The sequence below is a fragment of the Melospiza georgiana genome, chromosome 4 (assembly GCF_028018845.1).
Source record: "Melospiza georgiana isolate bMelGeo1 chromosome 4, bMelGeo1.pri, whole genome shotgun sequence".
In the NCBI taxonomy this organism is placed as follows: Eukaryota; Metazoa; Chordata; class Aves; order Passeriformes; family Passerellidae; genus Melospiza; species Melospiza georgiana.
This window is the reverse complement of record NC_080433.1, coordinates 36,669,264-36,740,611: the sequence shown is the minus strand read 5'-3', so window position 1 is coordinate 36,740,611 and position 71,348 is coordinate 36,669,264. Positions and strand designations below refer to the sequence as shown.

The 71,348-nt window shown below is 47.2% G+C and overlaps 1 protein-coding gene across 2 annotated transcripts; it reads right to left on the bottom strand.

Moving 5' to 3' along the window:
* Positions 1-23,202: 23,202 nt before the first annotated feature.
* NTN4 (netrin 4) lies at positions 23,203-70,967 on the bottom strand. 2 transcript variants are annotated; one of them, XM_058023413.1, is made up of 10 exons: positions 70,898-70,967; positions 66,916-67,445; positions 49,876-50,154; positions 40,181-40,307; positions 38,694-38,882; positions 32,365-32,575; positions 31,566-31,678; positions 30,325-30,393; positions 28,518-28,688; positions 23,203-24,927 (listed from the first exon to the last, which is right to left on the bottom strand). In XM_058023413.1, exons 1-10 carry the CDS (start codon positions 70,965-70,967, stop codon positions 24,791-24,793), a joined length of 1,896 nt encoding a protein of 631 aa, XP_057879396.1. In that variant the 3' UTR covers positions 23,203-24,790. The 2 variants fall into 2 exon arrangements, with proteins under 2 accessions (XP_057879396.1, XP_057879398.1); XM_058023415.1 differs by lacking the exon at positions 70,898-70,967 and adding an exon at positions 70,080-70,396.
* Between the last annotated feature and the right edge of the window lie 381 nt (positions 70,968-71,348).

Below are 71,348 nucleotides of genomic sequence, written 5' to 3'. Positions count from 1 at the left end.
TTGCAGGGAAAAATGTAGAAAGAAAGCATTGACTTTTGAGTCTAACCTAGGATTATGACAACTTCTAGTTATCCAATGCTGACATTTAGCACAGTTTACCACACAGTCACCCAGTGTTGTTGCAAAGTTTCATAAAAGCTGCAACTGGAGTTACAAAACAGATGTGACGCTCTAGTTTACGTAGAGGAGGAGATGATGTAATTTTTGTGGTTCTACTGCCAGATTAATCAGGAACCAGGACTCACTGCAGACCTAGTTGTATTCTTTGTGGGCAGTGAGAAATTCAAGCTGCCTCTTTAAGAAATTACAGTAAAAAACCCACTTCTGAAAAAAATTTCACCTAATATGGGCAAAACTACCTCCTCAGTGTACTAGAGCCTGAAGCAATTCAAGGAAATGTCTTTCCTGTTTGTTTACTTCAAACTCTCAACAACCTTGTGAATTTACTCCCTGTATCCTTTCTCTGACTTTTGGGGGAATTTTTGTGTCCCACCACACAAGTGAGCCTTTTATGAAATAAAGGTGAAAAAATAATGCAATAAAATGGGAGAACAAGATTGTGAAATCACTGCTTGTTGCAAAGGGCATTTGGCAGACATGACTCTAGAAACTACTCTGATTTTTAAAACTGACTAGATTTCAAAGCCATCTTTCTGACTTCCCAGGCTTTTTGCCACAATGAATCTTTTTGGTAGGCCTCTCCTTGGAGCGTACACTGACCTGGGAATACAGCACTGAGCTGAGTCCTCCTATACACCTCATGAACCCCATTTCAAATGGTTTTTTTTTGCACTGGAGAGTGCTTGTTCTCCAGAGTCACAGGCAGAATGCTTGTCACTGACACAGAGCTGTTGTCTTGCCAGTGTGTCCAGCAGGGACTGGGCCATCACAGTCACAGATGCTGCTACAGCAGGATGAAGAGATGGTCCCTCCACTGAGGCACTTAGAGCAAATCAGAAGCAAAGGGAATAAAAATCAGTGCAGACAGGGAAGTAGGAAGAAAGATGGAGAAAATAAGACTGCTCTTGCATCTCAGCTTGTAAGTCCTTGGGTATGTCAGAAGCAACCTCTTGCAAGCAGCAGCAGAAAGGAAGTTGTTGATAGCATTCACCACAATGCCACAGGCATGTCCTGCTCTAATTATAGATGCTGTGGTGACTTGGACACGACACAAGGGACACTACATCGACTTGCCAGACTGCTGCTGTGCAGCAAATTGCAATGTCCAGGCCTTAAATGGTGTGGTCACTGGTGATAAAAACTGGGGCTTTCCAGTGGTGACCACTGTAATAGTTTGTGGTCAGAAGGAAGGCAACCACAGTGAAGGGCTTTCAAATTGTTATTTGAAACAAAAGGTAAAACCAGCAGGAGTCTGTGAGCATTTGCAAAGACATCCACACTGTTGAAGGGAAAACAAGGCAGTTGCTGAGGCTGCAGAAAGTGCCCATTTTAACCAATGTCTCAGTTAACAGAGCTATTTTTAAAATTTAAAAAAAAAATTCTCAATTATTTTTTCCTTGCAATTTTGTTAAACACTGACCAACATTTTTTCAGGAAATCCAGGCTTTGCTTTCATTTGGTTATAAACTAACCCCTAAAGGTCCGCAGATACCTCTGCTCTCCCTGCTCCATAAGCCCCAGGGCCAATGTGTTCAGGCTCCTCTGGGACAGCTTAAGGAGAGGATTTACTCCCACCTCATGGGGAAAGGATGCTGTCTTTCTGGTGTGTTTTCATTTGGAGCTCTCACAACCTCTCATGATTCAGATCTCTTAGATGTCAGCAAGTGTCAAAAAATTGATTAAACCAAAGCATTGCTGGGTGAGGCTGGCCACAGACAGGTTTGGACATAGCTGGTCCAGATGAGAGGTTAATCTGGAGCGAAGGCAGCTCCTCATCCTCACTACAAGTGGCAATTGCACTGCACTGAGTTGGTCTGTCCTCAATTTAAGAATTTTGCATGGGGTTTTCCTTCTTGTGCCATACCCACTTTATTACTGGGTGAGAATGGAGATAAAGGAATTATGTAGTCAAAGGAATCATGTCACATATTCAGTAGTTTTGATGATTTAAAGACCCTTGTAAAAACTTTCTTTACCCAGGATAACTTGTGCACAGTTTGCTGTCCCTCTCTGAAGAAGCAGGAGGTGTGGGGTGCTGCATGCCCTCCACAGAGGGCTGTCAGGGGCTCCAAGCTGCTCTGTCAAGGATGAGGGAAGATACACATCATGCTGCCTGTACATCTGCAACAACATGTGGGGGAAAACAGCTGGGAAAAACTAAAACACACAGTCTGTGCCTCAGCCTGAAAGATCCCAAGGGCAGTGGGGAGCTTTTTTGAAGGTTCACTGAGGCACTCACGGCCTGGGAAGGGTGCCTGGCTCAGGGACTGGGGCAAAAATGTGTTTGGGCCCTGTGTGCAAACATCAGGGTTTGCTGGATCTGGGGGTGCTTGAGGACAAGAACCAGGAAACAAACTCCACTCACAGCAGCTCTGGAGGAAACAGCTGGAAAGGGAACCACACAGGACTATGCAGAGTGTCTTTTGGCACAAACACAGCTGCTCTTTACTGTGTCATGTTCAAACCTACTCTTGTTTGGGGGACTGCAGTCTGTGCTTCATGGACCAAAGGCAGCAGCCTGGAAAGAGAGCCTCAAATGTTACATTCCCTGCACAAGTGCAATGGAGCCTGTAAAATCCTCAGGCTCATGCAGTCCATCATCCAAGATGGATAAGGCAGTAAACGTAATGATGACCATCTCCACTTGATACACTGCAAAGCAGATGGCTGAGGGAGAGAAATTACTTATTCTAAGCCACTACAGGGAGTGCAGCCCCATTTCCCAAGCTGAATTCACAGGTAAGTGAGTGTCTCCTGGAGGAAAAGAGTTTTCACAGCAGGGGCACCTGCTCATTAATTTATTTTGCTTCCTCACTGGTTTCATGGGTTGAATCTTGATCTTCTGGCAACTGTTTATACTCTTCTAATCTTGAGGGAAGGTATTTTTCTGACGTTCATACAATATAACTGTTTCTCACGTCAAATCCATAGAAAAGTTTTGAAGTTGCTGTTTTGTGGTTATAAATGGGCTCCCTTCTCAGTCCATGCAGGACTGTAATGCATTAACCAGGTGTGACTCCTGGTTTTGCAATCAAACGCACAGGGTATCGATTTTCCAGATTGAATATCTAAATGAAAGAGGTCACATCGAGGCTTCATAACTTCAGGCAAGGTAACATCCATTAAGAGCTGGAAGCCAAGTGGGACTGAAAAAAGATGTTGATGAGTCAAGAATTTGTTGCTGTACTCCACTTACCTCGCTATCTATAAATCAGCTGGAGGAGGAAATAACTTCTTCCAGAGGGCTGTATAGTCACACAGGTGATGTATGTGCCTTCCCCAGCCTGTAAATTGCTGCCATCAGGAGAGGGCTGGACGGATAATGTAAATAGACACACTGGTGCTGGATGGGGAATGTAAATAGATCTGTGGATTAAATAATCTCTGGTTTTGCATGGTTGGAAATGAAAGATAGTTTTTCTCCAGGTCACTGTTAGAACAAGCAATGCTGCCACTATACTTTCCTTTCTCTGCCTGGGAATTTGAGCAATTGGCAAGGTGACATCCTTGGTATTTTTCCTTGTCACAGTGCTACAAAAGACCCAGGACACTGTCCTAGAAGAAAGCAGTAGTGGCTTAAACTGACAACACTTGAGAGCAGGGCGGTTTTGTTTCCTTCCTGAGCCAGACCTTGCTACCAAAATCACCTGAGCTGTCAGCTCCTTGCTCTCACGTGTACAGACTACTTTCTGCTACCTTCGAGGCGTTTACACCCAGGTGGATGTCCCTGCCGTGCCTGCGGGCTGTGACAGGCGCTGGCTGTGGGAGTTACTAAATTTGAAAGTAATTCCCACCCTCCTACTGTCCTCTGCTGGGTGGATGGGGAAGAGCTCGGCACGCTGCAGCTCCCCAGGCTGCCGGAGCACCGGGTGGGAATGACAGCGCCCGGGCCTGCGGGAACACCGGGTGGGAATGACAGCGCCCAGGCCTGCGGGAACACCGGGTGGGAATCACAGCCCCAGACTGCCGGAGCACCGGGTGGGAATCACAGCGCCCGGGCCTGCGGGAACACCGGGTGGGAATCGCAGCGGTCACTGCCACCCAGCACGGCCCCGAGTGTGCGGGCAGTCACCGCAGTGAGCACCGTGAGGGCTCAGGGGGCAGGGAAAGTGCGCTCTGCAGCCCGCTCTCTACCATTCGTGAGGACTGCATGTTTGAAGTAAGTGACTGCTGTTTTTTTAAGGCACTTGTACATTGAATAGATGACATGACTGCACAGATTAGGTCAATTCCTCTCCACCCTTGCTCTAAACTGGCGAGAAGCTCCTTTGCATGTGTCGTTCCTCACTCACAGAGGAGGATGCTGTGTGTGGGGCGAGAAGAGCTCCCTGCGGAGGTGCAGGCAGGACCGAAACGGTGAGAGCAGGCTCGGAGAGCTGCGGTGGAGGCTGCACATTGCCCTGCCTGCTCGCTCCTTTCCACCCACGGACAGCTCTGCAACTTTCACACATCTGTCCCCAGCCAGCTGAGGTGGCCTTTTGGCTCCCTTTGGTGGCCAGTAATTCTGCTGTCCTGGCTTTCTGGAGCTGTCTGCAGCATGGCAGAGCTCACCTATGGCTTCAGCAAAACCTTGTCACACAGCTACCCCTGGGTTTGAGAAAATCCTCCAGTTTGTAGGGATTTGGAGACCACTGAGAACCTCCATCCTGCATGAAAGACACGTTTTGGCCCCAGTGTATGTGAAGAGCAGTGTGTAGGCGTGTGTAAAGCAGAAGTGTGCTAGAAAAATTCCTGAACACATGCTTCTGCCAGAGGAGGAAGGATGGGCAAACACAAGGGTACCAGATGTGGCCAAGCTGATGATCAGGGGATTGGCAGTGCTTGGGACTCGCGGGATGACTCTGTGACAGGACCTGTGTAGGACAGAAATGAATCGGGCAAGCACGGCTTCTTCCCTCTCATTGTTCAGTAATTTTTAAGACTACACTTTTCAGTGACTGAACTTGCAAGACCTTTGAAAAGCCTAAGAAAACTTACAGTTTAAAATTTTGCCATAAGAGGGCACTCTGAGATAACCACATAAGCAGGTTACCTTGCAAGGACCTGAGTTTTTCTTCCTAAAAAAAAAAAAAAAAAAAAGGAAGACTGATAGGAATTAATGACTTGTCTCGAGCTGAAATCTTAGATTAAACTTTAGAAGGTATTTTTGCGACTGGTGACATAGAATGAACGTAAAAGGAAGCATTTGCAGTAAACACAAAAATTTCTGTTTTCCTGAAGAGACAGAACTTAGGAGTTGAACTTAGGAACCAGGGGGATGAGATTTCCTCTTTGCCCAGCTGTATTCTCCTACTAGGAACACAGGTTTGGGATTTTCCTTTCAGTGGAAAAACGATGTGGTCTAATGTGGGCAGTGAAACATGACAGCACATGCTCATGGTGAGAGAGCAGAGTAACTGCAGGACAGGGATGGGGCACTGTGGCATCTTTAGAGAAGTGTTTATAAGGGGCTCTGAGGTCCTGCTGTTGTGAAGGCCAGGTCCTGCCAAAAGGGACTGGCAGCCATGAGCCTCCTAGTTCCTGCTGAGTTTCTCCCAGGGCACATCATCTCTGATGTTGAAAATGCCAGCATGGTACAGGACTTGGAAAGGTTGCCTGCTGCTAGTCTGATTGCTGGGATCTGGAAGACAAAATCTCATCCTCTTTAAGCCCCAATTTATCTTTCTGTGGTTCTGGGCAAGGCACTTGTGTTCCCTAAGCATAAGCCCCTGATGAATGGAGGCAGGATACTTCCCACAGTGTTGTTCAAAGACTGCCTCTTGCAGAGTGCCTTAAAATGTTGCCAGCACTGCTCTTCCGTGTCAGATATATAAAGCACTGGCATTCCAGCCCTTGGTTGCTGTTTTTGGCCACTCCCTGGCACAAAAAGTGGAGGAAAAGAGGGTTAGAACTGCAGGGGCTGCTGCCTCTCAAGACACTGCTGAGGGACTCGTGCAGCAGTGGCAGACAGGACAACCCCAAGTCTGGCTGCAAGCACCTCAGGTCCAGAGCTGGGAGAGCCAGTGGGGTGCCACCTCTTCTTCCTTCCTTTCCCTGGACATCGTGGTAGCTAAAACATCCCTTTGCTGCACTTTTTGTCCAATACATTTTACACTTTGTTAGCTCAGACAAATTAATTTGCTTCATGGTGCAGCTCAAGGGCAGCTGTTCAGTCAATAAAAAAACTAAAAGAGAGCAAGTGTTGTTTATGCCCTAGTATCACCCTGCAAGGCAAAACCAATCAAATTTGCCTTTCCTGCAGGAAAAAACATGAAGGGAGGCAAACACCAGAGAGGGCTGGTGGCAGTGTGATGCTGGACACAGAACCAGGTTGCTGTGGTTGTTCACACCACAGCAGCATTCAAGGGTGGGAGATTGAATCCCTGGCCTTCAGACACAGGGTGTGAATTGCACTCCAGGGTCCTTGGCAGACCCCTGCTGTCCCTCTCCTGTGGTGATGAGGTGACATAACTTTTCTGGTAATACACTCTGCTTTTCTTGAGCTCAATCTGTGCAGTATAGATCAACCAAGAACTAATTTTGGTCTGAAATGAAGTATTGGTTTGTATGGGAATGGGCAAGATTATAGCAAACTGCAACTGGATTCAGCCATAGCTTTTGGATGCAAAATTAACTCTGATTTGATTTCAGAAATTCCAGTTAAAGTTGTTTGCTGTGCATTTTTCAATGTTGTTTTTCAAGAATGGAAACCAAAAGTGTATAAAATACTTGCTAGTCCTCCTCAGGTCTGCTTTTACTATAGCATGTAATGCACAGCATAAATTGTTAAAACTAAACCAGCAGATAGTCAGAAATAACAGCCTGTGGAAGGAAAGAACTGGAAACTCCCCAAGATGATCCAATACCAATAATCTGAAAGAAAGTCCCACCCAGATTTCATGGATGTGCTAAGAAAGCAAGCAAGCAAGCTTTTTTTAAAACTCAAGTTTACAACATGTAATACTTAATAAAACTGCTCCTGGGAAAATCTACAGTGAATCAATACACACCCCATCTCACTGTAATTACTGTGTTAAATACAATTAAGTGTTTAACTAGTAGTTAGAAATAGAGATGATCTTGCTTTTTATGAGTGAGACAGATCTCCAATGAAAGTGATGCTTTGCCATTTCTGTTCACATTTAAACTTTAAAACCGAGGGAATAGGCAAACAGCTCCACAGTTCAAAGAGAGTTTGCAGTTTGCTATAAATGCACGCATAGGCTTCATAGGAGCAAAGTGAGCTCCTCAGCTGTATATGGGCAGATTCCTTAAATTAGTGCAGTCATCCTCACAGAAGTAAAAAATGGACCTGTCATCTCTGAGAAGCAGTTAGTCCACTGCTGTGCTCCCATGGGAAAGGGAAAGGCAATTTTCCCAACAGAAGGAATTGCTCCGTAATGTGAGAGGTCATTGAAATGCAAGTAACAAACCAAAACAGATGAAATATGTGCAAAGTAAATAGATCAAAGACGTTGAGGTAATTAATTATCGGCGGTCTAGTTCTCAGAGAAAGACGATTCATTCACAAAGACGCCACTGTACCCGACACTTCCCAATATTGGTGTCTGCAGCACGCATTTACTGATCTTTGTTAATGAGTAAAGACAGAATTATTATGCCAGATAACTGCCTGCCCCAAAAGTTTCTGTTCTGTTACCATAATGCCTTGGCCTACAAATAAACTCTGCTACATTCATAACATTTTAGTTTAAGAGTAAGTGCCAAGTTCATTTTTTTGTTGACTAATGTGGACGTTTTGATCTCTATATGCTAATAATTTGTGAGTTTACATGGCCATTTCAAAAGAACACTCTATGGTGTTTTGAACTCAAATTCTCTTAGTGCCTGGGTACCCTTCTTTTAAATCCCATTAGCACAGCAGGAATATTACTGCTGTAGGGACAGCAAGTGTGGAAAAGATGAAGTCGTTTCAGCCAGTCCTAGTGCTGGCTCTTTGGTTGCCCACACATTGAGATGGCTCTCTTTCCCCGAGGAATTACTGGAATGATAAAGAATGGAGTGAATTTTCTTTTGTGCTGCACACCCTGGCCTGATGGGGACCTGAGCACCTTGAAGACACAGCAAAGCTTGTGGCTACAGGGCTATTTCTGTGAGGAGGAGTGTGATATGAGCCAGGTGTGAGCAGTAAGTGGTAGTTGCTCTGAGTCTGCAAACCCACAGGTTTGCCAGGTGGGAGGATTTGCTGGGAGCAGGCAGTAAGCTGAAAGGCACCAGGAGTAAGGAGAGGAAGATGCTGATTGCTACCCAGGGATGGGACCTACCTTCTGCAGAAAACACCAAGAGCTTGTTTTAGTTGTTAGGTTTCTCTCTTTGAAGAGTAACTTTTGAAGCATCCCAGAGAAGCTGCATGTTTCTCAGAGAATTTTTGAGTGATGCTGAAGATGTTCATCCTACCCATTCCCAGCACCTTTTTGTTGTGACCTTCAGCCGCTAATTTTTACTCCTTTAACGGGTGACTGAATGCACAGGGTTGGAGGTACAGACCCTGCAATTTCTCCCACTCCTTAAAAGAAAGCACCATACTTTCCTGAGGAGAGAACTGTCATAACACAAAGGAGGGTGGTGGAGAGGTCAGGGCAAGTGATAGGAAAGGTCTCTCATGTCTGTAAGTGTTAGCAATTTGGGACTTTCTGCATCCCCCAGAAACTCTGGCTCCATACCTTGGTCTTGTGGGGCTGCCTGGAAGATGCATGGTGCCATGGCCTGGGATTTCACCCACTCACACAGGATCTGTGAGCCCACCAAGGGGTGAGCCAGGTGACTCCACCAGCTGTGGCAGGAACAGTGCCATGGGAGAACAAAGGAGTGAAGGGACAACAGCCATGTTCCCCACACACCTGGGGAGCAGGACTGGGAGAGAGGCCAGGAGGGCTAAAGAGGCTTGGAGGAGAGGGGTGAGTGGTGGCTGGGACCATCTTCCGGAAGGAGGAGAAGTGGGGACATCTGGAGAGAAGGAAAGTTCTGATGTGGCTGCAGGAGCTTGGGAGGACTCTGGCAAAAATGGAGGTGCACAGTACCATGCTCCAGTTGGCTGTGGACAAGACTGGATGATACCTTGAGGGGAATGGAGGTGCATGTGAAGGGCAGGATTGTGCTTTGCAGCATGTGGGATGCAGTGTTGGCTGGAGTAGTCTTTCCTCACTCTCTCCTTTCTTTTTTTGTTTCCAAAAAACATGTCAGCCATCACCTGGATGGATGCATGCTTGTATAAATGGGTGGATACGTAATTGGGAAGGGGTGGCTGGTTTATCATCTTCCAAATTACTCCCCAGACAATTATATCCCAACTGCCCATGTTGAAACCAGATGGGCTTTCAAGTCTGAAAATTTGTCATGGGTTCTCTCTCACTTTTAACAGCATCTCAGTAACTATAAAAATAATGTGGATAAACCACTCTGTTTCTATGAATGTGGGGGATGCAGCTCATCAGTTGTTGGCCTTTGGGCCTCATATCTGGCAAAGACCCCCCCATTGTCAGCACAGCTCCAGCTTTAACACTCTCCCAGAATAGTGTTCTCCCACCAAGTTAACAGAACCTAAGCAAAGGGATTTAAGGAGCAGCAAGCAAGTGATAGGGGACAAGTGTGAAGGCTTAGTTTACTTTGTTTAGCATAGACCCTTAATTTTAGCCACCACAAATATAATAAGGCCTTTTCTTTATTTATCTATGCAGCCATGGGGCAGAAAGGGCAGAGGAGCTTAAAAGACTTATTCATGCAAGCAGGGTTGCTGTGCTAAGTCCTCTATTTACATACTGCGAATGTGTTTCACTCACATTAATGCAATGTGAAGAAAAATGGATGCAAATTCTGTGTCTCCATCTCTATGGAAGTGCAGAGGCTGGCAGTGCAAACAGAGGCCAGTAATATTGCTATTTTCCCTTCCACTAAATGGAAAACTCATCTACACAAAAGGGCTGAAAGTGTTCTCTAAGCCATCCAAACAGAACAAAATTTGCTTGTGTTCTGTGGCTCAGGGACTGCAATAAAAATTCTGTCATCTTCCTGCCTGTTCTATTTCAAGCAGAATGATTTCCCAGCTAAGGGAAAAATAGTTTGACATTATTAGCATTTTTCAAGAATTCCTGCTCCTAGTCTCTTGCTCGTGCCAGGCAAATTTGTTTTGCTGAACTTTGGTACAGTTTGTGTGGAATATTTCCAGGCAGACTTTTGGGCTGTAGGCTGGTGAAACCTTGGTACGAGCTTTGAAAAATGGCAAAAACTTAAATCATCTTTGCAAGGTGCATCTCTGAAGTTGTTTTTTTTTTTGTATCTAGGCACCTTTCTCCTATTGATACCTGTAAGCCAGAAGCCAAAAACTGGACAAACCAGTAAAGCCTTTGCTGCTTCTGCATCCTGTCCCACACCAGCACCTCTTTCTCTCCAACTCCATAACAGACAAAAGTACTCAATTAACAGCCTGTCAATCCTACTGGGTGATGATTCCTGAAATAACACCTTTTCCCACCCCTCCTTGCCTGGAGTGGGGTTTTTTGTGAGCTCTAATCAATGTAAGGACTAACCTGCACCATGGGAACACCTATGCAAAGATATACTTTTTTAGCTGTTTCTTTTCATAGCCAAAGTGCCTGGAGAAAGGCCAAGAGGAATTCTCAGGCATCTTTGAGCTGCTGGGCAATTCAGTAAATCTCAGGCATCTCTGAGCTGCTGTAGGACAATCATGGGTTAGGGAGTCAGGGAGGCAAAGGATCAGTTTTATCTGGCTCACAGATTTACAGCCACTCTTTCCAGGAACACATTCCTAACTACTCTGGTTCAAAAAGTGCATTTCTTTGTGCAGCCATCATTGCCTCCTAGCTCATTTTCTGATTTCTATCCTGGTTTGAATATTTAAAAGGAGGATGTGTGCCAGGAAGTCACTGCTGGAAAGCTGCAGCCTTCCTTCTTGTCTCTCAGGGACTACCAAGGCACCAGAGACCACAACATATGTTTTTCCTACTGCACTAAACATTTTGAATGTATGCTAAAAATGTTAATACACTATTGAAGCCTGGAATTTTTCCTTCAGGTGTGATGCCTTTAGGCCATTTGTGCTTCACACACGACTGCAGGTAAGGGCTTGTTGCACTGCCAGAAACATGCAGTTAATGAGAAGTTATTCACTGTCCTATTATAGTCAATGAGAGAGCTCAGCAGGCACTCAGCTTTAACATACCCTACTTTTTCCTCAAAAGCTTTGTTCTGGAGTCAGGGCTGCAGTGAGGCTGAGGCAAGAGATCCATCTTTCCTTTGAGGAGGGCCCTACATGGGTGCAAACACTCCAGGAGCAGACTGGCTGCTGTGGGCTCCTGCTAAAGCAGCCAGGAGATGTGCAGGGAGCAGGAGGTGATGGTGGCACGGGAGTGATCCCGAGGAGAAGAGGCACTGTAGAGCACCAGGAATAAAACCTCTTGATATAAGGGATGGTGGAGGCAGGGCACCAGATTTTGCCCTCTCTCTGACTGTGTGCCAATATGATTTCACTGTTAGGTCCTTGCTAGAGCTGCACAGTCACAGTGCCACAGCTCAAAGCAGCAGGGAGGCTGCCCAGGAGGCTGGGGATGTCCCCGGGCAAAGGAAAGGCAGGTGTCCTGTTGTGCCAAGTGTGGCACCTCTCACCCAGGGGTCCGGCAGGGAGCCACACATCCCAGACATAGCCTGCAGGGGTCCAGTGGGACCATGGGCTGCTTCACACCAGGAAAGGTTAGTGGCACAAGCCCTTTGTGCTTGGAGAAGCTTCTTACTGCTCTCAACAACTTTGCAGAAGCTGGCTGTAAGTTGGCTGCTCAGGTAATACCCCAGTGGAGTGTCCATCTCAGGGCTCCCTGGGTGACTTAGTGCTTCCTTCTGGCAAGCTTTGTCACCAGTTGTGGTGTGACTCTTTCATTCTGATGGCATATTATTAGTAAAATAGTCCCATTCTGGCTCACCTTTTCCAGCAGGCTCATTTCTCAGGAAGGTGCTGATCAAAACCTATGGATAAGGTCTGGAGTTCTGCAGTATACTTGAATCAACATCAGGTTTTATTTGGGTTTCTCAATTTAGATTTAACTTCAGGCAATTTGAAGATGTTAAGGTACCAAAGGGCACATTCCCAAGCAGCTGCACTCAACACAAAGGCACAGGATTTTTACTGGATGTTGGCAGGGTCTTGTTCTGTGTCCATAGGCAGCATCTTGAGGCACAAAGTCAGGGCCTCAGAGTTCATGAAACAAATTCCTTTTGCAAGGAGAGAAATCCGTATGGCTTTGCAGAAGGGAAGGATTTTGGGGGGGATCACTGGGCTGAGCTGTATGCCTGAACCATGATGTATCCTCGGAGCTCACTGAGCTGGCTGGGCTGTGAGTTCTCCTCTCCCACTGCTGTCCTCAGCACCTTGCAGGACCGTGCTGGTATTTTGGCTCCTGAACGCGTGGCCCCGGCGTGGCCGGGCGCTGATCCCACCTCTGCAGCCAGCAGAGCGTGTTGTTCCGCCTGTCTGCTCGCAGCTTTCGCCTTTCTTCTGTCCTCCTGCTCTTCTACCGCTACCATAAAATGCAGCTCTGACCTTTTTGTCCTCAGCAAGCTATTCATTTAAAATACAAATGCTGTCCTCAAACAGCAGTCATTAATATGAGGCAGCAAATTCTTTTCTTTGTTCTTTATTGTTGATTTCCCCCCATTGGGAAACTGGGTGGCAGGAGAACTGCATAGCTGCAGAAGCAGCTTGCTAATTGCATACTTTCAAATACTAATTTGTATGGGTTGGTTTGGTTAAAAAGGGGAAAAGAAACAAGGCGGGGGGTGATAAAAAATGTCAAGGTTATAAACTCCACAGAAGCTCTGTAGCCTGGAATTTTTATTAATTCTTTAAATGTAAATTGCAGGCCCGTGGCTGCACATCCATGCCCCCCGCAGAGTGCCAGGTCGTGTGGTGCACTTTGCCCTGCAGGCCTTCGGTGCAGCAGTCAAGCCGAGGAGCTGAGCTCTGCGCTCGGCTGCCCGCAGCGCGGCCGGCGAGGTGCCAGCCAGGAGCCATTCCCAACGGGGACATTGCTCCCAGCTGGCGCCCGCCTGGCTGTGGGCAGCAGCCAGCCCCCGGCCCAAGTGGGGTCAGGCGTTGGTGGGCACAAAAACATCTCTGCCTTTGTGGGGATGAGGTTTGGAGTGCTGGCACACAGAATCAACAGGTTGGAAGAGACATTCGAGATCATCGAGTCCAACCCAGCGCCAACACCTCAACCAGGCCATGGCAACAAGTGCCACATCCAGTCTTTCTTTAAGCACATCCAGGGATGGTGACTCCACCACCTCCCCATTTGCCTCCCCAGGCAAACCATTCCATCACCCTCTCTGTATGAAACTTTTCCCCAATATCCAACCTATATTTCCCTTGGTGCAGCTTAAGACTGAGTCCTCTGCTTCTGTCAGCGCTGCTGGGAGGAAGGGACCAACCCCCACCTGACCACAATCACCTTTCAGGGAGTTGTAGAGTGTGCTAAGGTCACCTCTGAGCCTCCTTTTCTCCAGGCTAAACAACCCCAGCTCCCTCAGTAATTCCTCATAGGGTTTGTGTTCCAAGCCCCACACCAACCTTGTTGCCCTTCTCAAGTCAGCCTTGTGTCCGTGATGGTCAAAGGGAAGAGGTGAAAGAAGGTACTCATCAAGGAGTCACACTTTTTACTAAACAAAGAGGTACAGCTGGAAAAAAGGCAAGTCTTTGAGCATACCAGCTGAGATTGCTACTCAGGGATTCCCCAACATGCATCCCCATACCTGCCAATGAAAGTGCTTACTAAACATGAACTGCAACTTTCAGTATTTTGTAACGTGTCTGGATGATTTGTATTGGAAAAAAACCCAAGACTTACAGATATTCAGCTCTTTCAAGCTCTTGACTACGAAGAGGTGATTATTATTGTTTTGAGTGGTTGTCTTTTTTGCTCACTTTTTGGCCACTTTTTTGCCATGCTTGATGTTTTTGTACAGATTCTTCCTTGCCACCAAATAATGTTTGCTATTTCTCTTCGAAAAAGGATATTTTTATATGCTCTCTTCAGAGAAACTTACAGCGCCCATGCATGGTACTCATGCATAGTGGGGACATTTCTGCCTGCAGCAGTTCCATTTGGATATTATTGTCCCTTTATTTCCTTTCCTGTCTCTCTTTCATGCATTTTCTTGTTTGGAGAAGCTCTCTGCGCTCACCCTCAGCATCAGCACTGCCCTTGCATCCTGCAGAGATGTTTCCCCAGCACGCCTGCTGCCCATGCAAGTCTGCCCCAAAATGTGTGCTGAACTGTTGTGAATGTGGGAGAAAAGCAGCCCTGTGCTGCTCGTGCATGAAGGATGTGACGGGAGCCAGTGCCCCGAAGGACCTTCCCAGGGCAGCGAGGGCTGGAGGGACAGGCACGGCACAGGGATCTGGAATTCACTGTCACCCCCAGCACAGCGGGCAGAGTATCAGCAGATAAAGATACTGGAGGGCTCCAAGGCTGTGAATGCGAGGGAGGCAAAGTCAAGGAAAAAATTTATTAACTGTGTTATTTTGTGTCTGTTTGCTCAGAACAGTAGCTATCTCTGTTTGTTCTCTCTCTTGTCACACGATGTGATACAGAGTCAAAATGGATTTTATTGTGTATTATTTGCATTAAAAAAAAAATCCTTCCCAGTATATGCTACAATAGATCACTGTTATTATTTCCCTCTCTGCTTAATAAAGTTATCATGGATGCATGGCAGCATCAAGGGAAAAAAAGCATGTGGAGGCACCAGCTCTCTCAAAAATAACTTGTATTTTGTTGCTGAGAAAAGGTCAGAATCATTGGCCAAGTTCCACAGCTCAAGTGGGTTTGCAGTGGAAAGCACTGTAACTACCTTGAGCAGCAACAAAACCAATATCTAATTATAACACATGCAAATGTTGTGTTGGCTGGGAACTGATGCCTGAAGGTTGCTTCTCAGTTTAAAGGGCAAAAAAGTGGATCCTTTAACAGGAATCTCAATTTTTTTGAGTTTTTTGATGCTTAATATAATTGACCAATTGACCATTTCCTTAACGGTAAGAGAAAGGATGAGTCAGTAATCTTTATGGCTCATTATTAAAATAGGGTTTAATCAGTGAGTGGCAGGGAGAAATTGCAGTGGAAGCAGTGCTTAGCAGCTTGTGAGCCATTAGGATAAACCCAGGGTGAGGTCTGTAGCAAGCCAGAGGTGACCCTTACTGGCTCCCAGATGTCTGCACGCTCAGTGAGGGATCCCCCCTGCCCCAAGCCTACAAGAAGTGGCCTTTGGTGGGCTCCAAAGCCACACTTTATGTTTTGTGAACGTTTTATGTGTGCCAGAAAACAGAATCACACAATGGTTTGGGGTTAGGAGGGACCTTAAGGATCATTTGGTTGCAACCCCCTGCCACGAGCAGGGACACATCTCACTACACCAGACTGCTCTCAGTACCATCCACCTTGGCCTGGAACACTTCCAGGGATGTCAGGGTGGGTGGGTGGATGCAAAGCACAGAGTTTGAAGTGCCATATATTGCTGGTTCTCAGCAGGCTTGTTCCATGGCAGCTGAGCTGTCACCAACAGGCTGTGAGCTCGCACGTGTTCTCTGGCTCTGGGGTTCCTGCAGCCAGGCAGTGGCTTCTGCCTCCACCCTGTGGCATCTGCTGCTTGGCAGTGGCTTGCTGGCAGAGGAGATGGGCTGCAAAGCCTCTGTTGGGACTGCAGAAAGTGGGAGGTGTGGTGGTCTTACCATGGGAGCACTGCCAGCCATGAAGGCCCAGCTCCATGCTGCTCCCAAGTAATGCCAGGGAAAGAAAACAAAATCCTCCAGAGAAGACAAAGGACACAGCTCTTCTCCCCCAGAACTGGTCTCCCTGGAGCCCTCAGACACTGCAGTCTTTTGGGAGAAAACTTCTTTGGACAGCACTTAGTATAACCCGGCACCAGCATCCACCAACAGAGTGCAATTCTGCACCAGCTTGGGAGGGGGAATTGGGCAGACATGTATCTCCATGGGCTACAGATAATTAAAATGAAAATGTTTCTTCAGTTTAATGAAGAAACATTCATAACATTACAGAAATTGTACTAAAATGATGGTAACACACATATTCCTTTGACAGCAAAGCAATAGGATCTCTTTGCTACAATTCACTCAGAAAAAATCCTTCCTTAACATAACATGGAAGCAAAATCCTTGCTTCCCCAGGTGGGGGAAACCTGAGATTACCCACGTGGGTCTATTTTACAGGATGCCTTCAGACAAGCTGTTCCTCAGAATAAGCTGCACTGCTAGCACACTGCAGGAAAAATAACAGTGCATGAAGTGTAACATGAAGCAAGAAGTTATCACAGTTGTGGGTTCAAGTTTGAAGCTGGCATCCAGCTGGCAGAGACCAACTGACTATTAAATATGTCAACAGCCCCAGATGAATGCCAGGATAGCCTTGTGAACAGGAACTCCTGATGGTGTTTTTTCTTGTACCATTGCTATTTTAGTTCTTTTTGATTTCTCTCTATTTTGGATGTTACATAGAGGATAAAAAAAGACTCTGCTAGAGAAATCAGAGTCCTGGAAGGAAAAGAATGACCAGCTGGTCACTCCTCCTTTGCCTCTGGCTAGTATAACTGCAGTGTATTTGATTTTTTCAAGTCACAGAGGGTTTAAATGACAGGTATAGTACGGCCTCAGTGTATGTCATCATCTGCTGGGTATTCAAGGATTTCTAAGGATTTAAGCTTGCCTGTTGTTCGAATACAGGATGAGCAGTGATTTCTGTTCTCTGGCATGTGTTGTGTTTCCCTGAGGGTGGAAAGGGAGACTGGAATTTAAAGCGATTCTCATTTACTTAGTATTTCCCTGTACAAAGCAGGGAGTTTTCCAAAGCTGACTGGAGTGCAGTCATTTGTGGAGAACAACCTGTGGCTACTACCTGGGTTACGTCGGCATGTAACAATACCTGTCTGCCCCATGAATGTCAGACAAAGTTGTCATAAATCTTGAAGGTCAGGCAGTAAAATTAATAGGAATTACAGAGAGCAGGACCTTGTCAGCTTCATAATAGTGCTGTGGGTGGAAAAAAAAAAATCTCATGGTTTCCTTCAGGCTTTCGGCAACGCACCTACCCATGCTCAGTGGCCATTATCCAATTATAAGTGCTTTTGGCTCAGAAGAATTCAGTGGTTACTGCTTTTAGTGTGTGAAATAGTCACCGGCATGGAGCAGACCCCGCACGGATGGTGCCCTCCTGCTGCCGTCGGTGTGGAAGCTCCTTGCAGCACCGCTCCGATTTTGTCATTTGCAGTAATGCTTTGTCATTTCAGGGTGACCGGGCCGCAGCCGGGCCCCGGCCTCTTCCCTCTCCTGCCGTGTCCAGCTGATCGCTATCTGCCAGAGGTGGGGCGTCCTGTTTATGTCCCCGAGCAGGGCCGGGAGTGCAGGCCCGTCCCAAGGGCACCGCCACCACTGTCCCTGGTCCCTGGAGCGCTGCCGCCGGGGCTGCTCCTCAGGGCCGGGCCGGGCTCTGTGCGAGCCGCCGGGCATTGTGTTCACTGCGCCTTTCGGGGTTTCTGCCGGTCACCCGCCGCGACCAGGGAAATATTTTTATTCCCCCTCTGCTGCATAACTTGGCTTCTGTTTTCTTGTTGTTGTTTTTTTCCTCCTGCCTTTGTAGATGTTGGCGGCGGCCAGGGCCAAGTCACGGGGCAGGATGTGCTGCCTCTGCGGAGGTACAGGCATGGGAATAAATGACACAGTTCTCTGGAAATTCTCTGGGCACTGCAAGGTGAGGATCTGTACCCCAGAGTTGTCAGCTTGGCTCTTGGCACAGCTCTGCACCGCTCCATCCTCTCCTGACCCCCCGGCCTGGGGGCTGCCCGGGGGCAGCATCCCTCCCAAAATGTCTGTGTCAGAGGTGATGGATGGCAGAGACAGGGGTTTGCTGCACTGCAGAGTGGCTCTGGGCACGTTTATTTTGCACACACAGCTCCACATGAGCATTTTCAACCCCCTTAGGCGACTGCAGGCTGCATGTGTGGCCATGACCAGGTTAGACTCCCTTGAAGCAGCCTCCCTGTTCCAGTCACCAGCAGCTCTGGGGGCGTTTTTGAGGACCTGCTCTGCAGGTCAAGGCTTCGGCTTGTAGCACTGTAATTAGGACACTGATCCAGGTCCAGGCAGCCATGCCCTGCAAGGGGCAAATGCTGAGGCTTCCTTGTCTCCTGTGGCTGGGGTCCCTTGTCACTGTATGTGCCCACAGCTGCAGAGGTGACAGTGTCCCGGCTTGCACCTCTGTTCTGTTTAACTGCCCTTAAGCATTAGTTTAATCCTCTGCTTCTATGCCAAGAGCATCTTGCCGATGCTCCTCAAGTTGCACAAGGACCTGTGCATCTTCCTGCCCCCTCACCTACCCCTGTGGGGCAGATGGGCAGCTCTAATGTCCCCTCAGGGTGCTCCTGGGTCTCTTCTGCAACCCTGGGGGGGCTGGGGGATCCTGTCCTGACCGCCGTCTGCCACCAGCACCGCACGTTAGGTGAGGTGAATCTCTCCTTGGTTGTGTACCTGAATTAATGTTTTCTGATCTCTGAGTAACAGGTGTTACTCAGATAAAGCCCAAGCAGAGATTATGCAGCAGATTTGACCACACAGAGGCTTCACAAGTGCTCGAGGTCAAATGTGAGTTGCACCTGATGCAAATCAAAGAAAGCTCTCATAAACAGCAGGGACAGAGAGCAAACATATTTTTTAATGTATAAATCTTAAGGTAATAATGTGAGAAATATCTCCTACTGATCCAGGCAGAGATCATGTGTGAATCTGCCACAGGAACTGCAGTGAGGAATGCCCTTTCCTCCAGGTTGATGCCGGCTGAATGGGTGGTTGTTTGGTTTTGATCTTTTTTCACCTGTTGGTGTACCTCAGACATGTGTCCTGAGCCTAGAGCTGGGCTGCATTTTGCACCTGCTAGAAGGGGTGCATATCCATGTCCACAGCAAGTCAGTTGGGGGAAATTTCACTAATGTTTGCTTTAGGAAGCAATTTTATTCTTCTCAGCAATTTTCATACAGATCTGAGGGTCTTTTGCCAGCCCTCATTTCCAGATGGCTTAAAAGTCATGTCCTGTGCTAAATAACTGTATTTAATTTCCATGTATAAATCTGAGACAAGAGGCCAAAGAAAGAAATGCAGTCAGTATGAACAACCTGCCTGGTCAGGAGGAGCTCAGAGACACGAGCAAACACCATCTGGGAAATGAAGAAGTGAGCATGGGGATGCACACATGCACACCTTCATCCAGGCCCACAATTCCCCATGACCTTTAGTGGCCTGGGAAACTTCTTTTACATGTCTTCTACAGCTGAAATTGTCCATGTAGTACTTGGAGATACCTAGAACTGCACATGGCATTGCAACAAAGCTTGGGCATGATGACATTCTTCTGGGCTACAGGACTTGGCTGGGCTTAAGTGCCCACATGAGTGCATCACACCAGTGATACATCACATGCTCAAGCAACCCAGCGTTATTTTTGCTCAAAGGACCCCTAAGAGTGGTGGAGAAGTGAGGAGATGAGCTAGACACAGAGAGTGGCTCTCCCAATGCCTGCTGCAGCACTTTGACCTCTTGGCCATGCTAACATTTTCAATATGCCTACAAGTTTCCCATATATAGTGTATTTCCCAGCCTTGCTGAGGCATCACTGCCTTCCCTTGAAGCAATACAAGGCATTCATGAAGTTTCTGTGCTGAACTGTGGGAAAAGAGCAGCAAGAAACTGTGACCCCTGGGTAAGAGCATGCTTTGGAAACACCATCATCAAAAAATCAACACATCAGCCCAGAAGGCCCACAGACAGCTGATCCCCGCCAGCCTTATCAGAGAGACAGCTCCTGTGGATGCTGAGGCAGTAGCCACCGGACATTTTTGAGATGTTTATTCTATCCTGTGTTGATATTGAAGTCAATACAATAACTAAAAATAAAGATTAAAAAAAAAGTACACTGCAGCTATTTGTTCCTGAATTGTTATGTTTACCCATACCAGCCCAGATTTCCATTTAGGCAGGCCTGTAGTCCCAGATGTTCAGTCATTTTCAGCAACATGGTCATATCCCAGAAGATTTGGCCTGCTGGAGCAACTATATAAAACGTGCCTGTAATTTTCCATTGTGACTGGGAGATTGCATTCCTCAGGGGCGAGCAGTCACCAGCTGGGTGGCCCTGTGCACATGCAGGCAGCACAACCCTGAGTCCTCTGCAGCCTCTCACCATGGCAGAGGGGCAGAGCACTTCTGTAGCCCAACAGGGCCTGGTCTGGCATGAGGAGGCTCCCGTCAGTGGCATTTCCTAGGGGAGGGGGCCATGCTGCTGGGAGCCATGGCCAGCTGCTGCTGCAGGGATGGATGTGGCTGGGCCTGCAGGTGGCTGCTCTGCTGCACTCAGAGCCTGTGGGCATGGTTAGTCTGTTGAGGTGATCCAAAGAGAAAAATGGTCTTTAACTGAGTGAAAGAAGATGCTTCACTAATCACCTCCTGCTTCCTGATGAATGGGCAGAGGTACCCATCACAAAGGCCCTGCACAGCTGGGGAGACTCACCCTGCTTCCAGGTACTGGTGTAAGGCCACCTCTCAGGAAGGATGTGGGATGTCTCTGAGTACAGCCTCTCCAAGAACCCAGCTTCAGGTTAGGGAAAACCAATGGGCAGATCTGTGTGGCTTATTCTGCTTTCTTCCACAGGCAGCAGTGGTGGCAGGGGACAGTGGAGAAAGACACAGTGGCTTAGTGCCTATTCCTGATAATTCTTTTGGCACAGGATTTGCCTCAGAGAGTGCAAGGAGGCATTGAAAACTTGCTGGAGCCAGGTGTTTCCTTCTCTGTGCCAAAGCACCTGCTGAGAGCTCATGTGCCAGAGTGGAGTGCTCGTGTCCTCCAGAAAGTGGGTGTCCCGTGAATGCCTTGAAGGAGGACAGGTTTGGGTCAGGTGCTGGAGGGGCTGTATAGCTGTGGACAGCCAGGCTCAGTGCTGTGGTGGCAGCTGGCTCCAGCACACCTCACCTTGCCTTTCCTCCTCCAGCAAGCCCAGGTACCAACACCGCTCACTCCTGCAGTGCTGACAGACAGCCAGGAGCACGGGGCTCTGGCAGGCAGCCCCAGCCCCCATCACTGATCCCTGGCCACTGCTGACATCTGCCCTCCAGCCTTGGGAAAAGGAGACTCCACCATGCTTCCTTCAGCAGCAGGGAGGTCCTTGTTCTTTAGGGGCAGGTGAGGCATAAGGACAGCATGAGGATGCCCTAGGGAGAACTGTGGCAATTCCCATCTCTGCTTCCTGAAAATCCAGCACTCACCCCTTGACAGAAGCAGCACAATTCAGAAAGGGCAGCCTGGCCTCAGCTGCCATCGGTAAGGCAGTTCTGGAAGAAAAGACCCTTCTGTGGGTGCTGTTGCCAACTTTGATTATGACTGGGCTGGTTTTCCTGCCACTGATTTTTGTCACACAGAAGGACTGGTCAAGGCATTGCTATTCCTGGAATCATCAAGCAACACATCTATTCTTCAGGTGGGCAGAGACAGACATCCTCTTCTCATACACATGACAGAGGGCAATAAACAGGTAAACCAGGCAGGCTGCTTCCATTAACTCACTGAGCTGCAAAGACAGTGTCCAAAGAAGCTTTTCTTGCTAAGGAGAGCCTGGTTGGCCATTTTGTGATCTCATATGAAAAGAGGGATAGAAAAGGTCTAGAGGGTAAGTCCTGTGAGGAGTGGCTGAGGGAGCTCGGATTGTTCAGCCTAGAGAGAAGGATGCTCAGGGGAGACCTTCTCTCTCTCTACAACCACCTGCAAGGAGACAAGACAAGAGGATATAGTCTCAAGCTGTGCCAGGGAGGTTCAGGTTGGACATCAGGAAGAATTCCTTCACAGGAAGGATGTTAAACACTGTAATGGGCAGCTCAGAGAGCTGGTGGAGTCACCATTCCTGGAGGTGTTCAAAAAACATCTGGACATGGCACATATTGCCATGGTCTAGCTGATCAGGTGGTGATTGGTCAAAGCTTGAATTCAATTATATCAGAGGTATAATTTTCCAACCCAACTGATTCTGTGATTCTTTGATATCCAGCTCATCTGCTCCTTGTAATGGGACACTTCTTGCAGCCAAAATCCCCTGACAGAAATTTCTCAAGGGCAGATTTACCCCTCAGAAGTTAACCCCTTTCCTCCATAAAACCATCAGTGTCCAAGGCTAGGAGAGGAGTCAGACAAGATGCTGTAAGCAGCACTGCCAACAAAGCCATCCTGGTTTCCTACAGGGCTTGAGCTGGCTGGGACAGTGGGATCACACCCACCAGCTTTCACAAGGCCACATGAATCAGCCAGCCACTGCAAATATATTTAATATATTTTCTGTGGCATTAAAATAAAATGAAGCTAACAATGTGTGAAGCAGGTAAACTCACAGTTTTAAATCAAAACAGAGCTGTTGGAGGCTCTTGGTCCCTGAGTGCCTGTACAGGGGAGCCTGTCCCTGCACTCTCCTGCAGCAGGGAGATGGGTGCTGCTGCAGTCACTGATTAACCACCCACCTGGGGAGCTGCTGCCCACACTGCAGATTATGGCTTGACCCCCTGGCCACTAATTTCTGATGCTTGACTTCACTCTGCAGTGTTTTTGTAGACCTTTTGCCACAGCACTTGTTTCCCACAGCCTTTTGTTTCCCCTTAGTAGTTTCAAATGTAGGGAACAAACCTTATTTCTGTCATCCTCAACTTGCTTCTTATAAGTACTTGCTCTGCAGCTCAGCCTTCAAGACTGTGTGGAGGCAAGGATCTGGCCAGCTTTGAAAATATTTAGGTACAATTCCCCTTCTTATGAGAAGAGCTTATAAACCTCCCAAAAACAAGAGGTGAAATGAGATTTTTGTGAGCCATCCATGCTGCTTTGCTTTCTACCATGTGTTGCATTTTACCCCCCAACCAGAGAGGAAAATATCCCCTATGGCAGCTTCTCTTCACCCACTGCAATCTTTGCTTGAGCTCTTTCGTGCAGGCATGCAGACCCTGCTGCCATTGGCATAAACAGTAACAGGAGAAGAAGATGTTGAAATCATATTATATTTATTACATACATGAGATACAAAAACAAATTACCAAAATAGCATCTTTTTTTCTGTGAGTCCACAGGACCTTGAAAGAAAAATACATACGTAAAGTGGATTGGTAGACTAGTGACTTTTCTGGTGTTGTATGTCTTCTTTCCCCTCACACTCATGAACAAAATACACTCTATGAAAAGTGGCTTAAGGATGCTTTACAGAAAGGATATATTTTAGTGCTGAAAACTGCAGTAAACTGTGCTATATTTCATACTGGTGTTAATGAGGGAGTATAATGGCTGTATATATTGCAAACAATAACACAACCAGAAGAAAAAAATTAAGTGTTCAGTTTTAAATACTAACATAAAAATAAAATAAACTCCAGGCCCACCATGAATTGCTGGGTTGTGATATGTAAATGCAAGTCCTTTCTGTTCTCTACATCCACTCCTTTTCCTGCAGTCAAGAGTTTTTCTCCTCCTGCAATTGCATTTTTATCTCAAAGTCTCTTCTCCCCACTCTGTTTGCAAAGTCTTGCTGGAGTCCTGCCCACGGGGTCCAAGTGCTGGTCTGAAGCTGGGACTTCAGTGCAAATACTTTATCTTTCAGATTGCATCCTCAGATACTCTGAGTGGCCAGTGCCAGGCTGGCCATTCCCTTTATACTGTTAATGCTGTCCAACTGTGGGGGGTCCTCAGGAGTGCTTCTGTTTCTGGGAGTTTTTTCTCACGTGCCACCTTCAAATTCTTCTTTCCCCAACACAATTAGACTCCCCACACCGTGAAGTGGCAAGCAGTAAAGTGCTTTATACAATGAAATATTTACACTAGGGCTAGGTTCATCTTTTAACACTTCAAGCACAAAAGCTCAGAGACACTGCACCCTCTGCAGCTGGCTCTTCTCTGCAGCCATGCAGTGGGTGGAGAGCTGGCCTCTGCCCTGCATCACGCCTGTGCCAAGGCAGAGGGGTTCAATTCGCTCCAGCAGCTCTCTCCTCAGCAGCATCAGCAGAGAATCTAGCCCTTGAAACCTTCAGCAGGGCAAACAGGCTAAAAGCAAGTGGCACCCCATTCTCTTTGATGGGTGCCATGTCCTAACCTGTAAGGGGGTGTTTCTAAGGAGTGATTCTCATTGCCACGTGGGTGGCAGCACCTACCCATTGCCTTCCCCACAGCATCCTCTGGGAGCCCTGGAAGTCACTCAGGATGCACACTGGTGGCACTGGCAGTGTTTGCTTCTCAGCAGTAGCTCTTTGAGGGTGGCAGTTTAGTCTTGGGTGATCAGTGGCTTCATGGGAGTTGCTCCAACAGCACACTGGAGCGAGACAAGCATCCACCACCCTTCCTTTTTTTTTCCCTCAACATAACAATGAGCAGGGCTCAGGGTGAGGCCCTGACAAGGAAGCTATAGGCAAGTGAAAGAACATCGGCCAGAAAGGGTTAAATTAGACAGCGCCTACAACTCTGAATGCCTCACTACATGTTTTGGCACTATTTTCTTACATTCCAGTTTTCATGCTAGAGGTCTTCTCTTTGTGGAGGCTGTTGCATTTTGTGCATAAAGAAATGCCCTAGGCAGTTGCACACCTCTAGTTGCAGTCTCTTTTCAAAATCTCCAAGACCTTTCTTCCAAGAGCCGACTTCCACTGATGGACAAAACTTTTCATGTTGACAATGAGTCTGCCTGTTCGGACGTCCTCGTGTCCTGCCACAAGATACTCCAAGCCTGCAAAGCAGCAGAGCGGTCAGGGACTGCACAGTACCATGCTCAAGAGGCCTATTGAGCTGCAAAGTCAGCCTGGATATCTAGTCCCATGCAAAAAAGCACTTAAACAAAGAAATATTTATATATATTGGCTCTCATGTATATCTGTATATCTATAGCTCTATCTGTGTCTTTGGCAAAATGACTCCTGTGGCTACCTGTCAGAGAGATGCAGCACACAAAATGTGACTTTGTGAGCTTCTAAATATAAACAAAAGATGGATGAACTCTGGGGGTGGCACAGCAAGTTTTTACACCTCTTCTGGGAACTGCTATTACCTTCATTTGGCAGCCATCTGCCTCACTTCTCCCTGAATAAATCTGGGCCTGGAGATGAGTTCAGCGAATTCAAGGAATGGAACAGTGCAGGACAGTCCAGTGCTCGGTATCTTGCTCGGAGTGGCCCGTGGCCCCTTGGAGGCAAAGGCATGCCAGACCCCAGTGAGAGGCAACACTAAATGTGCAGGAACCAGTACCCTGGAAGAGCCTGAAGGAGTGGCTGTCACACTGAAAAGAACTAATTTCTGCCTCTGCCAGATGTTTTAGAGACATGACAGCAGGGTCTGACAAAGCCTCAGCTGGTTGTTCAGAACAGATAAAAGGGCTGGAGTGTGTCCCTGTTGTGTCCTGCTGCAGGGTTTTCCTCAGGCATCTAGGTCTGTGCTTGGCTTTCAGGACACGACTCAAAAGAGTGCTTGGAACCAGGTATCAACTGCTAAACAGGGGGATAGAGCAAAGCCTTTGGCTTGAATTAGCTAAAGAAACACTGCCACAGATCCAAACAGCCTAATTGAGCCACAAATGCACCATAAATGGGGATAATAAGGAGTATAATCCCTTTCATGGCAGGAGGAGCTCCCTGCCAGGGTCAGCATGCCACTGCAGCACATTTAGGGTACAGCTAGCATTTGACCCCTCCTGTACCCACTGCTTCTTGCACCAGTCTGGGGAACACTGGTGCAACCCAGGCACGGGAGATGGGCCTTCACTGGGTGCTCTCAGCCATCCCACTCCATCCTGGCTGCAGCTTGTGCTGTTTTGGGCTTCCATTTTGCAGTCCAGAATAAAGAGAGGGTGCCTCCCAAGTTAAAGGTCAAGCAATACAATTTGCTTTCTACTTTATTTGAGTTTTTGGGCACACACATTCTCTCTTCTTCCAAGTAAACACAGGATAGGTGTGTGGCAGCATTGCCCTTCAAAAGACATTAATTTTGGCCAAGTCAATCTTGCTGTTAAAAATATCACTTTTCAAGGGTTCCTAGATTTATTTCCCTTGAGAGAGAAATGTGGTATGCATACTCAGAGAGCAAGCAAATACTGCCATGGTTGCTGACTGTGTAGGGCTTTCTAGATTTTCAACCTGATGCTACAGAGCTGTAAAATTAGAACAAATGAAATGACTGAGATGCCACTTGAGGCTGTGCAGTTTGTCCTGGCAGGCTGCTCTCTGCCTCTCTGCCTGTGCTTGGCAGAGCCATGGAAGAGATGGGCTCCTGTTACCTTGCAAACAGGTGAGACCTTTAAATCTTTCAGCCCAGTGTCCCCCAGAAGCAGAATCTGCTTCTCTGTGTGTGTGTGTGGAGCAGAAGGTGTGCAAGGGTGGTGAAAGGGCACTCCTTGTATGAACTTAAGCACGTTTTCATCTGAAAATAGCCCTCACAGATTTGATAAATGTTTGCAGGTTTTTCTGCCTTGTCAGAGCCTTTAAGCGCCTACTCTCCTTTTGGCATCCCTTTACTTCTGTAAAATGGGATAAAAATACATCTGTCTTACTTTTCCGTTTATCTTTGATCTCATCTATGTTTTTGAAGATGTGATTTCCATTATAGCTGTATGTCAGAAAATTGTTTTATGTCAGCTTGACTTTTCATCCAGCTGGTTTTGGTTTATTCACCTGTAGGCCATAAGCTCTTACTGTGATAGAGGGTTGAATCTGCTAATATTGTACTGCAAGCCACTCAGAAATGAATGTGGTAGCTAAAGAAAATAATGAATTAAAAAAAATCAGGAATCTTTTTTTCCCTCTTTGACATCACTGAATCTAAAAAGATTCACTCAACAGATGTTTTCAAGTTTCCTATTAGCAACAAACTTCTTTTCAACATGAAGGCTGAGACTAATTTATACTCATGGGACCAGCAGCTGCATTTCAAAACAATACCAAGCTTTGCAGTGTAAATCATGAGAGCTGGCAAGGAAGTAACAAGGGATTAACACCTGATGTGTCAGACACCTGGACTGTCACTAAGGACAGTTGCATCTCCCCCTTTCTGCTGTTTTCTAAGAGATCTCCACTGATTCTGTGATTAATGCTGTCTTTTCATCTGTTGGGGAAAATCAGTGAAGCTCTTCTGAAGTTAGTCGAGTGGCAAAGCTGGGTGTCAGGTGTGGGGCTGCCCTGCAGGCTCAGTTTTGGACAGCTTCCATTGCATTCCTTCAGGTTCACATTAAGGCAGCTGCATCTGGGCTTTCTTGCTTGAGTTTTCATTGCATATGGAAAAATACACCAGCTATGGCTATTTGATTAGTGATTTATGGTGTTCCAGCAATATCCAAAGCCTTACTGCACTTAAACAGTAGAGCCCTACCTAATGCTGCTGATTCCTCTGACCTTTGCAGCTGACAAGTCCTAGCTACAGCTGTGCTATCACAGCAGCTTGCCTTCAAAACCAGACAGTCACTCCTGAGGACATGAAAGAAGGCTGCAAACACCTCATCAGTGAATGACCTTTCTGCACAGCCCAGCCCCACAGACAGCCCTGTACCCCCTAGTTCCTAGTGCTGCACATGAAAGGGATGTCTCAGCACCTACATCAATGCTTCCATTGCCATTTTCCCAGTGGTGTATACATACCATGGAAAGAAAGCCCTTCATTTGAATTAGTTGGCAACTGCTCATTTATCTTGGAGTTGTAAAGAAAGGTGTGTCAGCTGGAGCTTAGTTTCGCTCTGTGGAAGAAACCCCTGTACCTGCATGTCCTTATCCATACTGGAGACTGCATGCTTTGTTTAGCCACTGTTGCTTATACTCCATTTCAGTGAAAGAAGATGGAAAAAAAACTGTGGAGCTCTTCCCTCACTGCATAAGAAAATGTCTTCCAAATCTTGTAGATCTAAATTTGTGTTACTTTCAAAGAGAAATCTTCCCCTGAGTTTAGATTAGAATTTCAGTGCAGTATCCCAATTCAAATTAGATTTACATATGTTTTTATAGATTCAAATTAGCTTTAGCTTTGAAAGATGTATCATGCTATTGGGGCGTGATGTGCACCTCCCTCCCTCTGGGAACAGAGACTGCTAAAGCTGAAAGCCTGTTGCTATGCTATGCAAAGAGAACTGTGTGTTTCAAAGCCTATAGGATGAACCAAGTTTTTCTCTATGAAATTTCAATTTGATGGAGATTGCTGTTGGAATCCAAGTGATGTAACAGACAATAATTTTTAATTAGCACTGGGCTGCAATCCCAGCTCGTTGGTATGAGGAGATAGAGGGGCTGCAATGAAATCTGTGTATATGTGGTGGGGATGTACTGTTCAGGGAGTCCAACTTACCAGGATTGAGGATGGGACAAGTGCAGCCTCTGTTAGTCCACGATTCAGGGTAGAGTGTCCTCTTGCCCCGGAGGATCTTCAGCTTTGTGGACTTCAGGACTTTCTTAATCTTCACACTGACTTCTGCATGGGAGCCTTTGTCATGAGCTGACAAGATCTTTGTCTTGATCACTGGGAACACAGGAATTTAAAACCAGGAATATACAAACTACTTACAGGGCTCTTATTTTTATCTTGGTCTAGTGCTGGTGCCTGGGTGAAGCAGTGAGGACAAGTGCTTTGTTACAGGAGTTAGCCCAGTGCTCCTTCTGGGGAGCCCAGGATCAGAGCAGCTGCTGGGAAGCACATACATCCCCACACCCATGGGCAGAAATGCTGCCAGTTGCTTTGGCCATGGCCTCTGGAACTGCCAGGAGAGTGTGAGGTCCCATTTTCCCCCCGAGTTCAACAAACCCTTTGTGTTCCTTATCTCTTTTGGAAATCAGTTGGATTTAGGGATGGACCTGGAGGCTTTGCTGGCCACAGCCTCATCCCACCCAGTGCCAGTCCTGCTGCTTTGCAGAGCTGCCAAATCCAAATTCAGTGGAGGACAGCGAGCCATTGGTGGGGTCTGGGGCAAATCAGGGAGTGTTTTGAGCTCACTCATACCCACACTTCCTCCACCTGGCATTCCACTGCTGAGCCCCTGTGTGGTGGAGGCTCAGGGCTCAGCTCCTCCAGCTGACCTATACTGGTAGGTATCCCCATATTGCTGGTGCTTTTTCAGCACCCACACTGGGAAGCCAGGGCAGCCTCTCTCAGTGAGACCTCCTGGAGCTCATGATGAGCCCCATAATTCATCTGTCTCTCTAGTGTAGCTGACACCTTCACATGTTGACTGATGAAAGTGGGGGCAGCCTGAGTGCACTTTAGATAAGATTTATGAACTTGGAGGTTTTGTGGCTTTCTTTTTTTTCCAGTTTCTTATCTTTTGCAAGATTAAACACAGTTACTATCGTGGCTGGGAAGCAAAACAGAGTAGAATCAAATTTTTTCCTAATATCACAAATCCAGGGCTACATTTCAACAACTGGCAACCCCTTGAACTCCACTTTGTGGGTTGCTCTGCAGCCTGCAGAGGTATGGGCTATCTCTAAGTGCATTTTCAACTTCAGTGTGAGACGAAACAGGTGCAGGAGACCCCTGCAAGAGATTCATTGTGAAGGAAGGGAGTGCTGCACAGAGCATTCCTTGCTCTGCCACAGTATGAAGGAGGCAGTTTGTTGGCACACACCAGGGAGGTATTGGGAAACAAAGTGCCTCTTCTCATTCATTGAAATCCAAGAGACACATAGACAATATATATCATCCCCTTGCAACAGTGGGAGTTCTCAGTAGCTACTGGAATTGTTTTATCCATGGAGTAGTGATCACAGTTCCTCCTTACATTCAGTATCATTCAGATACAGTTATTTCTAGACTCTGATTAGGGCATCTTGTCTACTGACATCGTTTCAGTGACCCACTTTGGGTAACAATGCTTTATAGTCTCTCTTGGACCTAGACAACCTCCCAGGGACATTTCCAGCTCTCGTCCTCCCATGATTTTTGTTTTGATAGCAAGAGAGATGGGTAACAGAACAAGATTCACCCTCCTTGACTTGGAAACATGATACCTGTACATTTTTGCTGAAGTTCTGCCTTTAGACTAAGTGTCCCGTGGGTTTGCCAGCATGGAGTGGTGCACACACAGCAACTCTCATGCTCTGTATTCACTTTTGCACTGCCTTGCAGACCTCCCTTTGCAGCCCCCTCACCCACAACTCACCATAAGTGTACTTCATCCCGCAGAAGACCTTGGGATTCCCTAAAACTTGCTCTTTACATTCACATTTACCTGGGGAAAAAGAAGGAAGCAAATGGTGAATTGAGCTTCAAAGACAGGAGCATTGGCAGGCAGAGCCCAGGAAGAGCCAGAGGTTTTTCAAGTGGTCCACAAGACCTCAAAAAAAAAAGGAATTTTCAACTGTTTTCAGATTGAGAGTGAATACAGACTCTTGGTCCAAGGGCAATTACTCCTTGTTTACAATTAGAAGAGAAGGAAAACAAAGGCCTTATTATTTTGCCTTGGGATGCAAATAACATGCGTATCTTTCCCTGTGGTATTTTCCACACCGTAATGTACCAGACAAAATTTTAAAAGGAAATGTTGCAGAGGTTAAGGCAGATTAATGACTTCCGTGATCTTAGAACAAAGAACAACACGATATACTTATTTATGTTTAAAATGAAGTGGCCTAGACAAATGATGGAGCTTTCCCCTCAATTAACTCAATTATTGTATCTTCGAGATGTTATCAAGCCCCTCTCTGAAAACGGAGGAAATGACGCTTGCCTGCTTGCATGCAGCAGCTGCAAGGGAGGAGAGCCTGATGCTGCCCCACGGGGCCAGCCTGCCCTGCACCCACCTTCATGCAGCACCCACCTCCCCCAGGCTGGGAACACTGGAGGGAAATAACTTCTCCAGCTGCATGCTAGACCATCTCAAATTGCATCACAAGCTGCAAGCGATGCCAAAATTGTTGTGGGTATCGGGGAAATAAATTCTGAGTTAGAAATCCCCTACCTGCCTGCCAGTGAAGTGGCACACCCCACCCTTTAAATAAAGTTGCTGGTTTGTTGAGTTTGAGGGGATATAAGGATACCTTTAAAATGTGATGGTCAAGTAAAACATGAGGGCACTCAGCCTTGAAATTCAGAGCTAGGACTGCAAATTCTTACCTTACAACAGCTAAATGCTAGGTACAGGCATTCAGCATGGAGAATCTGTCTAATGGGTTTGCACATCCTTGCATTGATGGGATGAACCATAAGGCCTCTGAGACTGTGGCTCTCAGAGGGGAAGGAGGTGGCCACAAGGACATTCCTCCACAAGTTAGTGCGGGAATGTCCATTTCCCCCTGCAACTGCCAGGGAGCTAACTACAAGTCAGTGCAGCAGACTAGGTCTGCACTGGCTGCTGGTGGGAGGGATTGGGTGGGTGGAACACGTGCAAAGGCGCAGTCCTACCAGAGTGCCGGAGTGCTGAGAAGCCCTGCTCATCCTCCCAGCCCCAGGTGGGCTCGCTCTCGTTGAGCACTGCCTGGAAAGGAGGTGCCTCATTGTGCCAGGGAACTTCTGAGCTGTTGAGAGGAAAGGGAGATGATCAACCTTCTTTCAGGAGCCATTGGAGAGCAGGGCCACTACCAGCCCATCCTCCAGACACAGCCAGACTGTGTGTCTTGGTGGTAAATGCAAGAGGCAGTTTTGGAAGGTGAACAGGTTGAGTGTTGTCAGAGAGGATCATGGATCCATTTTGCGTTTAAAATACGTTATAGAGATTTATACACCACAAATATTTTCAGTCTGGTAAAGAAAACAACATGTCAGATTTAGAGAGTGGGGTATTATTAAAATGTGCTGTTTTCTAAAAGTCAGAGCTTGACTCCAAACCCCAGTTAATATAAGCTGAGTTAAAACAGCAAAATTAAGCCTTTGGTCTCCTCTCACTCAGATGTCCCTGAGGCCCACATTTTACACATTGTGGAGAGAAAACAACTGTGAAGGTTATGGAAAACACCTGGTACATTAACACCAGCACTGAGAGCAAAAACTCCAACATCGCTGGTGCCCTGCCATGGCATGCCAGGCTCCCAAGGGATCCACAGTCTCAGCTCCCACTCTATCCCCACTTCTTGGCCATACCAAACCCATATCAAACCCATACCAAACTCCAAGTATGTGACACAATGGATACTTTCAGCCTGCTTGCCATGTGCAAACAGAGCCTTCCTGGAGCTGAGAACACAGAGTGAGACCCCCAGCTCACCTGTGGCAGTCACCGGTGTGGGGGTCACAGCTGCGGGCGCAGTCGCAGGGCCGGCAGCCGTAGGGCCCGAAGCCCCAGTAGCCGGGCAGGCAGTGGTCACAGCGGGGCCCTGCCACGCCGGGCTTGCAGGGACAGTCCCCGGTGCTGGGGTCACAGAAGGTGCCGGGGCCCAGGGGCAGCACGGCCGATCCCACGGGGTGGCAGGAGCAAGCTGCAGGGGAGGGACACCGTGAGGGACAGAGCATCTGTGAGTGCACAGCCTCTGCATCACAGAGGTGCAGGAGATGCCTGCAAAACCACCTCTCTGCCGAGGGACACCTCCGGGGCTTCTGAGCTTTTTTATCCCTCACCCAAACAAATCCGAGCAGAGACTCCCTTTGGAATCTGTAGAATTTTAAGTTTTGTGAGCTAGTTTTTAATTAGTCAGCCTAGCCTGGTGTTGTGTAATGTTTTGCCAAACAGGCCTTTATTACTTTCCTTGCAGCATCTGGATTCTAATCCGGCCAAATACCCAGGGATGTGCCTGCCTCACTTGATGTTTGAGCAGCTGTGGGTGCTTCATTGAAAAATGAATCAGAGTATAATTGCCTTTTGAAATAATAACTACTGCCATGCATCCAGGAGGTTAAAAACCCCTCCGAACAGTCATTTTAATCAAAGTGAAGGCTGAGCAAAAAGTACCCCTCTGTCTCTGTATGATTTTTAAAACCATCAATTAAAAACATTAGGAAAAAAGAATGAGGGAACTGACAGCTCAGAGATAGGCTTTTGCAAACTCTCCAGGACACGGGTTTGCAGAGTGCACATCAGAAATGCCAACTGCTCTCTTTTCTCCCTCACAGCCTCTTGCATCAGAACAATGCACTAGAACTGTGCTGGGACATACTGGGTTCTCAGAAAAGATGCCCTAAAATAGGTGATGTGAAGTTTTCCTTATCTACTCCTTAGAGGGTTTTTTTTACATAAACATAATTTATGTCTGTTACAAAGCTACTTTCCCCCAAAGATGTTAATGTTTTCAAAGAACAGAAATGCAGCTATCAAAAGCATGACCCAAACCTCTGACCATGTGGTCACGTCAGCAGGTGATGCTGTGGCCTGCAGGACCAGCAACTGAGTGACTTGTGCTCTTCTTGCCTCAGTGTTTGTACCAGGACATGGTATGGTCAGCCTTACACTTTATGGCAAAAAATTCCCTGCTGAAATGCCTTTGCCCAAAGTGTCATTTACATAACATTGAGTTTCCTGAGAAAATTATACCTGTAGGGAATATTTTCATTAAATTCTAATACCAAGCTTTCTATTTTGCAACTCTGAAGGCAACAAAGCTGGAAAGCCATTACAGGCAACATATTTTTTTTCTCTTAAAATACTTATTGCTGCACACATACATTTAATTTTGCTCTGACAACATTTTTGTGGTTTCAGAAATCTGACATACCTGGAGTATAGCTTCAAAATATTAAAAGATAGATTAATATTGGCAGTTAACTTAGAGGCGACTATGATTCCAACATCTTTGCCAAAGTAATCCCCAAATTTCCCCCACCCTTTCCACTCGCAAACAAATATAATTATATAAAATTAAAAGATTAGAAAGGCTCTCCACAAACTGTGTAAGTAGCTGCAGGCAGTGAACTCTGGTACCTTTAATAGCATAGTTTTCAACAGCGTGCACTGCGACTTGCATACCTTTCTCCTGAAGTCTGTGAAGTGTTTTACACCTGATACACACAGCCAAATGCTCTATTTTCCTACTAGATGAGGAGGGTATTTCTGGCATTCCTCAGGCCCTTCAGGGAAAATATCAGGCACTTAAGGCTCTTCTATTCTCCTCCAGTTAATGAGATAAACCCACTGCTCAGCCAGAGATTTGGTCCTGTTTTGGTCAGGTTTCAGCTGAATTTTACATACAACCCCATTGGGGTTGGAGCTTTTATGTTTTATATAATTCTTTTACATACTTTTTTCCCCCTAATATAAAATTTAACATCAGTGGCAACATTATGGTGAAGCAAGAATATTAAATTTACAAAAGCTGTTATGAAAAAGAGCAGCAAACTCATAGGTAATTAAAAAGACAACTAAAAATGAGAATGTAATTGGCTATACTTTTTAATAAAAGCCAGAAAGAGATGTGTGTGAAGGCTGGTAATTTCTAACAGGCCTGAATATCCACTTCCATGGATCCCATCCTTCCTGGCTACTCCTCCATGAGCCACCAAGGTAGCAGCTGGCAAATTGAAGGTTTTTGCTCTTGGATTGTGGGTGAAGGCCCAAGATGACACTAAAGGGCATTAATCTGAATGGTTTGGGGGACAAATTTTCAACCCAGTAAATCTTTGTGAAGGGCTGCAGCAGGAACTTGCTGAGCAATGCAGACAGAAAGTGAAGCCCATTGCTATGCACCAAGCACAGAAATTAGGCTCTAGAGCTCAGATGTGAGCGTGTTATATCACATTTAAAAGAAATGCATGGAAAAATGATGGAGTGTTTCCTTACTATGGCAAGGGCAGGAAGGAAAAGGTTGCAGGACTGATGCAGGATTTATATAATGTTTGAAATCTGGAGCTATTGGTCCCTCATAGGCCAGCCGTGCTGTGTTGGTTTTAGACCACATTTTCCTCTTTCCACACAATCTGCACCTCACTGTAGCAGAGGTAGTAGGAGTGCCCCATCCAGGAAGGTGAGAGGAGCAGCTGAGCAGCAGAGAAAGTAGCCACAGGCAGTGTTGGATGGCATTCATTGTAGATACACAGGTGCAGAGTGTAAGACTCTCGGGGTGAGGCTTCTGCACCGTGCCTGTCTCATGTGCCGTGGCCACTTCACCAGAGGGGCGGGGAGTCTCCACAGCCAAGGGAGCTCCTGTGAGAGAAGGAAGGGCTGGATCAAGAGAAACCTTCCATAAGCTTGATCCTTTTCCTTTCTTTTTGATTTGTAAGCAGCATTGCTAAAAATGCCATTTTACCAGCCAGAACTACATAGCAGTATTCTGCATGTGACTTCCATGCACAGATGAATTAACAGCTGCTTGTCCTGGCATTGCATGTGCTGACTGGGATGGAAAATCAGTAAGTGGGATGCCAGCAGAACTGGATTTCCCTGCCCTGGATTGGTGATACTGTTGTGGTTTCCTTGGAAACCTGCTAACCTTTGGAAATGACAAATATTTACCCTCAAAACCCTACAGTTGAAAAGCAAAATGAACTTCGCAATTATAAAACTCGATTTTATTGCCCGCAATTGTACTGTAGCTGAGGCTTAAAAACTCATGAGGATGGAAAGAAAAGAACTCATAGGTATGACAGGGGGAAAGAGTGATCAGATTGGTGTTTTAAACATCAGAATGTTTTATTTTATCAGGTACACTCCTACTCCTGAGCAAATATTATATACACTCTTTGCCTACAAGAATCTCTAAAGCATCCTTAAAGATTATGGCTTAACAACTCCTTTATTTACTTAGACCTAGGTATTTTTAAATTTTCTGGTTGAACAATAACGGTGTCTCGAGCCAGAAACAAGCAGGCAGTGCCATGGCCTTCCCACGAAAGAATAATAGGGCTCCACGCACATCCCTTGTTACTGCAGACCATGGCATGGTGCTTGGAAATGTTCCAGGCATAGGCTGTAATTGATCTTATATAATTTAATTTAACAGTCATTAGTCATTTTCTATGGCCCTGCAGCTGCCATCTCCCCTGTGAGATGCTGAGTCTCTGGGTGCAGGGAACATTCCTGGCAGCAGGAGACCAGAAGTGAAGAGGTGAAGGGGTCTTAGGGAGGAGTGCTTTTGTGAGGGTTTGAAAAGCCCAGAGAAAAATCATCTGGGAGTTTGGAGTAACAGGGTCTCTGAAAAGAAAACATTCAGATAATCCCTATATTTGTGGAATTCAGTTTGTGCTAGGAAAAGTTGTCTTCCTCAGACACTTGAAGGACTATCATGCTCTGCAATTCATAAATGCAGAAAAAAAAAAAAGTGATGAAGTAGATGTACTTAATGAAGAAGGTAAATAAATGTAAACTTTTTCTCACTATACTCAAGAGCACCTTTCAGTTCTTGTTAAGTATATGTTATCTTTGGCTTTTAAATACCAGAGTTCATGAGTATCTAGTGGTCCATAAAGCTGGATTGTTGCATTAAAGAGTAATGGAGGCTTTTTTTTTTTAATGTGGAAATTGGAATGCCATGGGCCAGAGATTCAGAGATGAATGCAGAAAGCCAAGAGAACCGAGCACTGGCATATGTCAACAAAAATACCCATTAATCATCTAACATCCACAGCTTCCTCTGGCTCATAAAGGTGGGGAGAAACTTTTTAATCAAGAACCCTGGAATTTGGCTAACACATAGTTAATGATGTGATGTACTGCCTGACTTCATCAACAATGGTCTAACTTGCACACAGGCACGTGCACAGGGCTGGCAGCCTTCCCTCTGAGCTGGGGCTGCTTTGCAGCAATATGTCCTGAGACCTCTGGTTCCCATCTGGCTTTGCAAGGAAGGAAAAGCCACTCAGTGCTGGCCAGCCCAGGAGGTGCTATTTGACTTCTTCTTGGACCCTGCAAACAGCCACAGATTATGGACTGGGCAGTCTGGCACAAGGACAAGCCTACAATGGGTCCCTCATGAACTCCCCTCCCTCAGTGGACTGAACGAGGTGACAAAGGAGGTAGAGCCACTTTTACTGCTTCCAAAGTAAAGGGTGGTGTCTTTAGATGGCCAGAAAACCACACTCAGCTCAGGGCCAAAGCTTCACGTGCCTCAGAAAAGTGCATAATCTCCCCTGATGGGAGCTGGCTTGTAAAGAATATCAGGAATTACAACCCCAGCAAAGGTACCAGAAGCACAGTACAATGATGCTTCATAGCCTGAAGGTCCCATGCAACATTTATTTCAGTCTTCTGTCCTGCGTTATCTACCAGCAGTCAATTAATACTCTTTTTTCTTTTTTAATCAGCAAGGATGAATCCATAAGTTAGAAAAAAACACATAGCCTCTGCTCTGTGTGTAAATACAACACTTAAGCCTGTTTTTTTTCCTAATGAGACTTCAAAACAAAAGTTGATTGCCTAAGTTCTGGCTATAATTAAGGAGGGAAAGTATCTGATATTACAGAGGAGACTTAGAACTTTGATGTATACAAGTAGGTAATGAAACTTTTTTAAGTCATTAAATTCACTGTTTAAAAAAATCATTGTGTACATACTACAGCAGTGAAGTAATTATTTACACAAGCAATGAACTGTGGTCAATTCCATTTCCATAAAGAGAACTAGGGCTGTAAAACAGGCAGTTCAGCTGTTGCTGCCCCTCCCTGCAATGAGTGAAAGGTGGAGAGGAGGAGGACCTCTGCAACAGACTGCCAGGAATCTCATGAGGATTATATGCAGCAAGGGAGCAGGACAAAGGCAGCTGTTCCCCACCAGACCTCAATGAACAACTGAAACCTCACACATCCTCCCAGCCTGGGGTGCAGCTCCTCACTGCAGGAGGGTTCCCTCTTCCTTTACATGCAGGTACTTCTCCTTGAGAGGAGAGAGACGTGCTCAGTGTCTCCTCAAAAGACACAGGCAGGGTGTCAGTTGGATTTCTTTCTGTCACTTGTGAAGGTCCCCCCCTCATAGTAAGTGAGTCAGCAAGGAGAAATGTGGTGAAGCCAGTGGGTGGCTGTAGGCTCAGAGAGGAGGGCATGCCTGCACCCTGGATTTAGCTGACCAGTAAAATGTTCTCAGCATAATGTGGGGATCTGGAGTGCCTCATGGTGAGTCACCATCCTCACAGTGGTCCTTGGGGAGTGTGGCTTTTGGATTGCTTCTTTGCTTGGGAAAGATTTAATTGCACATGTGCCTGAGTCACTGCTTTTAGTCTTGCGTCCTCAGTGTCCCACCTTCTGGAATATCAGTTAACAGACAGTGTTCCTGTCTGTCCTTCCATACCCACCTGCTGCTGCTGGGAACACGAACTGGCGGGCGATGCTATTTATCAGCTGCCCCCCTGCTGGATGAGGAACCCCCTTCTGAGGTTGCAACAACCACCAAACAAGGAGAACATGAAAACAAGATGCAGCTTTTCCTCTCCAAAAATAGCAATAGGAGAAAGTAAATTAATCATCTCTCTTCCCCTGCCCTCAGGCTACAGGGATCCTCGGGACAGATTTATCAACAGCATCTACAGACTTTCACCTACGCTGCTTTTTGCAAGTAGTATCACAGAGGATTCAAGTGAAGCAAGGAGACTGCTCCAAGGAGGGGGAAGAAGATCTCACCTTTGGTTTGACGCTTTCCCCCCTGAGAAGCCCCTCAGTAGCACGTGGCTGCTGACTTACGTTTGCAGGCGTCTGGGGCAGAGAAGGGCCTCCTGAGGTCGCGGTAGAAGCCCAGCTTGCAGCGCTGGCAGTGCTGCCCTTCCGTGTTGTGCTGGCAGTTGTCACAGACGCCGCCGCTGCGATTGCCCGACGCCAGCCACGCAGCCATGTCAAAGTGACAAGTGTCGGCGTGCCCATTGCACTTGCACGCTGAGGCAAAGCCAGAGGGAACAGAAAAACTCATTAAGGCAGAGAAAGATACCGGTTTATAGAAAAGAGACACAAAAACTCAAACCATGTTTTGGAATGGGGACTTGACCTATGAACCTGTTATTCATTCAAATGCATGAAGTAGCACTACATTTTCAGCTACATTTCCCAGCCTCTGGAGATAACATTTAAGAAAAAGGATTTTTAAAAATTCTTTCATTTCCAATACAGGTTTTCCAGTACCAGGACAGTCACAGGTGGTCAGGCCAGAACAGAGAGACCCACATTTACTGGTCCTGCTGAGGAAGGATCCTTCCCTCCCAGCTTTAGAAATCAGCACTGCCCTATACAACATTTGCCATGAGGGTGCTGTCAGGATATTCCTCCATAGCTGAGGGAGGAAAGAGGCAGGTGGAGGACAGGTGTGTGAGAGAGTACAAGCATCCTCCTTACCCTGTGCTGGCAGTGGAGGAAGTCTGCATGCCCACACGACTGAAGTCAAGGGTCAAGTGAGACTTATTCCAATGCCTGCTCATCAAATGCTGCTGGTGTGAGTAGGAATTCACTGTCATTCCCTCAGGGATCATCCACACTGCAGTGAGCACGACCATAGCCCACACTGGCAGGCTGATGGTTGCTTATGTATGGATAGCATTGTAGCCAGGGCAGGATGGCACTCAGTAGGCCTGCAAGCCTTCCTGGGGTGGTGTGGGGAGTCCTCAGCACCCTTCTGCCTAGACTGCCGCTCTTACTGAAGAAGATGGCTCCATGACCTCTGCATTCCCCTGCTTGCAGCACTCTCCCTAAGCATCCCCCCTGGCACTGCAGAACTGATCTACAAACCTCCAGAGCCCATGGCTGATCCTGCCCTTAGTGCCCAGGGGTGAGCAGAGCCCACACCCAGCAGCAGAAAGTCATACCTCCTGCAAAGGTGTTTGTCAGGGTGTCCATGGAGAGGACAAATCTGGCCCCTTGTCAGCTCCAAGGTACCCTGGCAGGCTGCAGACTGCCCACAGCAGCAGACCTTATCCCCAGGAGATGCACTTGGGTCCCAGAGAAAGGCCAAACCAACAGACATGGCGGTCTTGTGAGGATTGCCAAGTGAGGGGCTGTGCCAACAGGGCTGTCCTGGCCACACACACACGGTGGGTGCTGGGCAGGGGTGTGGCAGTGCCTCTTCACTGCTGAGCTTCTTGGAAAACACCTCCCCACCACCTCAGGATGTGCTGCTCTTGGACACACAGGAGAAAGGCACTCTGGCAAGGATCTGGAGACACCATTCCTGACTGGCTACTTACACTGACACTCCCTGGGGGCTCCGGTCTTGCCATCAGCAGCCTGCCAAGGCTGGTCGTTGTACAGCGGGGCGCAGTGCTGGCAGTGGGGCCCTGCGGTGTTGTGCTTGCACATGCATTTCCCATGGACCTGGTAGGGGAAAGAGAGCAAGGGTCACCCACAGCAAAGGCCAGAGTCTCTGGGGCTCAAGCAATGCCCACACACAGGAAATAGCATGCCAGCTCCATGCTGTTGCATTGACTAGAAGGAGGGATATAGCACAGTGTCCAGTTCAGCCAGGGGCAAATATTCTCTAGTTACACTTTCAGTTAGGTTAGTCTGTGTAGATCTGCATGTCATGGTATTGTATACCATGACATGTTACTTTTGGTAATTACTTTGCTAATTAATTACTCATGGTATATTAATTTTTTTTTATTTTATTTTTTTGAGATCTAAAAGCGTCTTTAGCCATTTCCAGATGCAGCATGAATTTCCAGGAAAATTATTTAAAAAAATGCCGGGATTCAAAGCACCCTTGGGAAACACTGTAAAACCTTTCTCTTTTTCTCTCTCATAAACATGAATACACCTTTGCAGTGTTGCAGGAATAGCACCTACAATCTCAGCACTCAGCTCTGTGTGCCCAGCTATCTCCAGCAAAAATAAGTACGAGAAAAAGGAAAATCAGCCCCCTGAAACATAAATATCTACTCATCCTAGGCAGAATTTTTGCCCCACAAAGGAAGAATCAAGGACAGCACAAGGCCCGTGACTGACTATACTCGGACATGTTCATGACAGATAATTTAACAGCTAGACAGCCCAGTGTAAGGGGGTAATTGGAGATGAAAAGCCAGCACAGCACACTTGGTGCCAGCTGCCCTGTCAGTCCCTGGCATTACTCACCCCGTTGGCAAATGCAAAGAAAACAGGATGTGGCCAGAGGGCACAAGCAGCCGGCAGTGCCTGGATGCAACAAGACCAAGCTCTGCAGCAGCATGGCTCTGCTGGCAAGAATGAAGGCCCTGCCTTTTCCCATGGAGCATGGCAGGTAGCTGCCTACTGTAGCTATTTTGATATGTGCCCGTGTTTGCAGCTTTACTCTGCTCCACATTTTGCTTTTAAATGCAGAGTTCAGCTTCTCCTGCTGCTCGTGATGGAGCCAGGGGCCCCAGTCTGTGCTGCCAGCGTGGCCCTGTGCTCATGCCACAAGCTGGCCATAAAACCAACAGAGCTGCACCAGCTGCTGCTGCTTTTGGCATTGAGGGGAGCACAGGGTGGCTGGGGCACCTGGTGATCCAGCCTGGAGCTGGGCATGGCTTTAACTGCTACTGGAAAATGCTGCCTTCCACAGAGTTTAACTTTGGTTTTACAAGTGTGCTGTCCCTAACTGCATCACTTGCTGTCGAGACTGCCACACAAAAAGGTTCCTGTGAAAAGCCTGAAGAGTAAACAAAACAGAAGAGGACCTTGAACATGTTGTAAACAGCTCCTGCTTATTACACAGGTGCACACACACACACCACACACATTCCTGGCTTATGGTGACTTTCTGATTTATTAATTTGAATAGATTAATTAATTTATTTCAGTTGCTATCTTACAGAAGTCAAATGTAACCAGTACAGATAAAATTTCAAAACTGACCTGAAAAGTCTTTCCAAGAGTTTTAAGCAGAAATGAAAATAGCAAGATCTTTCAAAAACTTCTTGAATTCATTCCTGTCCCATTAAAATGTCAGATCATCAAAAAATACAAACAGCAGCTGTGCTTTGTAAGCAATGGATAGGTACGGATGGAGTCAGAATGCACAAGCATCTAAGCTAAAGTGAAAATACTAAGCTAACATTGTTTTCTGTGCTATCTGGCCTCATCACAGGAACTAGTTGGTTTCACTGCAGATACTACTTGGTCTTCCTGGTTTACTGTATTGATATAAGCTTAAATGTGTGCTGATGTCTGAAAAGAATGAGACGCAAACATAGAAAAGAAACAACAAACTTGTGGAGGGTATATTTAGTTCTCAAAGTGTGCTTTGTGTTTTCATATTTTCATTTTTGCTACAACCAACAAAATGTTCTTCAAGCTTTCAGATACCTCCCTTTCCTAAATTACCACTTGCCAATAAATTTCTGTCACATATTTTTTAGGCAAGGTGCACACACAAACCAATGTCACAGAATCTCTTCACACATATTTAAAACCTGCATGGAAACAGAAGATGACTGAATTTATACTGGTCATCTTCTGGTGGTTTTGATGGTGTCCTAACTCTTCGATGCCACTTTTGGTAGGAGCTTCTTGCAAGACCCTTGGCCATTGAGTGGTTAGGGCTAGACATACTAGCCTGAACCACATCTGTGCCAGAGACATCCTCCAGAAACCCTTCCTCACAGGACTGTCCCAGCTGTAAGGGTAGAGGGACCCACCAGACCCAGGACACACATGATCAAGAAGGGAAGGTGACTGTAAGGAATCAGAGGGTGCCATGGTCAAAACCAGAGGGTCCTTTGGTGCTTTTGCAATCATGATGCCAAAGTGAGAAGGACATGGGAGCAGAATTGCAATTGAAATTGTCTCAGACATGAGGACACTTGTGATTACTGTGGGGATGTGTGCTCCCCCTTTCTATGCCCACAGCCTGTAGTCTCACCCTCCAAATTCAGTTTGCTCCTTGCCAAAGCCACACAAAGAATCAGTGGGGACTCAATCAATCATCCAGAGGTTGCTCAGCATTAATAATCCAAAAACTCATCTGAAACTCAGCAGCATCTCAGCAGAAACCCTCAAAGGATTAAGCATCCCAAGACACCAGCAGACAGCAAGGCAAAATGCCTCACCAAGGAGCTTTCATGGCTCTAAAGACAAGAGCTTGGATTTTCTGAAAGCCCAGGTACTGTAGAATAGAACATTGTTGCATTGCTGAAATAAAGGAAGGTGGGTGAAAATAAAACAGAATAGGATGGGTATTCCAAGAATCTGCTGTGCCACCATTAATTTGGCATGCAGAGCTAATAAATAAACCACTGAATAGCTGTGCACCAATATATTAATATTAATCTGTATGTGAACTCTAAGGAAAGAAGTTGTACATAATTAAAAAACTGTTGCAGCAATGGAAGGCTTGTGGTCTCTCACACTGTGGCAAGGACAGCTGCAAAAGAGCCAAGTTGGAGATGATGCAAATCAAGCAGCTGGTGTTTATCTAGATAGACTCAGAGGCAGAGCATGGCATGACACTCCTGGTATAGATTGCTTGTAAAGGCGCCATGCACCTGGGCAAAAGGAAACAAATGGTCTCTCTGGAAAGCTTAAAAAATAACAGAGTAGCACAATTCTGCTGTCTGTGCAAAGGCAAGCACAGGGCCAGCACAGAGGCCCGTGGGCTTGGGCTCCTGCCTGACTCAGTGGGTGCTGTCCAGCTGGGCCAGGAGGAACCTGTTCCCCATTCGTACCCTAAGGGTGCTGCCTTGCAGTTTCCTTTCCTCAGGGTTTGTCACAACCTGCCTCCATCAGCTGCTCCCTCCCAAGTGCAGATCCCTCTGTGGATCCCACACGGCCTCTGCTCACCTGGGCAGGGCCTGCCAGGGCTGTTCAGTAGCCCAGCCTGCAATGCACACTGCAAACCTGTGTGCCCCTGCTTGCTGCAGGGCTGGGCACCCATCATCTCAGTGGGATTCCTGTTTGGGTGAACACCTGCAGAGGCCTGGCAGATGCAATGGCCTGGCTGACCCCGCTTCTGCATCAGAAGCAGCTACCCAGACCCCAGTCTTTGGGAGTAAGCTTTGGAAAAGGCAGCAGGTTTCCCAATTCTGACACTGCCGTGCCTTTGCAGCACTGCTACTTAAATGGGCTGAGAAAGCTTTGCCTCTCCAAGGTCCCCTCACAGTGGCCCCAACCCCTCTCAGCCAGGTAGAGTGTGGGGTGCAGACCCACTAAGGAAGAAGCTAAAGGGGCAGTCAAACTGAGGGAGCAGAGGGAAACACAGTCCTTAACAGCTTGCTTCTCAGTGCAACCATTTAGTTAGTACCTTCTTTTCCATATTCCTTTTTCACAGAAGTTTAATGAAAAGTCAGACCTAAGTGATTCAAAAACCTTGCCTCAGGCTGATGTATTTGTTCTCTTAAAATAGCATTACAATTACTACCACCCAAAACAGCTCTGCATTGAAATGTCTCTCCAACCTAGCTTTATCCCACTGAAGAAAATATCTTCTTTCTTTTACGTAATTCCAGCATGACAGCAAACATTTTTATGCATTGGAAACAACAAAAAAGGTGGATAGTAGCAAGCCCTTTCTTGCAGCCCATAGGTAGACATGTATTTTTTTTTTAGTAATAAAGAAATCCTATGAGAGGTAGAAATATGAGAAAGGTCAAGAAGGGGTAATACAAGGAGAAGTGGCAGCAGGTGAAAAACAGCCAACAGACTGTCTGCACTGGACAAAATTAATGTCTGTGAGAGCTGTAGGAGGGCCACTTGTGAGACTGGTCTGCCATGCAAATACCCTGTCATGGCACAGAGCAGCTGGGAGACGGGGCTGAGAACCCAGCCCAGCAGCTCTGCTGGGACACAAGGTAGATGGGAAAATTACATACCTGGCCTTCAGGATTTCCCCAGCATCTCAGCACCTTTCTGAAGGCAGAATCTCAGAGTCTGATCCCTGTGCATTGACAGGGGGAAAAGCACATATTTTCTGCCCTTTTCATTCACCTCAGCTTATAGCTAGCTGTAAGGCATACCCACTAGGGTCATTATGGAGCATCACTAAGTACACAAACACAATTGCCAGTACGTCTCACTCCTTTAAGCATTCACACGGCTCCTGACACATTTAAGCAGCAAGGCCTTCCTATAACATTTTTCATTTTGTCATGGGGTCTTTATATCCAGTTCACTTTCACACTGTTCCCCTTCTTAGCTTGACAGCCCAGTCGCAACGTCAGTCACTGGAGGGCACAATGCAAAGAGTGTTACAAAAGTTGCCTTCTGCAAGATAAACGAGCGACTGATTTCTCTATACAAAGACAGTTGCTAGGGCATGCTTCCTTCCAGAGCCTTTTGTTGCCAAATTATAACCTTCCAGCGCTTCCTTTCACATTGCAAATACATAGGGCTTTTTCTTTAGTTGAATCCTATAAAATCCTTTTCCCCATATTTATCATGTTCCAAAATGCTAGGCAGTGACAAAGACTGCTGCACTGAGGGAAAAATGCTTTCAGTCACCTGTTATAAATTGATTTATATTGTAAGAATTCACCCACTATATGGAGTCCAACACAAATGCACACTAAAAGAAAATCAATATCTCAAAGACCTGATAGCATAAACAGTCTAAATAGCTGGGATTTTAATGGAATTTCCTATTATTTAATAGAATAAATTTTAATAGAATTTCCTTTTTGGAACTGTTAAAACTGTATTTTTTTTTCTCTCTCTCTTGTTTTATTTTTCTTTAGCTTTCATGGAAAATGGGCACGATTCTGGCCTAAGGGAAAATGGCAGCATTCACACTGAGTCTCTAACCATAGCTTTTAAACTGTGTTGTGCTTCAACTGCTGTGCCAGTTTTAGAACCAATGCCTACCGGTGGCTGTCAGCACATGGAGAGGTATTCTTTTCCCAAAGCACCAGACAACCAAATTTATGCATGAGAAAATTCTCATATCCTATCTTGTTCTTGTGAAAGAATACAAAGCTTGTTGTCCAGGGTGTGGAGGCTGTGCAGTAGGGCTTTTTTTAATTCCTTGTACAATAGGCTTCTGTCAGCGTTGCTCTGGAAGACCTTGAGCATCTTTTGATGTCAGTAGCATGATAACAATTTATAACAGCCACTGGGTTGGCCACATGGGAAGTGGGGGGAAATATTCCCCTGCCTAACTACAGAAGTGCTTTAGCAGAGTATCTTAGTCCACCCAAGATCCCAACCTTCATAACTATGGAAGAAGCTTGGAGAGATCAGCTAGCTAAGCTGCAGGAATCTGCATTCAGGGAGGGCCAAGGAGATGGATGAACTCCAGCTCTCACCTTGAAACAGAACTGCAGAACCCAGGTGAGGTATCTCTGGGTTTGCTTTCCCCACTTTGGATTCCTAAATTGCAAGATCCTACTTATCCAGGCTTACACAACACTTGCCTCTCGCGTGCCACTTGCCGTTGCTGCAAGCAGGCCACGGGGAAGCTTTGGCTGGTAAGAGGCATGCAGAGCAAGCATGCACTGCAATGGCTCCATGTGCAGAGGTACTGGCAAAGGGTGAGAAGCTCCTCTGCCACAGATCAGAGGAAAAAACAGTTTTCTTGTGTCCACTGAAGATCAGGAGGGATCTCCTATTTATGTAAACTCATTTGTTTGCTCATATTTGTGGTTTGCCATGTAATGCAGCTCAAGAAGTGACCCGCTGCTTAGCATGGTATGGTAGGAGGTCTGTCTGTACATGCATATCTTTTCCTGGGTATGCACTGGGCTTTTGCTGATGAGATTTGAGTAGTGACCTTTTGAATAAATTTGGGAGAAGTAGGGAAGAGAGAAAGTGTATCTGTATCAACCTGACGGTTGCCTGTTGCACACAAATGTCCAACAAGGGACAGACAGGATCATACTACCCATGAGGAGCAGCCCTTGCCATCCCAGGCAGACAGGTGTTCTCTGGGGAGCTCATGGAAATACACCATCTGCTAGAGCAGAAGTTCCACCTGTGTATTCAGAATTCACCTAAAGGCTGACATGGCATTTCTGGTGCAAAACCAGAGTTTTCCTGCACAAATTCCATTCTCTTTTAGGAAAAGGGTAGGTGGGGGAATTGCCACGAGGAGAGGAGCATCATGGAGAGTTTTGCAGCTAGACGGTGATGATGGGACAGAAATCTCCTACCAGACTCTGTCAAGTTGAACTTTGCTTTGACTTGGCTCAGACAGATTGCAGACAGAGGTTTCCTCACCCCAGAAAATGAAGCTAGAGCTGCTTCTGCCAGGGTAGAAGGAACCCCTCTTTGTTCCACCCTGTTCGCATCCCAGCCCACTCATGGCCAAGTGGACTTGTGGCCTCACTTCAGCCACTCACAATATTTACCTTCAAAACCATCACTTTCTCAACAAAATTGCCAAGATCTCAAGAAAAAAATACATCCAATGGGAGGAATCCTGTGGCAGCAAGCTGGGCCCATGTCCCAAGCTGACCATCCTGGCCCCTTGGGTGAGGATCCTGCATCAAACCTGCCAGAGCAGCAGCCCCCAGCATTCCCACATACTCATACTCTTTTGTCAGATTGTCTCTGGGTGAGGTGGATGAAATGCTTCTGCTCACTCTGTGAGATCTGACTGAGATCTGGCAGCTGTGCCCAGTGCGGCTGGGATTCCCCAGAGCAGCCCAAGAGAAAGATAAATATATCACATTTACTGCCCAGAGCAGCCCAAGAGAAAGATAAATATATCACATCTGTGTCTTCTGCTGGCCAGGCAGGGACTGAAACTAAGGCTGCAGTTAGGATTTTGCCTATAGGCTGAGAACAAGTGGGGGGCTAAGAAAACTGCCACAAAGATTTTTTGGAAAAGTTGTTCGGTTTATTATTAAACGATCTTAAACATGCTTTGATTTCGATATTAACTGTAACTTAGGGCATATTCTTCAGGAGTGCTCTTGTCTAAACAAGCATGAAAACAGAGCCAGATTTTATAATCATATTGTGAAATGATACTGTGCTTCTGTTGTCCTCAGTTTTACACTGATGGTTCTGATAAAACCCTTGGTAGGTAGAGGTTCATAAAGACTATACTGAAATCTCTATCAACCTCTTGAATGACTGGTCATAATTCTTCAGATTTATGTTTTCTGTGAGTTTTTTAGCTGAAATGGATAAAAATGCTCCCTCTCTGAAATCCTACTCTCTTTTCAGAAGTTTTTTCACTTCTACCACCTAAACAGCCATGGACATCGCAATCTTTTGTCCCTTTTCTGTTCATTCACATGTGTGATGAATTCTTCCTATCACCTTGGAAATAGCTCTCTCTTCCAATCTTGATGCAATGCACTGGCAAACCCCAGGCTGGGTTGCAGGAGGTGGGTGCCATTGCAGTCCCCAAACAGCAGTAGCCTCATGCCACAGGAGCCAGGCATGGACTAGGCTCAGCCAAAACTGCCCCAGCTCTATGATGGAAAAGGTGGTATTGGGAGAGCAAAGCTCTTACCACACCTTGACCCTCCCTGCAAACCACGAGGCATTGTCACCCCTACACTGGCACAGCCCTCATGGGACATGCAGGATGGGGGGTAAGTAAAGCACAGTATGACACAGCAAAATGAGTCAGCCTCACTGCAGAAACGTCACCTTTGGGACTCCTGCCACATAAGCATTTATAACCAGAGTTGAATTTCCCCCTCGGGGCCAGCACAGGGGTTTGTTGCTATTTCTTACTCTGTTTTCAGTGTGATTTTGGCACTTGCTTCCTTCCCCCAGCCCTGCCTGTTACCTGCACACTACGGTTGCCACAGCCTGTAACTGTACTGGAGGCCTATTTGCCTGCAGGCTCTGTTACAACTCTCAGTGGTGCTCCAGGGCACGCTCCCATGCAGTTGTATCCCACCAAAATAATCCTGAGCAAACACCTTCTTTCAAAGACTTTCACTCAGGGGACATCTGCAGAAAGCGGAGCAGTGCTACTTGAAACACTCTTATCAATCACAGAGCTGCACGCTTTCAAACTGGTATATTTTCAAGATGTTGCAAGGCTAGCTCTAGTGGAAGGGAAACATCCTGTCTGCTTCATGTCTGAGACTGTAATTAAGTGAAATGAGAGCTCCCCAAAGAGCTGGAATCCTTACCTAGACTAACTGCCTCTTTTTTTTAACCATCTTTCTCAGTCTAACATTCAGTACAGTATGTTTGGCTGTTCTGTCTTTCCCTACTGCTCTTCCTTCAGCAAAGCCAGAGCTTTCAGAGCCAGCCTGGATGAGCAGAAAGGATAAGATGTGCTGGTGGCACCAAGTGTCCCTGTACTGGCTGGGTACAGGCACGCCATGCCACAGGCATCCAGTGTGTTGGCCACTGCTGTGCCTGTCACCTGCCCTATGGGTTAGTGCCTCTTGCTTCCCTGGAGTTTAGGTCTTGGTGGGTCCTTAGGAATTGGAGCTCAGAGCTCTTGTGATGGGAGTCCTCTTAAAACCAGAGCACAGAGTTTTTTTCCAGAGAAAAGTATTGCAAAGTGCAATAGAAAGCCCATGAGTGAGAGTCAAAACCATCTCTATCCCCTTGGTTCAAGACCCAACCCAATATCTTTGGATCCTCCAGAAGCAATGGTAGTTACGTGAAGCCTCCTATCTTCAGAGAAGCTCTCCTCCTTCTTTGTTACCAAAATGCCCTGCATTTTTTATCCTTTAGATATTGTGTTATTGCAAGTCAGCATTTGGGGAAAGATGGATGTCAGCAATTTAATTATTTTTAAAGATTTACCTGAAATAAATAAACTACTGCGGAGCACCTTTGAAAAGGATGAGAGTCCCACACCAAGACACAAAGGAAGTTCAGCACTTCAGCCCCACATGAAGACCACCCCCTTTGTAAAGACCATTTCTGCTCACTGTGCTTGGAGCTCAGGGCATCAAATGTCAAATATTGCGTACTTGGACCTACACCATATTCTATACAGTCCCTTACTGTTTTCAAAATTCTGCTTTCCTGCAGTGTGTTGTGCTGTGAGACACTGTTGGGTGCACGTACGTACCACATGGAAAACCCCAGCTGCTTTGGTGGGCCTGAATCCAGCGACAGGGATGCAGTGGTCGGCGTGGCCGTTGCAGAAGCAGCTGCCCTTGACGATGAAGTCGTAGATGGCATAGTGCAGGGCTGGCGGGGGCTGCGGGGCCGGGCTGGCCGCCAGGCAGGGACAGCCCTGCCGCTGCAGCAGCCGCACCCGCAGGTTGGTGATCTTCAGCTGTGCCTGGGCCTCCGCGCTGTACGGGTCCTCCGCGGCGTAGGGCGGCGACAGCGCTCGGAATATCACCTGGCAGAGAAACACAGCGGTGACAGCACTCGGAATATCACCTGGCAGAGAAACACAGCGGTGACACGGCTGGGAATATCACCTGGCAGAGAAACACAGCGGTGACACGGCTGGGAATATCACCTGGGCAGAGAAACACAGCGGTGATAGGGCTGGGAATATCACCTGGCAGAGAAACACAGCGGTGCCAGGGCTGTGAATATCACCTGGCAGAGAAACATAGCGGTGACAGGGCTGGGAAGATCACCTGGGCAGAGAAACACAGCGGTGCCAGGGCTGGGAACATCACCTGGGCAGAGAAACACAGCAGTGCCAGGGCTGGGAATATCACCTGGGCAGAGAAACACGGTGGGTGAAGCAGAAAGAAGGATGTCAGCCAGTCCCAGGGTGGGCCGTGGGGTGAAATGGCAATGACAGCATCCTCTGGGAGTGTGCACCAGGCTCTCATGACGTTCTACCCTCTCTATAAGGAGTGGGAGCAGCAAATCCACTCCAAATCAGTGCGCACAGGGTGAGCCCCCACGATCCCTTACATTCCTCTCCACAAGAAGTAAGGACTTTATGGGTGTCAAGTGATATTTTGCCATTAACTCAAATCAGAGGTGGGTGCCCTGGCCTCGTGGCATGGCCCAGCAAAGGAACCAGCACCTTGCTGGGTGATGTGCATGTGAGGAACTCTTCATTAACATTCCCTCTCCCAGAATGGGTGTATTTTTTAACCAATATAGCTCATATTTCCAAATATTTGGTTCCTATCAGTCCCAGGCTGCTTCCTAGTGGAAAAGTGATTAGGTGTGGCAATTAGTGACAGCAAGTTGATAATCAAGAAAACCGAGATAAGAAAGAAAGGAAAGAGGGGGCTTCCAAAGTTTAAACAAATACTTATCATTCATTCTTTATTTTAACTTCACTCTGATTGAATAGGTAAATATTGGCTCTAGCTGAATATTGAGAGTACTAGATAAAAACAACCAATTTTCTTGAAAAGGCTTATTTTAAAGTTTTTGGTCTAGCGGCCTACAGTGAGGAATCAGAAACAGCATATACTTTATATGACTATCACAGATATTAAACAACATATCTCTGATATATTTTCGTTACTGGTACATTCAACTTACAGTGACACTTTCAGAATAGCTAAGTAGTTTTTCACTGAACAGTCACCGACAGCTTGATGAACTACAATAATTATAAACAACATTTGATCAAATCACTTGAGCGCTTGAGGGTGTGATGCAGCTAATGGCTCCATGCACTACTCCCAGCAGTGAGTTAAAACCTCCTCAAACTACAGTGCTGCCACACTGAAATCATTCACGCCACCCAAAATGCTGGCCAGCCTCTTGCGGGCGGCAAGGAGGCAACCATTGTTTCCTGCCCAGTGAGAGGCAAGGCACCAACTTGCTGCTGTTGCTATCAGGGATCACAGCCTCCTGCCCCTGAATCCCCTCCTTCCATAGAAGGCAGCTGATATGCTTTAGCTGATGAAGGCTTTCCTTTTATTTGACCAGGATCCACAGATCCTGGAAATAATGACCACGGTGCTGCCAGCTGGCTGCCCGCAGGCTTTGCCTACCAGCTGCTGCCTCCATCAGCCCCACCACTGCTGGCACTGCTCCTGGCTGGGACCTGGCTTTTCTCCAGGGCTGCCTGAACCCAGCCAGAGGAAGCTTTGTGTCAGCCTGGAAGGAGATTTAGCCTTGTTTTGGAGCTGGACGGCGGCAGCACGCTTTTGTGTGCCCTGCCAGCCCGCCAAGCACAGTTGCCACCAGCATGCTGGGGACAGCCCGGCTGGGCTGTGCTGGAGCTGGGCCTTGCATGCTGGCAAACACATCATAGCTGCAGTTCTGCACTGCCCTCCTGCAAACACTCCCTCCCTCCCAAAGGTGTCTGAGCATCCTCTGCCAGAAAGACACAGGTAAGGGAGAAGGTCAACTGGGAGAGGTGGTCAGAGGGCAAGGCTGGTGAGCATGCTCCTTGTGCAGAAGTTTTGAGTCCAATGACAGCTATTAATAAACAGTAACACGTTTCAAAAGAGGTCTTTTCTCCCCTCTCTTTCAGAGATAGACTGAGTTTTTTCTTCTTTCCTGAAATAAAAATATAAACCAGATATCAATAGAAACCCAAGTGAACCCAAAATATAACAAGTCTTGCACCTCAACCCAAGGCTTGTTATTTACACAAATTTAGATCAATGCCATTCTGATCACATTTACTTGCTAGTGGTTTTGTGAACACAAGATGTTTTCAGATACAGAAAGAAAATTCCTTGGGAAAAATCCAATCTGAAGACATTGATTTCCTTTTAGTGGACATGACAGAAAATGCTGGGTCAAGAACTTTCAGTAAAAACTAGCATTTTGGGTTTCTTGATATTACATAAATTGCATCTCAGAGAATTCTTTGTTTGTCCTAATTCAGATGAGAACAGGGGAGAAACTATATAAATGGGAACAATTTATGCTAGATGGAGCTGCATACTTTCCTCTCAGGTTTTCAGTTTTCCTTGTTTATCTATCCCTGTTTAATTCATGTGACTGATGTTTGTGGTTCTAGTAAAGACAATCATAGCAAGGAAATCAATAACCCTGAGTGCCTCTGCACTGACAGAGTTAAATCTTGTCTGTGTGGAATTCAGGGGGAGTTGTGCTGCTGATTTCAATGGAGCCAGTATTCCTGCTCAGACCCTAAAATGCTACAAACATTTCTTTTTATGGCTACATGAAAACAGTGATGCTAAACATGAACTCTATCTGTAATTCCCAAGGGGTGCAGGCTCCCAGCTGCTCCCCCCTGGCTGTCCTGTGCTGCTCTGGCTGTGCCCAGCAGCCCTGGCCTGGGGAGCTACACTGTGCCCTGCAGTGTAGGAACAGAGTGAGCCTGGTGTCAGTGCTGCCAGCACAGCAAACATCCCCATGCCTCCATCCCAGCTCCCAGCAGCCCTGATGGAATGAAGTACTAACTGGTCATTATAATATGTAGGGCATCATAGAGACAGCAATTTTCTGCTCTGACACAACAGACTCAGCTGGGATTCTACAAGCCCTCAGACACTGCATAATAAGGATAAGGATGTGTTTCCCAGCAAGATTTTCCTGCTCAATCATTAACATCACTAATTTATCCCAGCTGGTCTCGGGAGTCTGCACATCACTGAGGCCCCAGTGCTCTTACACAGCTATCATGGGTCTACACCCCTGTGCTTTCTAGCAGCCCAATCACAAATCCACACACAGTCAGTGCCAGATTTCCTGCTTTTACCTCTTCTTGGGCTTTTCCATGCAATTGCCCCATCAATAGGATGGGCACAGGGTTTCAGCATCCTCTCTGCTAATGAACTACGGTTTGCACAGCAGACTTGATCAGGTTTTCACACCTCTGGTTCTTCTGGCAACTCCCAGCTACAGCAATCTCCTCAACCAAAATATAATTCAGTGTTTTAGCACACTGTAGAGGAAGTGTGTAGGAAAAATGGAAAAGAACACTTTGTCAACATGTGTTGATGATGTGGTTTTACAAGCCCATTGTCTCCCTAGTGCCACTGTCCAGCCAGGACTCTGTTGGGCAGTGGTCCCCAGACACTCTGCAGGCAGCAAGCCTCAACAGTAAGCACCCCAGGGTGACCAGGCTTCTGTCTTTCCCACTCAAGTCTCCATCTCTGTGTACAAGGCCTTCTATCAAAACATCAAAACCTGGCATCTCAACACTCGGCAGACAATGTGACTTATGCAGTATGATAGCCCCACCTATGATAGCAAAGTGAGGGAGGCCCTGATCTTTACACCAGTAGCTCTGAAATGTATGCACTAATTAAAATATTATATTTTGTAAAACAAGTCAGGAATAATACATTGAAGCACCCCAGCATTTCTGTGCTTTACATCCATATTATATCCTATCAGAAAGATGTTTTTGTTCCCAGTGTTGCTAGCTCACCAAAAATCTCATGATATTTGGGATTCTTCTTAAATACAGTCCCAGGAACTGAATCTTTATCTCAGCTTCCACTTAAAATTAAGTATCTAGCAATAACTCATGTCACAAACCAGGAGGCAAATAGAACTGCTAAGAAACAAAATATCTAGTCCTTGGGTTAATGTTCCTTCTGTGAGATGTGGCATGATGCAGTTGGCTCCCATGTCCTATAAAAGTAACCTTTGCATGAAGCAACATCAATTGAGGAGTGATTTAAAAGATGCACAGAGATTTTTTGGCATGGTGGCAGTCTCTCTACACAGCCAAACAGGAGCTGAAGTCTGTGGTGTCTGATAGAGGAATGTCACTGCTGTGCCTCAAGAGGGTTGGGTTCACCTGACCCCCTTAGTGCGATGCATGTTGGTGGCAGGAGGGAGCCCACTCCAATCCCAAGGGAAGCCCACTCCACTCCAAGGGAGCAGGAGTGGCTAAGCTGTCCCACAGTACCTTGCACATGCCATGGAGTAAAAATACTTTGCTCTTCAGCCAGACCATTGCAGCTGTCTTGCAGTTTGGTCACATCATTACATAGACAGCCTCTAATAAATTTCCACAGGGTTTCAATTTCCTCATGGGCTGTCATGAGCAATTCTTGCTCTGTTGATTATTTCACAAGTTCTAGTGGCAGAAGCAGCCTGAACTCCTCCTGCAGCAATGTAGCCCTGAATATAAATAAAGCAGCAGTCATGGATGTGGTGCACTCAAGTAACCACTTGCACCACAATGACCTTGATATATAAATACATAGAGTCCCTTTGCAAGAAGTACCCTAAAATGTTTATGTGTGAGAGGCAATAAAAGGACATATTTATATATATCTCCACAGTGGGAAGGAAAATGCAAATGAATGATTTTGACAGCAACAAAATAAACTGTGAAGTCAAAGTTGCCTGAGGAAGTCAACAAAACCAATGAGAGACTTGCCAGGAGCAAAGGTTTCTCAATGAGTCATGGGCCCACCTCCACTGAATGCAGCTGCAAGGGCCTGGACTTTTGTCAAGATGCAAGTGTCCAGAGCAATGGAATGGGACCCTGTGGGATACAAATGCCAGGGACATTGAAGAGATGTGGGTGATCCACAAAAGTTTCTTCCTCACAGACCTTCAGAAACAGGCACAGTTCCAGAGGCTTGCACAGTCTTGCAGCTGCTGTGCATGTGCCTTTCCCTGGGTCCCTGCACCTGGCCAGAGGTGCCATGCTCCCACCTCCAACTGAGAGCCTGCCCTCAGCCAGGAATGGATAAAGAATGGATAGAAGACAAATGGATAGAAGACTCAAGAAGCATATACACATGGGAACAAGCCAACAAACAGGAATATGGCAAAAATAAAAGCAATAAACAAATATTAAAAACATAACCACATTTTTACTTGGTTTTAAGTGAAAACCATGGTGGTAACATTGCATGAAGTGATGTGTGGTTTCTTTCCCAAAGAGACTGATGAACTCTATCTACCCTGTATTGTCTGACCTGAATGCATGAAAATATATCTATAATTACAACAATGACCATCCATATTAGTGATTCATGTAATTAGCTCAGGGACATTAGATAAATTCAGTACTGGCTTATTTGATTTTTGCTGGTAGATTTATCCCTTTCAATGCATTTTACAGGAACAAATAAAAAAAAATATTATGAATAAAAAGAACGCAAAGTTTGTTGTCTTATCCAGATATACAGTAAAAGAAATGAGGGATGTGCACCACTTTACAAAAAGGTGGATTATGTCCAAGTAAGTGTTTGACAGAAAAGTTAAGGTGTGCACTAGGAGTCTGCAGTGAGTCTTGGTATGCAGGCACTAAATAAATGTGCTTAATAGGTCTGTATCCTGGGGCCCTGTAGAATCTCCACGTCACTGGAAGTGATCTGATTTATTTAGTGCCTGGACAAGGTTCTGAAAATGTGGGCAGTAAATGCAGTGGTGGAGCTCTGCCAGCACATCCAGGACCTCAGCCCTTTGCCTCTCGAAAAATTTCCCTCAAGCACAACAAGAACTGAGGTTAGACACTACTTGCCTGGTGCTGGGGCTGAGGTGAAAGTGAGCCCTTATCTCTGACATCCGGGCCCTGGCATTCCCAGCTGCGTGCCCAGCATTGCCTCACATCTGCTTGTGCTCACAGGCCTTGGCTTTCACTTCAAACGACGGCACAAGCTGAGGTAGTCCATGCTCTATCCACTCATGGTACATCTCTGCCATCCCCCAGCCACTGCCTGCCTGCACCCTGGCCCCTGCACCTCCCTCCAGCCAGCCCAGCTATCCAACAGCCCAGGAACTCTCTGAAGGCACTGCCAAAAGGTGGCAACTGCTTTCAGCCTTGGCTGCTCTTGTTCAGAGAAGCTCAGTAGGGAAATTGTATTGTGGCACTCTCCTGCTCACTAGACGTAAAAGTTATAAGTAGTCAATCCTCTTGGTAAACATTATGGAAAGATCCCAGGGAGCAATTTTATCTGTAGAAATGGGTAACTAAAAATATTATAATGATGCAATATGTGTGCCAACTGTCAATCTGCCACACTGTCCGCTTTCAACTTCCACATAAGAAATGTGCTAGAAGCAATAAGCTCATCATAACCACAAAGGCCTGACTGATGGAGCTGGATGTAAATTTAGCTGCAGAAACACAATGCCAGTGAGGTGCTCCCCCTTCAAAGAGAGTGTTCTCACACCTCTTTCCCACACCCCTGCTCAGTGACCTGCGTGCTGCAGAGGAACCTTGGAGCTAAGACTGTTCTGTGCTTGTCCCCTGTGCCTTCCCAGGAAAGAGTAATTAAACTTCTCACACCATAACACTGCAGGGAAGACTGATGTGAGACTGTCTTACTGCTCATATGAGGATGGCTTGACTTTGAAGGTTTGCTGTGCCATGCAGCAAGACCCAAGCTGCAGCAATGAATCTGATTTGGTACCTTTAGGGAACATGGACAGTCCTACTTGCCCTGACACCTTTGAGGATGTTGTTTTTGTTTTTTTTTTTTTTTACAGTGGGAAGCCTCAGACACAGGAGCTGCCTGGTTTACCAGGGCTCCCTCAGCAGGAGCAGCTCAGGCACACCTGCTGTTAGATGCACAGTTTAAACACCAGAGCTAGCGCAGGCAACAGCCAGCACTACACCTTCCTACACCTTCTGAGAGACATACTCTGAAAGCAGCTGCTTTTGTCTCCCACTTTCAGCATTGAGGGCGCAGCTCTATGCTGGCATTTACCCTGCTGGTCAGTATTTTAGTTTCTGGGATTTTCTGCATCAGTGTGGTCATAGTCTGCCAGGCTCTCCTTGGCTCTTCCTGGAGGGCACAGCTGTGTCTGCAGAGGAATATTTTGCTACAGAAATGGGCCCTGTGCCATTGCACTGCCTGTGTATCCGTGTCCCTGCCCATCAGTCCACTCTAAAAACCTCTGAAACCACTGTCTAACTTCAACCACCTTTTGGAGATACACCTTAAATGTTAATCTCTTGAAAGCTTTAAGAAAACAATCTCATTGCTTCACAAATTTAAGCCTGTTGGATTAGTACCCCTGTGAAGAAGGCTGATAGGGCCACAAAGCTGGTACCTCCTACTGACAAAACAGATTTATTTCATATATTACCACACTGAGCAACAAGATTTTAGGAGAGAAACCAATGTGCATCTCTGTGCTATGTTCATTGCAATGACTCTAGGCTAAAAAAGGACACATTAGCTTTTGGCAGATGCTGCAAATAAATCACATGGCGTGGAAAGTTCATCAGCCTAAGCTGGGCAGGTATTATCCACCAGCTCCTCTAAAACACTTTGTTTTTCTGCCTGTCAGACCAAGTGGACTGCTGGAAAGAAGAGCCTCTTTTGCTTGTGGAGAGGTCAGACTGCCCCCATGGTGTGCACTTCAGCATCACCTGGATGAGGTGAAACAGCAACAGAAATTGGAAAACCTGCCTTGCCACTGCAGAGAGGAGACCATCAAAGACACTAAAATCACAGTGAGCATTGGAATCTTGCAGGCCACAGTATTTGGCACTTGATCAACATCCCCAGGCAACCATGACAGTAAGCCACTGTGTAGCACCACCAGCAGTCCCTGAGCTCCCCGAGATGCTGGAAAAATGGCAGCAGCCTTAACAAGGCTGCTTCATATAATTTGACATAAGACAGCATTTGGCCCATGCCTCCAGTCCTTCTGCAGTCTTTTATAGCACATAAATCAAGGCAAATAATCCCTTGCCTTACAATCCAAAATTTATGCAATCTTACAGAGACTTCAGGACAAAAATACAACTATTTCAAATAATCATCCCTCCCAAATTAATTTATACCAAGGTAACTTTTGTCTTTTGGGAATCTCAAAGTATTCAGTCATTCTCAGAAGTGAGAAGCTCTCCAGGAAAAGTTCCAACTCTCATGCAGCAGCTGACCAGTGAGGGCTGGAAAAGACACAAGGAGAGCTAGGGAAGACCCTTGGGATTTCTCCAGGCTCCTTGAAATCTCTGGCAATAATCAGCCAGATGAGAGCCATCTTCCCAGCTGTTCTTCAACATTCAACTACACAATTTCATTAGATGAAAATGAAACACTGCTAGGTCATTCCTGTCCTCATGCAGTCAATGATCACAAAAGTAATGTTCTTATCAGGAAAATCTCACTACAGCTCAATCCTCTTGGATTTCTTCATCTCCGGTTAATAGTGCTTCTCCAATAATTCACCATTTATTCCACAATGGCTCCATTTTGCTTAACCACTACTTTTGCTCATCAAACAGATAGAAACACTCAGTTTCTTGGCTCACAGAACCCTCCAGATGCATGATATCATTGGCTATGGGCTATCAAGGAAAACAATTATTGCGTTTTTCTCATCTCTAGAATCACCATTTCTAAAGTAAAGGCTGTGCTAGCCCAGCCAGGAAAATGAACGTGCACATCTCAGCTGATGGTATGAAGTCCTTTGACTCATCAGCAAGAAAGATGGCATTTAAATACTCATCCCTCCAGCAATTCCCCTCCTTTCCTCATCCCCATAAAAGATTTATGTTCTCAGCCTTGGCTGGCCAGCAGTACCTGTTGTGCATATGGAGGACCAAAAAAAACCTGGAGCTACCTCCAAAGAGCCAGACAAAGGACTGGACTTGCTTCTTCATTGGCAGGGCTGTAAGAAAAGCTGGCTCACTCCCCAGAGCTGCAGAATAACCTCTTTAAGGACTTCTGAGCACAACACACCACTGCAAAAGCCTGAAAGGCGGCAGGTTAGTGTGTCAGCAACTGCAATGGTACTGAGGATCAAGGGGATTTTCTTTCAGCCTAAGAATAACACAATTCCATGAATATTTTTCAACTGCTCTTGTTTATAATGAAAAGGCTTTGTGTCTATAGGACTGTCTGCTTGAACTACCATGAGATACACTAAATTCTAGGAAAAAGAACACTTGTTGGAATTATATTTAACTGCACACTGTCAAAAAGGTCACAAGGAGCAGCAGCCCTCTTTCAAGCCATAGCTATAGATTTCGATTACTGGAATGAGGGATGCTGCAGAGAGACTGGTGGTAAACAACTCACAGCATATACATCGAGTAAACTGGGTTCTGGACATTAACTTCTTTTCTTCCTGTAAAATGTTATCCATGGAGAATTTGAGAACTTTACCATTTGTGTAGAATTTTGAATGTTGTTAGAGTGGGTATCTCACACTGACACCTACTGTTGCATGGCAATTAATGTCAAATGAGCTTTTGATCCAAAACTTCTGAGACATGTCAATACACTGCTTTAGGTTACACGCTTCCCATGTAACCAGCTGCATCCAGGAATCCCAATGAGAAACATGGCAGTCCTACTCTCTAGCCAGAGAACTGGGAGCTGAATAAGTGAGCTAGCCTTCTCTTCATGCCAAAAATGAGCTGTGAAATGAAGCAGTGGGGTGCAGTGCCTGAAGAGAGGCTCCGGAGGCACTGTTAAAATCCCGTGGCACTTTTCTCAGGGGAAGCAATAGTCCCGCTAGCAAGGCCAGATGCCAATTTAGAGAATTAAATTCTGCCTACCCAAACTCCTCTTGTTTCATGTGGGTACAGTGCTCTTCACATCCTTCATAAGAAGTTTGGAAAGGGTCTCCTGGAGCCCTGGGACCCATTCCCTCCTGCTGTTGGCAGCCTACAATATCCCCCCTTTCACAGACTGGTCAAACTCCCTCCAAAGAATAATTTGTTTTAGCCATAATTGGAGGTCGATCCAGAAGCAGCTGTTAGAAACTTGCTGCTCCAAATGGGGGACTGTGATATGCACTGTTAAACACTGGCTATGCTCCATCCCAGAGGTGGCTGCATTTCAAGAGCTGGCCAAGCAGAGGGCCAACCTCTAAGTGCCAGAGCACTGGGAAATCCAGGAAGGAAAGGAGACGATCCTATGGGCTACTTGTAATGGGACAAATCATGCAGAGGATCATGGGGCAGTTGGAGAAGCATCTTGCTCTTCACATGCCCTTGTCCTTCAGAGATGCTGAGCAGCCAGGAGGCCTCATAAGGAGACATGTCCCTCCTCTAGAATGGCCTGTGGGAGAGTGGGAGGGATTGTCACAACTAGGTGAAAACTAAGCTAAAGTTTCTCCTTTTCCCCTGATTCACTTCTTCCTGCACCATTATTTAAAGAGAAAATCTCCCATCCTCCACTGCTGGAAACTTGCACCAGCTTGGAAACCCTCCACAGTGCTTGGGAAGATGGGCTTCCCTGCAGGAAGGAAAGCCTGAGGACCAAACCAAGGGATGCACTTCACCAGCAAGGAGGCTGGTGTGAGATGGTGTCCTGCTAGTGTGCAGCTACTGCCAGCTGCCACAGCCTGAGATTTCTAGGCTCCTATATAATTTTATTGACTCCAGCCTAGCCTCATTTACTTCATCTCATTAACTACTCCCCTACGAATCATTATTCTTGTGCTTATGAAACAACAGTTCCCATGTCTTCCTAGATTTAGTGATACAATGCAAAGAGCTGGACAGGATTTGGCCACCCCCCAACCACGCCTAGCTGAACATGGAATTTTGCACATGGCATTTCTGAACAGAGCCCAACAATTTGTGTTTTTCCAATGATAGGATGACGAGGAAGACACTCTTAAAGAGGTATTTTTCCTACAAAGTGCACTTCTACAAAGTGTAGAGATGGGACTTGAAAACATACATCCCTAGCTATGTCCTCACACATCCTGAGCACTTCTGAATGCCTGCCAGGATTCCTCTTTCCTGCTCATCAGTTTGGGCCTCTGATTTCTCTCTGTGCAGATGTCAGTGGCACAGGACAATTAAAAAAGATGCTTGCAGACATCCCAGGCTGTTTTGAGGTAATTCTTGCATATTTGCCCGGGTTCTTTGTGGAGTCCTGCAAGTAACTGAACTCAAATCTCCTGCTACCCACAAGACCCTTGAAGGACCTCAGCACAATTAAAATGTAGCTTTAGTTAGGGACAACAATGATAAACTTGAAAGCCAAGCTTATCCGGGCCAAAAAGGGAAAAAAGCTGAACCAGGCTGAAGTTTCTACAACCCAAAAGTAGGACTCAAATATAAAAATTACTGACCATCTTTAACTCCTATTTGTTTCAGCAGCGAGTGTTACAACCACTCACTGTCCTGGTCAGACTTCTGAGTAGAAATGCACATTTTACTTCTGCTCTACACAGCTAATTTCAGGTAAAACCAGTAGGACTGGTGTCCAAATCCTCAAGGAAGAGAGGCAGGCTGCATGCAGTAACAGAAAGGCAGAACATATGAAGGATTTTCCGCTAGGGAAGGCACGAGATCAATAAAATGCTCAGTAAGACGCATCCCACAGCAAAACAGTGGTAATGTGATGTTTCAAAAGTTAAAAGCATGTTGGAATTTGTTGCTGGAATATAATCAAACTGCAAATATGCCTCTTCTATAAATAGCAAATAGCAACAATAGTTGAGGTCTCCAAGTGATTTATTAGCAGTATTCTGAATAGATGAACACTAAAATAAGTTACTAATTTACTAAAATCTTGTCAAGGAGACTCTGCTTCAGTAAACCCTTTTATCCTGGAGCTTGTCTAAATGGGGACACTCAGGCGAGCTAATCTGAATTGACCACAGATGGGAATGTAAAGTGAATGAGATAATTGCATTGCAGAGTGGACAGTCACTCTCACTCACAGTTAAAGAATCAACATCTGCTAAGGGCCCCTTGAGCCCTCAACAGTGATCCCTAGCCAAGGATAATTTTAAGATTAGTGTGTTGAAAAGGAAATATTAACATAATCTGAACTATGGGAGGGAAGATAGCCTTTTTTGCATACTAGTAAAATTAGTATTCCTGTCTGAGCATGAAGCTGAAAGAGTTTATTTCTGCATCTTGTTTACTTAGATCAGATTATGTTTGGCTGGTGGATCCAGCTCTGATTTCCCTTGCAATAATGTGGCTGAAGGGTTACACCCTGAAAAACAACGAAAATACTCAGCACTTGTAGCATTTTTGTATGATTCAGGCTAAAACTTGGCCACAGCCTTTCTCTTAAAACTGGTGATACAAGGCTAACATTTAGAGGTTTCTGCCTATGCTTAACAAACTGCTGTTGTGAAACAATTAATTCACTGTATTAAGCATAGGGGAAGTCTATAATGACCTCTCTGCATGCAGCTGATTTGATATTATTCCCTGACATGGGAATGTGTCTCCTTCACAATGTTGCACATCCAACTCTTCAAACAGGCAGAGGCTTGAAGCTTGCTGGAAACCCAGGCTGGCTGTACCAAGGTTGGATGCCAGGGCAGGAGGTGGGCACCCACCATCTGCCTCCTTTCCTGTTGCCTACTGAGGAGAGGCTCAGTTGGTTTGTTTGGCTTCTGTACACCTGCAGAGAAATCACTGACCACTTTGCTGGTTGTTGAAACAGTGGTTTTTGCTTGCATGGGGTCAGACTGCAGCCAGGCTGCCCTGGCATGGGGCTCAGCTCAACAGAGCCCCTGAGGTCTCTGGGCACATGCTGACCTGTGAACACAGGTTTACTTCCACCAAGAAAACTATTTAGACCAAACCCAGGGCATTTTAGTGCAGTGTTCCTGACATCAGTACAGCCTCCAACCTCTTTGCTTGGCAGTTCTGCCCAGATTTGTCCTTTCCTTACTAATCCCACCCCTGGCCTGTTGATCCTCCATCTCTTGCCTGCCTCAGGCTGGAGCCACATCCACATCAGAGATAACCAGGTCTGGTGGAGTGGCAGCATTAGGGACAGGCAGCAAAGAAGAGCAGGGACCTACCAAGCCCCTGATGAGGTGATTCTACCCATCAATAGACCATCCAAGTGCCACACATGGTGTGTGACACAATTACCTCTCTGGTTCCCAGTGCTGAGGTGGCACCCAGCTGAGGTGACTGGAGCCTTCCAAAAGCATCACTCTTCCAGAGCTCTCCAGCACCCCAGTGCCACCACTGTGTGGGCAAGCCCAGAGTCACACTGCTACAGAAGGATGAAAGGCATCTCCCAGAGCCATTTCAGCATTTCTGAGAGCTGGGTGTTTGAAATGAACCCAGAGACCTGGCAGCTTGTTTTCTACACTACCATAAATCGCCTCAAGATCAACATCATGGCAAATTCTGATGAGGGACGGTTTTTGTCATAAAAGTTGAAGTAGGCATCTGAGGAATGACTCATGATGATGAGGGCAGAATGTATAAAGTATGATCTTTCTTTTTAAGAGAAAGTGAGGCAAATACACCTTTGACCCAAATTAAGATGGGTGATACATTGAAAAAAGGCCCTAAGCCCCTGAGTACTGTGGGGTTCTGCACACTGCTGCCTTGAACTGGGGCTTGCAGGTACTGTAACAATGAGCAGAAATGCAGGTGGATCAGCACTGCCTGTTCTTTACAGAGGGTAAAACCAGAAACCACCAGCCCAACAAGCTGCTGTCTCTGTGCTAAACTCAGTGATATCTGGGGTGAGTCACCACCACCTGAGGCCTCACCTGAGCCAAACTGCTCATCCAAGAGGACAGACAGCAGTGAATGAGCTGACAGCACCATGCAGAGAGACCCCAACATCCTGCAAAATCCTGCAAGCCCTTAATGCAGTGCCCAGAAATGCACATGTGGTGTTGAAATGTCTGAAGTGTGAGAAAGCAGCACACAGACAGTGCGACACATGGCTTGGATCACAGGTTACAGCTGTTACATCCCAGTTTAAAAAAAATCTAAAAAGTTAAAAAAGAAACCCAGTGGCCCTCACAGAATTTGTAGTTGTGCTTTAAAGAAGATGAGTAATACCCTTCAGAGTAAGGAGTAATACCCTTCAGACATGGACATTTTGGATGACTGCATATTTGAAACCACTGTTTCAAGTGAAATTACTGTTTCCATATGTCTGAAATTAGGCGCTACCAAAGTGGGAGTAAAGCACAACATAACTCCAAACAGAACACAAAATTCTGATGTTTCTTTAGGTCAGATACATGTTGCTATTGGCAGCTACTAGTAATTGCTGGAATGCAGCACACTGTAATAAATTAAATGTGATATTTGCTAAGCATGCAGGCTTGCCATCTGGAGAGCTGCTGCTATTACTTTGCAGGTAAAAAGTGGTGTTCAAGTGCAGGAAACTGAAGTGTACCATGTGAGCAAAATCTTCCAAGCTCCAGCCCCTTGGATGGAGTATTTGTTTAAAACTTAGAACAATTAAATGCTCTTGACTTTTACAGCTTCTTTGCAATAACACAGACTAAAGCCATGCCAAAAGAAGAGGTCCCACAGGAGCAAGCTCAGTATGCAGCCTCTCTTTGCAACATGCTACTGCAGATGCACCAAAGAGCACCAAGTTACTTTTCTTCTTCAGATAGGCACTGGTTTCTATACACAAGACCTTGATTCTGCTGTCCCCAGATTGCACCAGCCCAGAGAGGAGCTAGCTTGAGGTCAGGATTTGTGCAGGCTCTCTCCAGGCACAGCTCCCATCCTGTGTGCAGGGACAGCACCATCCTGGTATGCAGTGACCACCATGAAAAGGGCAACAGGGGACCAGTACCAGTGGGGCAAATGCTGCCTTGTAAAATGCCCCGGGTTTCCTGTCCAAGAGAAGTCCCACTGACTGGCCTAAGAGCTGTGGATTTCTCCATGCCTTCCATCACAGGCTAGCATAACTTCATGATTCAGGTGGGACACAGAGGCTGGCACAAGTACTGAGGGCCTGAGAAATTCCCAGTGGTGAACATACATCCTTCCTTTTGTGGGTCTTACTTCGTAGTTAGCTCTGATTCAGAGCCACAGAATTGTTTGTCTGGGGAAAGACCTTCAAAGATGGTAGAGACATGGGTAGAGACATATTTCAGTAGATCAGGTCGCTCAAAGCCCCACCCAACCTGGCCTTGAACACTTCCCGGGATGAGCCATTCTCAGCTTCTCTGAGCAACCTGTTTCAGTGCCTCATGACCCTCATAATCAAAAAATGTCTCATGTCCAATCTAAATCAATTTCAGTATAAAACTGTTGCCCCTTGGTCTATCAGAAAAGGCCATGCTGAAAAGTCTTTTCCCACCTTTCTCCTAAGCCCCTTCATGTATTGCACTCTGAAAGGAAGTTTAGGCAGCTTTTTGGGGGCACAAGCAAAGGGTGGCAAGAAAAAAAAGGTAGCACTTTTCTCTCACCATTTGATTTAAAATGTAATGGAACAATCACTCTGGATTCTGTCTGACAGGTCTGGAGATCCTTGTTTCTCAGCTGATGAGGGCATGGAATAGCTTCTCCCAGAGCAAGACATTGGCTGCCTCCTGGGACACAGCTAACAGATGCACTTTAGTGAAAAAACAGCTCCCAGAGAGTGCAGAGAGTGACTTCCTAGTCAGAGCATGGCTAGAGGTGACCACAAGTGATTGCAAAGGGGTTTGAACACATGATTTTTCTCAACATGAATGCTGGTCTCCAAGGAACGGGCTTTTACCTCAAAACCAGTTCTCAGCAGAAAGTGCAATGAAATAAGTGATCTCCTGATTCACCTGTCAGATTTTATCCTTTCTCTGTGTTAGGCCAGAGGGAAATTGTAAATTTGATTAAGCTTTCGGGCAAGTTCATTAAATTAGGCCACTAGAGGGAGCAGAGTGCAGGGCTGGTGACCGGGGATGCGTCCCCGCGAGTGGGGGGACACAGGAGGGCGATCCCACGGCCGCGGCTCCCAGGGGATCTCCCCAGCACCGGGGGATGGAATGGCACACTGGTAAGAGAATTATTGGTAGCGCCTACAAACGCATCACTCGTTATCTGCTGTTTCTGATATTGAAAATCGTCCGATTTTCACGTATAATTTTCTTCTTAGCAAATCCGATGTTTTTCTTCCTTTTTTTTTCCAAGTTCTTTTCACATAAGTGTGCACAGGAAAAAAGACAAGGTATTAGTTTTTAAGTTACCTGGCTAACTTGGTTTATGGGAACCATACTTCGGTGCGAGGTAAAGGCAGACACTATTAGAAGTCAATCTGGTGATTGTTAATTTTAAGGTAGTTGCATTTTGGTGAGAGTGATTTGCATCACCTTAAAACCTCACACCTGCAAGGTCTGGAGAAAGCTGTCCAGAGTGGCGCTCCCTTTGGCACTTGTTGGTTTGAATTGAGAATTGGTTTGAAAAGAGAGGGACTGCGAACACAGCAAAGCAAGAGGAAGGGTGGTGCCCGCATCACCTAGGAGTGAATTACGTTAATTCACCTTGTGAAATGACAAGAGATGCCGGTGAAATATAGTGAAATATGAAGCGAAAACACGGGTGCAGAGATTGCAGGGAGAAAGGGGCTGGAGTAGAGGCTCTCCCTGGCACACTTACCTCTCCTCCAGTGCAGGGGAAGGGGCTCGAATATCTGGAAGTGCAAATGGCTCCTCTCTGCCTCACGTCATCCTCCAGCCCGAAGGTGGCCGAGCAGTTAGCAGCAAAGTATTTGTAAGGCTTCCACGTCTCGCCGAAGTCCTGGGAGCGCTCCAGCACCATGGCAGCTGGCCTGGGCGACTTGAAGACCATGATCAGGTGAGTGAAGTAGAAGGCGGCCTCCAGGTCCAGGCGGATGGTCTCACGGAGGGCATCGTGGGCCGCCTGCCACCAGGTGCGGGGCAGGCGGAAAGGCGAGTCGGCCATGGCGGTGGGCGGGTGCGCCAGCCCGGCCTGGGCCCCGCTGCAGCGGCCGCACCGGGGCCGGCGGCAGCGCCGCTCCGAGTCCTCGCTGTAGCTGCAGAAGGGCTCGGCGTGGCGGCGGCCGCAGGACGTCTGGGTGCGCAGCGCCCGCCCGTGCGCCAGGTTGCCCATCCGAGGGTTGCAGGCCTTGTCGCAGGGACTGCTCGCCGCCGCCACGCCGCGCAGACCTGCGGAGGGGCAGAAAGAGAGCGGGGCTGCAGAGAGCGGGGCTGCAGGCGGCTCCTGAGCTGGAGCACCGCACCCCGTCAGAGCGGACACGTCCCGCTAGCGGGATGCCGCCCCCGCCGACACCGACACCGTGTGCCGCGGGTACCCACCGAGCCCGGGCGGGGCTGTGGGACAGTGTGGCACTGCTGCTCAGCTCTCTCCTCTGTGGAGCTCAGTGCGCCTAAAAAAGCTTAAAAAGCCACCCCAAAACCTTTCAGGGTTTCCCTGCGCTTGGGAAGATGCCTGCCTATCAAGAGATGCAGAGCAGGCAGCAGATGGGGCGAGAGATGAGTACGGCCTGCCCTCCCGGCCCCGGGCACCAGAGCAGGGCCGAGGCTTCAGGGCCAGGCTACCCTTGCCCCAAGGCCTCCAAAGGGATCCAGGTGGCCCTGGGGAAGTGGAGAAAAGCAGAGGAAAGGCAAGCTGCCGACAAGGCAGCATGCTGCCACCAGGCCAGGAGACTGCCTGCACTGCTACAACCCAGCCCACTGTGCAGCACATCAGGGGTCGGGCTGTGAGAGCCCACAAGAATATCACCTGCCAGCAAGAACCTCAAGTCTTCACCCCCTTTCCCACCTCTCCATCCCCACCCCAAGTTTTCCCACCACCAGAAAGTGCTGCTGACACCAGTGTTTAATTGTAGCATGGCATAAGTTTGGAAAGGCTGTTGCTGGTGAGTGTAAATGGAAGAAAAAAAACTTTTGGTTGAAATTATGCTGGCAAGCTGCCACACAGCTGAGGCTCTGTGGTTTTTGTTCAAGCTTTTCTGGAAGTCCTGTCAATTTTAAAATCCACAGTTATAGAGTCAAAGAAAAATAAAATCACCATGAAACCTATGTAACTCTCACATATAATCAATGTAACTCTTGGTGCAGCAATGCTTGATTAGGGGCTCTCCAACATTTTGTTAATTACTTTCAGAGTAGGTCAAAACGGTATTTGGGGAATTGTTTAATATAAAAAAAAAATCTGTTGACTTGGATGTGTGGAGGTCAAAGCATCTGAGGTGCATAATGTCTTCTTTATCACCAGGCCAGTCATACACAGTCAGCTTTGTGCACCAATTAATGTCTTCTTCTTGGCATTTTTGTTATATCTGAAGGTCATTTCAGTTTAGCATCCAATAAATCCTTTATCTGGGGTTTATTCAGCTTTTGCCTACAGTGTCATAGCTGCAATTAAGCTATGTTATGCACTAGCAGTGCTAAGCCTTCCAAGCCTGACAGAATCCCCCATTTCTCCCACTCTTCAAGAAGCACTCTGGATAAAAACCATTTTTACCACAAAAGTTCTATACGGGTTTTCTATAGCATTTCCTCAGAACAGCTGTGGAGCACTGCTTGCTGTGCACCCAGTACAAGGCACTTCTGAAGCCAGTCTCTGGATTTCCCTGGGTGAGCAGTCTTGGGAAATTGCTCAGTCAAGTTAGCTTCCTACAGTGTGCTGGTAAAGCTGTGTTGGAGATGACCTACAGTTACTGTGCAGGACACATTTGCTCCAGAGAAGTAAACAAATAGAACTGTAAGGTCAATGTAATATCACCTACAACTCCTGAACATCCTTTTCAAAGCATTGTATAAACATTAACTAACCCACGTAGCTCTCCTGTGGGGTAGGTAAGTTAAGTGCTATTATCATATTATCAGTTAGGCCAGCCAGTAGTTGGCCTAATTTATGTCTTTGGCTGCTTTCCTGGATTCTTTGGCTTACGTGTAACACAGAGCAGTTGGCTGCTACACAAACAGATGAACATTTACTGCGGTTCCCTCACTTGTGGGATTGCAAAACAGATTTGGGAAGTGGTAGGAAGAGCAGGGCTCAGTCAGCCTCAGCAGACAGGTTGAGATTACTGTTTGTGTTCATCAGGTCCTTTTGTTTTTAGCACACCAGGCTGCTGCCTCCAGGAATGCAGTGGAGGAGGACCTGGTCAATGGGAGGTTTCCCTGCAACTGCAGTTGGTTGTAGGGCTGTCATAGATGGCCCCAGGGCAGGGACAAGGCTCTGCCTGAGCCCAGCTGGGAGGGGTTGGCTACAAAATCCCATGGCAGACCCCGGGACCTGAGAGCATTTGATTGCTCCCAGCTCGGGGTATGCTCCAGCCTTGGTCATGCACGGTCACTGACTGCAGTTGTCTTGGGGCCAGGCATTGAGGGTCCCTTCCTCAGCCGGGATGAGATCTGGGGCAAGGGACCTTGGCTTCAGCAGGGTTTGAGAAATGCTGCTGGCAGACAGTCGTGGGTCCCAGGGGCAGAAAGGGGGGAGAGGAAACCCCCTTTGAAAGGGTGTTTGTTTTCACTTGAATTGGAAGAGTTGCATGACTGATGCAGAGCACTTCGTGTTATGAAAAGTGACAGCTTTCTAGTGTAACACTGGCTGCCACAGGGATTCAGTAAAAGGACAAACTGAGAGCAGAGGTTTCTATGCTGGCAGTCACAAGTTCACAACTGGTCTGCCACAGCACTGGGAAAGGTGCTTTTCTCTATTTCACTTAATGCATCTGCCCAACTAAATCTTCCCATTATATCTACTGTACATGCCACCGGGCTGGGATATTCAGTGATGAGTAAGAGCATGCAGCAAGTACCATGACTCACCTGGGAAAACATCCATGGAAAATCATATGCTTCCTGCTTAAGCATTTTAGCAACACATGCCTTGTGATGTTTCGTTTATATCTTGCGCCTCATTAAATGTTTGTTTCCCATCAGTTTTTTTCTTCTTTTTAAAAAAGAAATTTGGCACTCGGCTTGCGCCCGGCCGAGGAAGCGTTACGCAAACTGTTTATGCCCGAGCGTGTGTGCTGCGGGACCCCGTTGCGGGCAGCTCTGAGCGCGAAGTGTTTACGCTGCGGGAAGGGGCTTTGGAAACCCTGCCCGCGCTCCTCCGCACCCCGGCTCGGGGCATCGCCGCCCAAAGAGCCCGCAGCGCCCCGCCGCTGCCACCCGCAGCGCTCCGCGGCATCCCCCGAAGCCCCGGCCCGAGCCCACCCGGCCCCGCCGGCGGCTCCGCGGGCAGAGGCGGCCCCGCGCAGCACAGCGCGGTACGGCCGGACCCCTCTTTGTCTGCGGCGCGGGGCGCGGGGGGACGCGCATCCCGGCCCCTGCCCTTCCACAGCCACCCGCGCACGCCGCGCACCGACACGCACCGCATGTGCGGGCACACGCGCCCCCGGCCTGCGCGCACACATATGCATACGCGTGTATGTGCGTGTGTGCGGACACGTGCGGACAGAGACCGCACTGTGAGCACGGTGCGCGCACGCCCGTACGGTTCCCCGTGCGTGCGCACACCCGCGCACACGGGCGCGGACGCTCCAGCACACGCGCGTTCCCGCACACGCACACGCGGCGCGCGTCTACCTCGCACGCCCGCGGAGGACGGAGAGCGCCGAGCGCGGCCGGTCACGACCCACCTGCAGCGGCGGCGGCGGCGGCGCCCAGCAGCAGCAGCAGCAGCAGCGCCAGCCGCATCCCGCGCCCCATGGCCGAGCGCCCCGTGGCCGCCCGCCCTGCGCGCCCCGCCGCCCCGCGGCGCGACCGGCCCCGCGCGGCATCAGCGCCCCGCGCGGTACCGCCGCCCGCCCGCCGCGCACCGCGCCGCCCCGCGCCGCCCGCCGCCCGCCGCGCAGCGCCCGCGCACCGCCCCGGCCCCGCCCCGCAGCCCGGCCCTCCCGCCCGCCCGCCGGGGCCGCCCGCCGCGGGGGGCTGTTGCCGGTGCGCGGCCGGGCGCGGTACTGCAGCGGAGAGCGCCCGTCCGCACGCACACGCACGCCGCAGGCGGAGAGAGGGATCCGCGATCCCCCGGGACAGCGGGCTACCCCTCGCCAGTGCCCGGAGGCTACGGCTTCCGAGCCCGGGCGTGCT

Coding starts and splice junctions, on each gene's coding strand:
- NTN4 (XM_058023413.1), bottom strand. CDS start 70,967: ATGGGGCGCGGGATGCGGCTGGCGCTGCTGCTGCTGCTGCTGCTGGGC. Junction 30,394..31,565: donor CTCAGCACTCCGGCACTCTG/GTAGGACTGCGC, acceptor CTTTTTCCCCAG/GTAAATGTGAATGTAAAGAG. Junction 24,928..28,517: donor TTGTCCCATCCTCAATCCTG/GTAAGTTGGACT, acceptor GCTGCTTTGCAG/GCTTGGAGTATCTTGTGGCA.